Below are 72,089 nucleotides of genomic sequence, written 5' to 3' on the forward strand. Positions count from 1 at the left end.
CTTTAAAAGACTAATATTTTCGAGCTAACATGCATTACTTAAGACAAATGTAAATATAGGATTGACCTAATCCATACCTTGCTCATTTTCTTGTTAATATAAACCATAGTGAAGCATGAACAAGCATTACAATATATGCATTATGCACATCCACGTATAACACAACTTACCTAAACAATTGAAATATGCAACTATATGAATGAACTAACTTAATTAAGAGGAGGACAAACGGCTAGGCTGAGTGGGAGTCAAGAAGGGGTCCACATGAATTCTTGCATTGCATTCCTAATCAAGAACATATGATCCTAATTAACAAGGCAACCCCTCTTGATTCAAATCCTGGAATATTAAGTAAGAGATTTAGAGATTAAATGCTCTTACTTAATATAAAGATCTGAGAAGTCCTGCTAGAATGGGTCATCAAGGAGGATTCAAACCTTCCAATTAGGGCTTAAGAGAAAACTATCAGCCCCTTGGGGCCCACACGTTACGATATCCTTTTTGGAATGAGGAAATCCTTCTTATTTCCAATAGACATTGAGGTAAGGGGTTTGAATTTCAAACCCACTTGCCTAAATCACACAATGAGACTAACTGCTGGATTAATTAAATTAAAGAGATGCCACCCTTATCAAATGCAAGAAATCGTGAGATTTGGAAACCCACAAAACTTGCTAAATTTACCTAGAATTTGCAAATTACTAAGTTACCCTTCCTACAATTTCAAAAATTAGGACTTTGACCAAATTAATGCCTAACTAATCTATTATATACACTGACTATATTAAAGAAAACTTGGGCCTAATTGGAATGCAGGAACCAAATTTGTTAATGGCTAGGAAGAAGAAAAAAATGGTAAATCTAATCTAGCTACTTCTTACCTAAAATGGCTAACCACCTAAATACATTGAACCTAGACTATTGAAGTTTAATTTCCTAATAAATTAAAACTTACTAATCTAGATCACAACCTGCTAGACTGCAATGGCTGCCATCCCTTTAGAGAAGACAACAATCACAACTCCCAAAGAAAAAAAATTCGAGTCTCCTAAGACCTAAAAAATTGATTTTTACCCAAAAGATTTGAACTACACTAAATCTAACATTTAATCTACGCTAATCACTAATTAACAACTGACCTTAAGACTGAAAAAATGCAATTTAAATCTACTATGATCGTGAAAGCACAGAAAAAAAAATTCAGACTCAAATCTGCCAAAACGTCAAAATCGGCTAAATAAGATCTAGTTGATTTGTTGTAATTGAACCCGAACACAGATGTGGACTCTAAACTAAACGTAAATACCTGCTAGACTCGATCTTAACAATACAAAAAAATGAAGATTTGTAACTACGTATGGCTGAAAAAATAAATCAGACCTATACCTCGATTCAAACACATATTTACGGGTTTTAACTAGAAGAGAAAGGCGAGAAGACATACCTCCGTGGGCTGTCCGATGAATGGAGGGAAAGGAAGAGCGGTTAGATGCTTTGGAATATCCACCCACATGTCCACTATGGTTTGCAAGTGGCTGCACCCAGTTTGGAGATCGACTCAAGTTGTAGAAGACGAGGAAGAGGAAGCACACAATGAGAGCCCATTGGGGAAGAAGATCCAGCCGATTTTCATTGATGTAGATGGCACATCAACGAAAGAAATCTCCACAATGGTCTGCAATACCTGCACACACACAACAAAACACCAAACAAAGAAGAAAATGAGGAAGAAAAAGACAAGGTAGAAAGAAATAACGAATAAAAACAAAGAAATGGAAGAAGAATCCAAACCGTGTAAAAGGAAGAAGAATAGGTAGAGAATGGGAGAGAGAGAGAAGAAGAGATAGGCTGGGCATTTTTCCAAAGCAAAAAATGTCAGACCCTTCTTTTTCTAAACTATTTATATTTCCCTTTTCTACCTAATTCTAAAAACCTCTAAAAACAAAAGTTAATTCTAATACAAGCTAAAACTATTTCCTAATTGCAAGAGACTACCTAATGCCTTGTGATGAGGTGTTTTTTGGAAAAAGACTCATGCAAACACTTTGGATAATGTGGGTTTATGGATCTACAAGGTTTGGATCCACTTCAAGATCCAATTGTATGCTCTGGGGTCGGATCTAGATCCAAACTACCTCGAAAACTGCTCCAAAACCATAAAAATGCATTAACTCTTTCATTTTAACTCCAATTTGAGTGAAATTCGAATTGTAGCTCCTTCATACTTAAATACACAAATACATGAGTTTTAATCCTTGAAATTACACAAAAATGCATAAATATTATATGAAAATGATGTGTATTTCATGCATCATCACCTATGTATTTGCATGATCTGTACTTGAGGTGACACCATCAATATTGATTAGATTATCACTATCATCTCCTATACTGTGCTGAGTTGAGTTAGGTGATATAAAGTCTTTAAGTATTCAATCACCATTGGCAAAAAGATCATTGCTCAACTAGGGACTGTAGTATTATTTCTCTTGAATATCACTTTCAAGATTTCTAGCAATGGGCTGAAATGATAATTCATCAAAAAAGTCATTTATGAAAACACGAATGCACTTTTGTTGATATCAAAACACTTGTAACCTTTGTGATAATTAGAATATCCAATAAATTTACAAATGTAAGCCTTTGGGTCAAATTTGTTTCTGAGACTATCATCAATATGAACATAACAAGTGCAGCCATAAGCTCAAAAATAGTTATAATCAGAATGCTTTCCATATAAGACATAGAATGAAGATTTGAAGTCAACTAGATTCATGGGAAGACAATTTATAACATATACTATTGAATGAAAGGCCTTTATCTATAACCAAAGGAGAACTTTTCCTTCATGCATCATTGCCAAAGCACTCTCAAGTATATGACAATGTTTTCTCATAACGATCCCATTTTGTTGAGGGGTATAAGGGCATGAAACCCTTCATGTAATTCCATTATGATGGAGATAGTCTACAAATTCCTTCAATAAATACACACCACCTCCATTACTTTGAAAGTTAACAATAGAAGCAACAAATTGATTTTTTATCATGATATGAAACTTACAAAATATTTGGAATACTTCAAGTTTACGTTTCATGAAATAGATCCACAAAAACCTAGAGTAACCATAAATGAAGGTAATATAATATCGACTGCCAGAAGAAGAACTAATAGGAGCAGGCCCCCAAACATCAAAATAAACAATCTCAAACAATTTAGAGGCTCGTTTATTAAGAATATTAAAAGGTAAAACATGACTTTTTGACCGTTGACAACTAGGACAAAGAGAATCAATAATTTCAAAACCAAGACTTTGTTTAGGAATTAAATTGTCCGAAACTAACTTTTCAATAAAAGGATGACTACAATGAGCTAACCAACTATGCCAAACATTTGAATAATTTTCTTTGGATAAGAAACAAGGTTTAGAAATACTCTTCATTGCAGAAGAAGGTCGTTCTCTGAAGATGTACATCTTGCCAACATGTTCTCCCTCAGCGAACATCGTCTTCGTTTGAAGATCCTTTACATATACAGGAGTAAAAATAACATAAAGATTAGAATCAACGACAAGTTTGGAAACAAAAAAAAGGTTCTTTGTAATATTGGAAACTAATAAAACATTAGATATGTTAAGAGTAATGGAATGGAAAAGAGGTATGGAAGAATTTTCAATAATGTGATATTGGATGGCGAGTACCATCTCCTATAATTATACTAGACTTTTCAGAATAAGGAACCAACATAGAAAGCTTACCCTCATCTCCTGTGATATGGCTAACAGCTCTATAATCAATATACCAAACTCATTTTGCTTCAAATTCAGCCCAAAAAGTGCTGCTAGAAGTAAATTCAGATAAGGTTTTGATTATGAGGACTGACCTTCCAATCCTTGTCCTTTATTGTTTATAATTTTGTTTTGATCAGGAAAATGATTATTTTAATTGTTATACCAACAGTGAGCTTTCATATGTCCAGGCCTTTTACAGAGGAAACAAGTGGGTGGACCACGTCCCTGAGAAAATAAGTCGCAACTATCCTGGGATCCTGCAAAAGATGGTACGTTAGAAAGAGGTAAGAAACCCTGACCTCCATTGCCTCCCTGGTACCCTGCACGACCATGACCTCTATTTCCTATCCATCCTCCCTGTCCCCTTTCATGGTTGGCATTAGTAGAGAGGACTTCATAAAATTCTGTATTACCATTCTCATCCATCATCATCTTTAAAGTATTCTAACATTCAAGAAGATTGGCTTTCGTAACATCCAACTTGGGTAACTCATCATGGCCTTGCAGAGTAGTGGAGATGATATGATATTCTAGTCCAAGGCCAATAAGAAGTTGTTCCACAATCTCCTTTTTAGGTATGTTTGCACCCACTAATGCAAGTTGGTCTATAATATGTTTCATCTTGTTGAAGTATTCCATGATGCTCATTGTTCCTTTCTTCAGGCCATGAAATTGTCCTGTTAGATTCATGATGTGTACCTCAAAAATTTGAGAATACGTATAGGCAAGATGTTCCCATAACTGTCCAACAATGTAGTCATCTGGAATTCCCAAAAATACCTCTTGCGATAGTGTTGATGTAATGTATGCGACAAGGGCTTGATCCCTTTTCATCAATAGAATATATTGTGTAATTCGAATAGTAGTGGTAGACACCACTGCCCCTTTATCATCTTTTTGTTCTTGGATCATGTTTTGAGGTGGGATCAAAATTGATCTATCAAGGTGACCTAAAAGATCATGACTCTGAATGAATGGAATTATTTGGCATTTTCAGGTAAGAAAATTTGAATTTGTTAACTTTTCATATACAAGTTACCCAAGGAAATTGGCAGATAAAAGATTGAAAGTGGAATTAATGAGAGAAGAATGCAGGGAAATATAACAAGATCAAAGAATGCTATATTGATGTCAGATCAAATAGTTTTTTTTTTAAAAAGTCAGATCTGATCGAAAATAAGGAACGATTCCTGAATCTAATTCAGATCTGATTGTTGACAGTTCTGAATTAGTTTTCTTCAACAAAAATCATAAATTTTAATTTAGACCTGATTGACGTCAGATATAATCAACAACGTATACTGATCTTGAATCTTGGTTCAGATATGATCGTTGTCAGATCTGATCAATAACAAATGTCAATCTTTGAAGAAAGAGGAGGAAGAAGAAACTAAGAAAGGAAGAAAATAAGAGATAAGATCTGAGAAGGAATAAGAAGGAAAAAAACCTGATTGAAAGAAATAAAAGAAGAAGAGAGAGAGAGAGAGAGAAATCAGATCTGAGAGTGATCGATTTAGTCACCTTTGACAAAGCAATAGCAATCCAGATCAAGAACGCTCTGATACCATAATAGAAATTAGAACTTGGTGGAGCCTCAAACACGTTAACCAAGAAAAGAAGAGGAGAGAAGAAAAATTAGGGTTGCAGTTTTCCCACATTGAATCACTTTTCATTACTTGGGTTTTCGTTGGTTACAAATACTTATAGCACAACCAATTTTATATTAGGACAATAATACCCTTAAACAAATAAAACATATAAGAGAGTGGGAATGGGTAATATAGTCCAACATATATAGAAAGGAAAATACAAATACCAGACTAGATCTGAATCCAAATCTGGTCCAGAATTGTCACATTCCAACAATGACTACTATTAGGACCCTACTAGTAGTGGCTGCAGCAAGGGGATGAGAATTATGGCAAATGGATGTGAAAAATGTCTTTCTGAATGAGGATTTGGAGGAAGAAGTGTATATGGAACTGCCTCAAAGAATTGTTGATAAGGAATGCAGAGTGTGTAGATTAAAAAGAGCATTGTATGAGTTGAAACAAGCCCCAAGGGTTTGGTTTGAGAAATTCAATGTTGTAATGGTGAGTTTGGGATTCAGACAAAGTAAACATGAGCTAACCTTGTTTGTGTCATCTTCTGATAAAGACCAGTGTCTCCTTTTGCTTTATGTAGATGATATGATTATTTTGGTGACGATAAGGAGATGATTGCCAGAGTAAAGATGCAATTGGCCCAAATCTTTGAAATGAAAGATTTAGGGAAATTAAAATATTTTCTGGGTCTTGAGGTTGCATACCCCAAACGAGGACTTTTGTTTTACTTAGCACAAATATGCAACAAAATTAATTGGAAAAGCAAGGCTTGCAAATGATACAAAACAAGTGAATACTCCTATGGAATCTAATTGCAAATTAAAGCATACAGATGGTAAACTTCTCAGTGATTTACTCCTATGGAAGCTAACTACAATTTATAGGTAGCTAGTTGGGAGCTTGATTTACTTGACTATTTTGTGGTCAGATATTATGTTTGCAGTTCATATGGAGTCAGTTCATGGGTGCCTCTAGGTCATCTCATTTGGCAGCAATTATGAGGATTATCAGATATGTTAAGGGTACCATGCATTATGGATTGTTCTTTTATGCTACATCATCATTAGAGTTGAAAGCATACTGTGATGCAGATTTTGGGGGAGCTTCTCAAGATATACGTTCTATCTCAAGGTTATGTATTTTTTCGTAGAATCAATAATATCATGGAAGAGCAAGAAGCAACAAAGGATTGCTTTGTCCACTACTGAGGCAGAATACTATGCAATGACTCAAGTAACTACATAAATTATTTGGTTGAGGTGGTTATTGCAGGACATGGGAGTAATCATAGACACAACAACTACTTTGCATTGTGATAATCAGAGTGCTATTCATATTGCCAAAAATCCATAATTTCATGTGGACTAAGCACATTGAGATATATTGTCATTTTACTCATCAGGCATATATGGATAGAGTTATATCTTTGACATTCATTGGGAATCAAAACCAGATAGTTGATTGTTTCATAAAAATTTTATCGTTGAAGGCTTTCCAATCATTCTTGTTCAAGCTTGGGTTGATTTTGTTCTCATCACCTCAAGCTTGAGGGGGGAGTGTTGAGGAAATGCTATATTACCTTTATGTGTAATGCCCTCTAATGTATCTAGTTGTACATAGACTAAAGATTAGGGGTATTATTGTAATCATGTTTGCTCTTGACCACTACTCAACTTTTTTCTTGTAGTGGGCTTATGGGAGTCGACTGACCCTCTTTTCTCTCTCTATGTATAGTGTTGTAACCCTTATTTTTCACTCAATGAAGTTTTCCCTCTTTGAGGTTTCTTCTCCTTTCTCTCTCTTTTTTCTCTCTTGCTTTATTAAATCTAAGTTACTCTCCCTTTAAAATGAATATGCTTGGAGCGTCAGGAGGGAATTTACCTACGGAGGACAGCCATAATGCTTTCCTATCTGATTCACAGTATGTAAGAGGGTGTGGTGGAATGCAAGGAGGAAGAGGCCGTGGACATGTAGGGAGCTAGGGAGGCCGAGGTGACTCCCAAGTATTCCACCATTGGTAAACCAAAATAGAAAAATTTCAACATACTATGTGTGCAAAAAGCCAGGTCATGTGAAAAAGGATTGTTGGTTTAAGGATGATCATAGATATAATCCAAAAGCCAAAGTTCAAGGGAAGTCATCAGTCAGATCAGATAGATCATCATCAAGTTTAGAGGCTCAAGCACTTGTGGATAGACAACTCTTGTTGGCAGCCCTTGCATGACTCAATTCGAAGTAAAATGATCAAGGAGTCTGGTATGTGGACTCAGAGGCAGCCAATCACATCATTGAGGATATAGGTAAATTCTGAAACTTGATCCTCTCTTTTAGAAAAAATAGAGTCATCATCAGAGATGGTATTTGACACTATATCATTGGCACTGAAAAAGTCTCTATTCCCATGTCTAATTCTAATCTTCAGTTGTCAAATGTATTCTTTGTTTCCAACATAAAAAAAATCTTGTTTATGTTTCGAAATTAGTTGATGATACCAATCTTGTGTGTTATTTTTACTCCTGTTTATGTGAAGGATCTTCACATGAAGAGGACATACATTGAAGGTCACATACAAGGAAATATGTACTGCTTCAAGGAAGACTCATCCGTTGAAATCAAGAATAAATCTATCGACAAGTCTAAGAGTCATTCTTCATCTTTGTCTTCTCAATGAGTCTGAATCGAATAAGTCAAGTATTTGACATACTCATATTGCGCATTATAATAAATTTTTAATTGGAAAGCTCGATTCCAGTAACTTAATTTCATTTTTCAATACAAATCAAGAGTTAGAGAGTCATGTTTGTCCCAGTTGTTAAGTGTTTAATAGTCATGAACCGCCTTTTACTTCTAGTAATAAAAGAGTTTCTAAACTATTTAAAATCATTCATTCTGATATGTGGGGACCTGCTCCCAATTCTTCTTCTTCTAGGAGTTGATTTTATGTGATCTTTGTTAATAATTATTCATGATACACTTGGATATATTTTATGAAATATAATCAAGAAGTTTTTATTATTTTTAAAAAAATTTATGCTAAGATTCACAATCAATTTTCCATGTCTTTCATAAATTTTCAGTTGATAGTGAATACTCTTCGAATGACTTTATTGAATATCTCAAGATAAATGGGATCAATCAGAGTGTTTTGTCCTTCGACACCTCAGCAAAATGGACTTGTTGAGAGAAAACGCAAACACATAGTTGAGAGTGCTTTAGCTATGATACATGAGAGATGTATTCCCACACATTTATAGACAGAAGTTTTCCACACTATCGTTCATGTCATTAATATGTTTCCCATGAAGGTGATTCAGGATAAATCACCATATTATAAGCTATTAGGAAAACATCTTGATTACAATTTTCTGAAGACTTATGGATGTGTTTGCTATGTTCATATTTATGCATCATTAAGAAATAAGTTTGATAATAAAGTATAACTTTGTAAATTTATTGCTATGCTAATTATTACAAAGGGTACCAATGTTGTGACATTGAAAACATGTGCATTTGAATATAAAGAAATGTAGTCTTTGATGAAAATAAATTTGAGCATAAAGACAACACACATGGAGAAACACAAACAATTGAGCCTTGTCAACCCTAGATGAGTGAAGATTTATTTCCACCAGAAGATCATGATTGGATCCAACGTGAAAACTTAAATGATTGGCAGTGTATAACACCAACAACAGATTCAGTACCACAACCTAGCTGCAGGATTGGATCCAGTTATCAGGTTTGAATCCTGTTAGACCAAACTAGACTGGATTAGATTTGGATTTAGTTATCAAGTTTAGATCCATTAGGACCAAACCAGAATAGATCAAGTTTGGGTCCAGTTCGAACCCAAACCAAACTGAATCAGTCTGGTTTCATTTTGTACTGGATCATTCATATCAAATTTGGATTCAGGTTCGGATTTGAGTTCAGGAATCAGAACTGAACCAGGAAGGTCCAATTTAGATTAAACTTAGATCAGGCTAGGTCTGGGTTAGGTTTAAAGCGAGGATATGTCTGAACCCAGCCCTGGATGGGTCTAGGTTAGGTAAAATGTTAGGTTCAGTTTAGGACTGAACTCAGACCGGGCTGGGTCTGGGTTTGGTTCAATGAATTCAGAATCATCAAAAAGAAGGAAAAATGTATGAGAGGGTGGGGTTAAGATTTGAACCCCCAACCTCTCATAAGAAGGGAACTACCCCTTACTAGTAGGCCAACATAGTTTAGTTGGTCAAAGAGAGCAATTAATTGTATATATACCTCGTTTGGGTAACACACCGGCTGATCCATGTACATGATTGTAATCATGTACATGGGTCGGCCAGACCTGTATACACAATACATGTTGGTCTGCATATATATATCTGCTGAACTTAATAAAATTGAACATAAAAACATATGCAGATGCATGAGCATATATCTCGGCAGATCTGATCCAAAATAAAATAAACATGTACTCGACAAATCTAGACCAAAATAATATGAACAGGTACTCGACAGATCCGAACCAAAATAAAATAAACATGTACTTGGCAGATCTTAACCAAAATAAAATAAACATATACATAACCGATCTGAACCAAAATAATATAAACATGTCTTGACAGATCTAAACCAAAACAATATATGCATGTGATTTGGCAGATCTGAACCGAGACAATATGAGTATGTACTCAGCAGATTTGAACCAAAATAATATGTTTAGATGCAGGTATATGAAACTCGACAAGTCTGAATCAAGAATATATTTTCAGATGCATGTGTATGCATCTCGTTAAGTTTAAAACAGTAAAACATATTCAGATGCATACTTTTTGATACATGTGCATGCAACTCGTTAAGTCTGAAACAGTGAAACATATTCAGATGCATGCGTATGCAACTCGTTAAGTCTGAAACAGTGAAACATTTTCAGATGCATATTTTCAGATGCATGTGTATGCAACTCATTAAGTCTGAAACAATAAAACATATTCAGATGCATGTGTATGCAACTTGGTCAATCTGAATCAAACCAATATATTTAGGCTCAATAAACAAAAGGGGTCGATAGACTTGAATATATATATATCTATATCTAGTATGCCTGAGCAAAAAAGAATTCAACAAATCTGAACTATAATATATATTTAGATGCATGATCGATATATCTAAATCATAAAAAAAAATTCATGTGTGATCTATAAATCTAAATCACAAAACATATTCAGATATATAAGAATCGACAAACCTGAAATATATATATATACTCTTTATTTCTCATTGTACATACAAATATCTGATAGGGGTATTTTAATAATTATTCTATACCTTTTTTTGCTTTTTCTTTTTTATTTATTTTTTCTCTTTTTTCTTCTTTTTTTTAATCTTATAATAGGACCACTAGGAGGCCCACCTTTTAGTCATTGGGGCCCCAATGGTCATTAATATGACCGTTGGGGCTCCCAACGACTAGAAGGGAGCCCCAAGTGGTCCCTCTCTCCTACTTTTTATCCTCTATAAAAAGAGGGCTCTCCCTCTTGTGATGTATGGCTTTTACGCCTTCTTTTTTCTCTTCTTGAATAATATTCTCTTTGCCTTTTAGGCATTTTACCCCTTAGTGGGTTATTTGTGCACTTTATGTGCTTGTGTTTTTGGCTCTTTGCTTGCCTCTTTTAAAGAGTTCTTTGCATCTTTTGTGCTTTCGCTCTTTTCATTACATGGTATCAAAGCCATTGGATTTTTATTAACCTTGGAAGATCTTTTGGAGCTCTTTATATTCTATCTTTCTCGTCATCAATGGAGCACAAATCAAGAGTTGAGATCTCCTTCAAACTCAATAGCGCAAACTATCTTATGTGGGCATCGGCTATGAAAAATCATCTAAGAGGTAAGAAGTTGTGGGGTTTTGTGATGGGCACCACTCTTGAACCCTCCTTAAAGCTCACCAAAATTGAAAGAGGTGTTGAGAAAGCTCTAGATGGTGAAGACTACATCAAGGCTATTAATGAGCATCAATCCAAGTTAGAAGATTGGGAAAGCAACCATGAACAATGTTGATATTAAAAATTGTGCCAATATTGCAAAATTTAGGAATGCCAATGAAGCATGGTTCTTCCTTAAGGGTATATGTACCCAAAAAAATCTAGCTAGACAATTCTTTTGTCAAGAAAAAATTAGATCTACTAGACAAGCGGATATGTGTATTCGTGATTATTTTAGTGCTTTAACCCCTCTTTGGGATGAACTTGCTCTTCTTAAGCCCAAGTGGATGGCTCTGGAAGATATTCAGTTAAGAAGAAAATAAATTGAAAAAGAGCATTTCTTTCAATTTTTTCATGAGCTTAGGCTGGAATTTAAACAAGTTAGGGCATCTCTTCTTCATAGAAGTAAAGTCTTACCTATTGAATATGCTCTTGACAAAGTATGCCAAGCCAAAACTCGTCTTGGCATAAGTCTTAAGAATGATGAAATTTTGGTTGTTACTAGGCCGGGAACAAATGTAAAAGTATATAGACCTCCCCACTTTTCCAAAAATAATGGGTACAAAAAGGAAGTGATTTGTCACTATTGTAATGAACTACGGCATATTAAGCCGGTTTATCCAAATCTTAAAGAAAAGGTAGTTGCAGTTGGAAAAAAATCTCCAAAGAATAAAGAAGAAAATGTCAATGGAGATATCAAAGAAACTCTTAGTCATATTTTTGAAGTCCTCCAACATCTTCTCAAAACTTCTTCAACATCAACTTCAGGAGCCACCATAGCCCATTCATCATCACCTCCAGGTATGTGGATACTAGACTCCGATGCTTCTTTTCATATGATATTTCATAAAAAATCTCTTTCTAATATTTTTTCAGAACCCATATCTTCTTATGTTTCAACGGTCGATGGGATATCTTTAAAAATTGAAAGTATTGAAAGACTTGATTTAAAATCCTCTCAAAAAAATTTTGTCCTTAAAGTAAGAGTTGTTCAAAAAGTTAACTTAAATCTTTTTTCAGTTTCTCAAATTATCAATCATGGTTGCCAAGTCTCTTTCTCACCTAAAGATTGCAACGTGCAGGATCTCCAGTCATGAAAGTTAATTGGGCAAGGCCATAGGAGGGGCGGTCTTTATTTTATGGATTTTTTGACTCTTCCATCCAAGTCATTTTATAATTTTGTAAATGACAAAAGTATTGAAGTTTGGCATAAGAGACTTGTCATTCAAACTTTTTAAAGATGTCTCTTTTTTTTTTTTGAACAATACTTGTAAAAACAAACACATGACTTGTAAAGATTGCATTTTTGAAAAATCTAAAGCTATTCCATTTCCTCAAAGAAATTATATTCTCATACGACCGTTTGAACTTATTCATTCTGATGCATGAGGCCCTTCCCTTGTTGTATCTAAAGGAGGTTTTTCTTATTACATAGTCTTTGTTGACGACTTTACTCGATTTACATGGATTTACTTTCTAAAACGCAAATCCAAAGTTTTCTCTTTTTTCAAAGAATTTCATGCAATGGTTAAAAATCAATTCTTAGGAATCATATCCATTCTTAGATCCGATTTGGTAGAAGAATACATGTCTAATGACTATCAAAGCTATTTAAAATAAAACAGAATTTGTCATCAACGTTTTTGTCTTAACACTCCACAACAAAATGGACTTGAGGAAAAAAAGCATAGACACATAATAGAAACAACAAGAACTCTATTAGTTTTAAAAAATATTCCAAAATCTTTTTGGGTCGAAGTTGTTCTGACTTCAACATATCTAATTAATAGAACACCCTCATCCTCTTCGAAAAATCTTTCTCCGTTTGAAAAGCTTTACAATATATCTCCCGGCTATAAAAGACTAAGAATTTTTGGATGTAAGTGTTTTGTTCTAACTCACAAAAATGATAAACTTTCTTCAAGGGAAATTGAGTGCATTTTCTTAGGATTTGGCGAAAAACAAAAAGGTTACTGATGTTTTGACCTATTAAATAACAAACTTTATATCTCAAAAGATATCACCTTTCTTAAAGAAGAAAATGGTTTTTCGCATAACATAAATGAAAATATTGATTATTTCTTTTTGTTTGACTTGTTACCTCAAGATAAATGCATAGATGATCGTGTTGAATCGATTGAATCTCTTATCAAGGATCATATTGAACCTCCAAATGATGAACAACATGACTTACATGAAAATTTAAATAAAAATGTAACAAATCACATATAAGTTTATTCTAGAAGAAATGAAAATAATCTCTCTTGTGCCCTTTAGAAATTCTCTCAAAACGAATCAATAAAGGAATCCTCTCAAAGAAGATCAAATCGTATTTCTAAAATACCTAATAGATTTGTACCTTATGATTCTTTTTCTCTAAATTTTTGAGTTTGTTTGTTAGCTTTTCACTCTTTCCATGAACCATCTCATTATAATGATGCCAAACAATATACCCAATGGAATAAAGCAATGGAACTTGAACTTAATGCACTTAATAAAGCACAAACTTAGGAAATCATTGACCCTTCTAATGGCAAGAAAATCATTGGATGTAGATGGGTTTTTAAAGTATAAACTAAAAGTGATGGTTCATTAGAAAGATTTAAGGCTCTATTAGTAGCCAAAGAATATGCCCAAGAATATGGGGTGGATTATGATGAAACCTTTGCCCATGTTGCTTGAATGACTAGTGTTCGAGCCCTTATTGCAATAGCTTCTATTAAAAAATGGCCCATTTTTTAACTTGATGTTAAGAATGCTTTTTTAAATGGAGATCCGAGTGAAGAAGTTTATATAGAACAACCTCCTGGCATGAATCTAAATGGTAAAAATTTGAAATTGAAAAAAGCATTATATGACCTTAAGCAAGCTCCCAAAGCTTGGTATGACAAGTTTAGTAATGTATTAATCAATTTGAGTTTTATTTCGTGTTATAATGACATAGCTCTTTGTGTTAAGAAAATAGGTGACTCCATTGTTATTCTACTTCTGTATGTGAATAATATGATCATCACTGAAAGTGACAAAAATGGAGTAAATGAAGTCAAGACTATGTTAAAAAAAAACTTTTGATATGTCTGACTTGGATTTTTTGAGATATTTTTTAGGTATTGAAGTGGTGTATTTTCCTCGAGGATACATTCTATCTCAAATGAAATTAGCAGCAGACATATGTACTAAGTTGGGGTTTCAGATGAAAAGAAAGTTGAAACTCCTGAAGTTATAAATGCAAAACTAAGACTTGAGGATGGTGTTCTACTTGAAGATCCTACCCCTTATCGACAGTTGATTGGATCCCTTACTTATCCATCACCCGTCCAGATATAGCTCATGTGGTTCATACTGCAAGTTAGTTTTAGCATGCCCCTACTTTAGTTCATATGGTGGCCGTGATGAGAATTGTGCGCTACATCAAGAACACCATCTCCAAGGGCTTTTCTTATCCTCCTCTTCATCTCTTGAATTAACTGTTTACACTGATGCAAACTATGGAGGAAATCCCAATGATCGAATCTCAACTACTGGTTTTTGCATTTTCTTAGGTGAATCACTTATTTCTTGGGGATGTAAGAAGCAACAAAAAGTTTCTCTATCTTTCACTAAAGTTGAATATCGTGTCATGACAATGACAACTATAGAAATTTTGTGGCTTAGAAGTCTCATCGGTGACATGGGCATCCTCATTTCTACTTTCACCAAGATGTGTTATGACAACAAGAGCGTGATTTACATCGCAAGTAACCATACTTTCCACGAGCGTACCAAGCATATTGAAATGGATTGCCACTATGTTCGAGATGAATATCTCAGAGGAACCATTACATTACCATAAGTTACTTCAGAAAATCAACTGGCTGACTTCTTCACCAAAGTGCTTCCAACTTTGCATTTTTTGTTTCTTCTTGGCAAACTTTCAGTCTTCTCCCCGTAAAGTTTGAAAAGGCGTGTGTATATATATATATATATATACTCTTTATTTCTCATTGTATATGCAAATATCCGATAGGGGTATTTTGATAATTATTCTCTGTACCTGTTTTTGCTTTTTTTTTTTTTTTTTCTCTTTTTTCTTCTTTTTTTAATCTTGTAATAGGACAACTAGGGGCTCCACCTTCTAGTCATTGGGGCCCCAACGGTTATTAATATGATTGTTGGGGCTCCCAACGACTAGAAGGGACACTACAAGAAAAATGCTAATTAGCGACACAAATTTGTGATGAATTTTTTTCGTCACAAATTTGCGATAGATTAGCGAGAGAAAACTCTCCATCGCTAACATTCAAAATATTTGCGAAATTAGAGACGGACAAAATTCAGTCGCGAATCCATCGCTAATTAGCAACGAATTCACGATGAAATAATTATGTCTCAAACTCCGTCGCAACTTAGCGACGGAAAGTTTTCCGTCGCTAATCTGTCGCTAAGTCGCAATGGATTAGCGACGACATTTTTTTGTCGCCAAACATTACAAGAAAAATGCTAATTAGCGACGAAATTAGTGAGGAAATTATTCCATCGCTAATTAGCGACAAAATTAGCGAGGGATTTTTTTTGTCTCTAATTTGTCCCTAATTAGCGATGAAAAAATTTTGACGCTACTTTTCGATTTAAACCGACCCATCTAGGGAGCGAAATTTTTCCTCTCTCCCCATGCGAAATTTAAACTGACCCAAAAGTCGTTCGATTAAAGCGTCGGATGACGTGCTTCTCTTTCAGATCGTCTGACTTCCCCGAGAAGCCTCACAGGTGACTGTCAGAATTTGAGGTCGTCGAGGTCCGTAGGATGGGAGAACTCTCGCTGGAATAACGGGTGATCTGCAGTTGCGCTTCACATGCTAGCTCCTTTTCTACTGTGATGTCCAGCTGTATCATCACCATCCTTGTTGTCGTCGTCTCCTTTTCCGAAAAAGCTTGATCTCACTCTATTTCGTCTTCGTCAGATCTCCGACGTCTTTTTTATCGGACTGTAGCTTCACTTTTGAGTGATTTTTTATCGGGTAAGTTAAGCGGAGCTTGTGTTTCCTTGGTTTTCTTTGCATATTTTTGTTATGGATGAGATATGGCTTTTGCTTTTCTTTGCAGTGGCGGGTCAGGCCAGACAAGCGGGGAACCAGGTCGAGAGGGCGCCGGAGAGTGCGTCGGTTCTGTGCAGAAGACCCCATAGTGGCGGGCCTGGCCATTCGGGTCTAAGACCCTATGTAACTTCTGTGTGGTGCGGTACAAGTCCAGCCTATTGCTGTCGAAATACTGCTCGGCAGGGAGAAACAAATTTATTTATAATTTTTTAAAATTTAGCGACGGATAATATCCATCGCAAAACCAAATCTATACTTATTTAACAATGGACTCGTGACGGATCATGTTCGTCGCTAATTTGTCATAAATTAGCGACAAAAGTAGTGATAGATAGGTTCTGTCGCTAATTAGCGACCAAAAATTTGCGATGGACGCTATCCATCGCTAATTTGTTGCTAAACAGTTTATCGATGGATTAGTGACGGATTAGCGATGGATAGCATCCGACGCTAATCCACAGTTTTCTTGTAGTGGGAGCCCCAAGTGGTCCATCTATCCTACTTTTTCTCCTCTATAAAAAGCGGGCTCTCCCTCTTGTGATGTATGGCTTTTAAGCCTTCTTTTTTCTCTTCTTGAATAATAATCTCTTTACCTTTTAGGCATTTTACCCCTTAGTGGGTTATTTACGCACTTTACGTGCTTGTGTTCTTGGCTCTTTGCTTGCCACTTTTAAAGAGTTCTTTGCATCTTTTGTGCTTCCGCTCTTTTCATTACAATCGTCAAGCATGAAAAATAAATATATATATATATATATACATATATGTAAAATCGACAATACATGTATATACATAATTTTGAAATCAGATTTTTCTTTTTTCTCAAAATCTATGCCCAAATCGATTTATATGTATTCCTTTCTTTGAGAAATTAGAGAAAAACCCATACCTTGATTCGTAGCATGAAAAAGATTGAGAAATCGATGGATGCTTGAAAAAAAATATTTTTCTTTTCTTCTTTTTTTCTTTCTTTCTTTCTTTTCTCTCCTTTATTTTTTTTTTATTTAAGCCTCACACGATTTTTCCTTGATTTTTTGCACACCTTGAATTCTAGAGAGAAGCTAACCCACCTTATTTTATATCTTGAAGGGAGTGAAGTTCCCTCTAGATAAATCTTATGGGTAGCGTAACACCCTAAAATCTCGAATTTGTAAACTTTTTAGGAAAAATTTGAAGCTTTGCAATCAATCCTTTTCAGAGTTTAAAATGATAGTTTAGCGAAAAACAGTGTTGGAAAGAATAAGTCAACAGACCTTGGGCACATTATAGGCGAACTTTACTTTACACAATGGATTTGTATATTCATACAATCATTGAAACCACATAGAGTCAAAACAAGGTTTTTGATAATTAAAGTTTACACAAAAAAAAGAATTTCAAAAAAAATCCTTGTTCTTTGGTGTTGGTTATAGTGCTAAGACAGTCTGAATGATTGTGCATGAAACATCAGCATGATAATGGCATGGTGAACATAAGCAGCAGCAACTGCATGATGCCACCACAAGATAATATGTGCATCCATGAAACAGTCTTTTGTTGCTTGATAAACCAAGCGTGATTATATCATAACTGGTCCTCCAACCACAACTTGGTAAACAGAGAAACCTTTGAACTAACAGCAAGACTTACAGTCAGATTGGTTTCCAGGATCGTTGGAGTTAGGGGTGCTGGTGTACCAATCGTACGATTTTATGTTCATTGAACCAAAGAGAAGCCTGCTCAACACAGTCATGCATGGGTGATTGTGAAGGGTTATTATAGCAGCCGGAGGTAAACAGAAGATGCAGATTTGTAAACAAGAGGAGTGAAGTGGAATCGACTAAATAAAAAACTGGAGTGGTGCTAGGAAACAAAACAAAAATATGAAAACTATTGCTCATTAGCTTGGCAGGTGCATCTGAACAAATTTAGTGTCCCAGCTGATCAAACAACGCAAACTTAAAATCTAACACAGAATACCCCAAAACTCGCATGGTAAATTAATTTTAAACTGAAAAATTTGTTAAACGTATTCAGTCAATACACACACGTGCATATAAATATTATCTCATTTCATGCTTCCTTAGTTATGCCTACATGTTATGTGTTTTAGGATTCATGCAGGCTATTAACATCTATGCATATCTGAAAATACATTATCTAAATAAGAAAGCAGTATCTCACACATGCATGCATGATTTTGTGTTAGATCGATTTATATTTTTAAGAACCCATGCTCCTTTCTACATACCACATAGGTACACAAACATATATTTTTGTATGGATAAACATGAAAGCAGATGAACTGTTCACACAAGAATGCAATGCTGAGAGGGAAGAGAAAACATATGCACAGGGGTGTATATGCATGTGTCCATGGGCACGTACCACTGCAGTTTTGACAAGCAAATCCAACTAAATAGTGAGGCCAGCAACAGAAAAGGAATTGTATCGACTTGCAACAAATTAGGATGTTCATATATAAACATACACATATATATGTACATAATACATACATACAAAATACAGAATTCATGCATGCATGAATATTTTTTATGTTTATAAATGGTTGATTAAACATACTCTCTCTCTCTCTCTTTATATATATATATATATATATATAGTGAGTGCGATCAGCGGCGTGCGTTAAATTTATGCAAACATGACCTTTAGTCCTGGACCGCTGTTAAAGGTCCAAAAAAAAAGAAAAGATTGTATGCTCGTTCGACACCAGAGGAGTCCGATGATACTCTCTCTCTATATATATATTATATTGATGGCACAGAACTATTGAGTACAAATCACATGATTTTCATATTTTTCTGTAGATCAGACCTTATGGATGTGATTTTCTACAAGGTTTATTTAATATGACATGTAAGAAACAACGTCCCACAACATACTAAAATTTCACTACTCAAAAAATCATATTTTTAGATCGAAATGAGGTGATCCAAGGTTTGATCCTTGCCAAACAAACCGTGCAAGTCGATAAAGCTTGAGCCTGTGTTTTCGGCTTAATGGTTCTTTGCCTTCAATTGCACCAAATATTAACCCCGTATATGTATAAATAGGCCCCAAAAGTAAATGTCTATATTTAGCATAATTGAATATTAACCCCGTATATAAATAAATAGGCCACAAAGTTAATCATACAGAAAATGACTAAAGGTCAACATCTTGGAATTTCAACCATGAAACAATTACCCCAAGAACAAAAATCTCAATCTTGGTAATGACCATTCATTGCCTTTCTCTCTTAAAAGGAGAGATGCACAAAAGGGGAATCCAACCCGGTCCAGTTGCAACAGAAAACGCCACCATCATTTTGTGGACACAAAAGATGACCAAAGCAAGGCCAACTTTATGTGTTTTTCCCAATCTAACAGATATTACATATGGCCAAAAGCAGCCCAAATGGAAACGTTATGCTGTAATATCTAGGAACCATCAGCATCCGTCAACGATGACCTCATCTACGTCAGCTTCTTCTCCGTTGTAAATGTGCAAATGCAAATTTGAAAGTAAAAAAGGAATTTATCTTTGCCTTTTCTTCATAAGTTGAAGACCATATCTCTCTCCAACTTTGAAATTTGAAAGGCACTGATGATGGCTCTAATGTAGTTAACTTTATTATTCCTTCATATCAGTATTCATTTATGCAGACCTTTTTCAATAAATATCTGCAATCTGTTGATCTCCATTCCCCAAATCCGCAAAATTGTGTACGAGTGACATCTCTATCGGACTGTACTAGTCTTTTCCAATTGTTAAAAAATAAAAAAATAAAAACATTTGGTGTCCTAGTTTGTATCTTAAGTTCGTGAATAAAAAAACTGTGCTTGTAAGCAGATTCCCTGTTTTCCTGGTCTTTCAGCTTCTAGTGATATATTCATTTCCCAAATCTTGTCAACAAAGAAAAAAAGGATGTACATTTTGGTATTAGGTAATAATTATTTCACAGGTGGTGTGTCCCTAGTGACAAGAGCGGACACACGTGGACATGAACACTGATATGTATGAACAATAATTTAATATTATTTCATTATTTTATATTTTTTAAGGTCTTATTTCAATAAAAATGCATTTTAACATTAAAATATAAAAAATGATATTTTATTGATTAAAAATTAAAAAATTTGTGTCTGCGTGTCCTAAAAAGAAATCAAACTTGCAAATCCCAACCCCAATAAAAATATCCAAAAAAAAGGAAAACGAGCAGTAAAAACAAAACCTACTCAAACTTGTTGAATTAAGATTTTATCATATACTGGTGGCAATTTAGCAGCTACAAATGCAATGTCATTATTCACAATGGGACAAAAAAGTCAAAATAAAGACACCCACATTCAAGTCGCCCTGTGAAGTCCAAATAATTTGCACGCCCGACAATTTCATTACAAAGATTGAAAATAAGGGAGAAGAGGGAGAATAAAAATACAGAGATGGAGATACCTAGAATCAACTGTAGCTGCTGAATGTTGGTCAGGGAAGGAATGGTTACAGGGCCAAAGAAGGCAGCTCTGCATGCCTCGTAAATTTTCTTGTTAGAAACAGTCCTTATCCAGCCGTTGGTTATGAAAAGGACTCATCATATCCAAATGAACGTCTGGATAGGATAACATCAAATGAGAGGATAACATCAAATGTGATAGAGGATGACATCAAATGTGATAACCGTCGCACAAGGTTTTCATCAAATGTGATAGAGGACGAATGTGATAACATCCTAACAGTCTCACACGGTTTTCTATTTTCTATTTTCTATTTTCTTCTCTGTGAATTCTTTCATGGTATTAGTGCGGGAGACGGATCCATTTTTTTCAGATGCACAACAGCCATATAATGTCAGTTTTTTCTTGCTGCATCGAGTTTCAGTCTACAGGAACTTGAGGCTCATCATTCATGGCTTCTAACGATCAATTGCAGAAGGATGAAGATGCAACATATTCTAATCCCTTCTATATACATCATTCCAATAATCTAGGAGTGTTGCTTGTATCGCAAGTTCTTACAGGAAAAAATTATTCGATGTGAAAATGGGTGATGTCTACGACGCTCAGTGCTAAGAACAAGATGGGCTTCAATGTCACCATCATGAAACCTGCGAACCCACCAAAAATTGTAGCTGCCTGGGAGAGGTGTAACGATATGGTCCTCTCTTGGATTCTCGATGTCATTCATAAAGATTTATCAAAAAGTGCTATATATACTCAAAGCGCCACTCAGGTATGGAAGGACTTGGAGGATCAAATCTCTCAATCAAATGCTAGAAGCATGTTATCATCAAGAAGTGAAAGAATGCGTAGAGACCAGGAGGAGAAAAATGTTTTTGATATCTTTACTTGCTTGATACTCTTTTACATTTTATACAATACAGAGAAGAAAATAGAAAACTGTGTGAGACGGTTAAGATGTTATCACATTTTATGTTATCCTCTATCACATTCGATGAAAATCGTGTGAGACGGTTATCACATTTGATGTTATCCTCTCATTTGATGTTAGCCTATCCAGACGTGATCTCCATTTGAGAAATCATCTAGATATGATTAGTCCTTCCTTATCATAACCAATGGCTGGATAAGGACTGTTTTTAACACTCCCCCTAAGGTAGGGCATGTGGGTTCAACAGCCCCAACTTACTCTTGAGCCGATAAAAGGTATCACACACCAGTGGTTTGGTGAAGATATCATCACATTGTGAAACAAACAGAACAAACTAGGTATATAAGTCACCACACTGAATCTTGTCATGAATGATGTGGTAGTCAATCTCAATGTGTTTTGTCCGCTCATGAAATACTGGATTGGCGGCAATATGTAGGGCAACTTAATTATCACAATATAGCATCATGGGTTGTGAATGACAAATGCTAAGATCTGTAAGTAGTGATAGCCAGGTTAATTCACAGCACTCCAAGGACATGTCCCGGTACTCTACTTCAGCCGAGGACAGAACGATTATGGTCTGCTTCTTCATTTTCCATGAGATGCGACTTTCGCCAAAGAAGATGAAATAGCCTAATGTGGAGTGTCGGGTTATCGGGCAGGATGCCCAATCTGAATCATAGTAATCAGTCAAATAAATCTTCAAAGAAGAAGAAAGGAATATACCTTGGTTAGGCATCCTTTTAGAGTATTTAACATACAGAGAATTGCTTGCATATGGGAAACTCTGGGCTGATTCATGAATTGACTGAGAATATGCACTAAATAAACAATGTCGGGCTTGGTGATCATGAGATAAATAAGTCATTTAACAAGCCGCCAATATGTGGTGGCAGCATGCATAACGTCTACATGCTCATTGTCGAGTTTAGTATAGGGATCCATTGGTGTGGCTAGTGGTTTCACTATAAGATAACCACTATCAGTGAGGATATCCAAAAAATATTTTCGTTGAGAGAGGAAAACACCCTCTTTGGACTATGTCACCTCAAGTCCCAGAAAGTATTTTACCTTTTCAAGATCTTTAATGCGGAATAAATTGTTCAAGGTTGCTTTAAAGTTCTCAATATACAATATCATCTCCGACGATAATGATATCGTCGACATAAACAAGGATGAACACGCAGCCAACTGAGGTGTTTCTAAAAAACAATGAGTAGTCTGCATTTGATTGTGTAAAACCAAGATGTTTAAGAAATGATGAAAACTTCTAAAACCAATTGTGTGAAGATTGCTTGGGTTCATAAATAGACTTGTTTAAGTGACAAACTTTCGGCTCCTCCTGACTCGAAAATCTCGAAGGAAGACTCATATATACTGCCTCCTCTAAGTCACCATAAAGGAATGCATTGTTGACATAAAGTTGGTAGATAGCTCATTTAAAGATGGCGACAAGAGCAAAGAAGCATCATATAGAGACAAGTTCAGCAACTGGTGCAAAAGTCTCATTGTAATCGAGTCCTTTAATCTGAGTGTAACCTTTGGTGACTAAGCAGACTTTATATCGCTCGATGGATCCATCTGAATGATATTTGACTTTATAAACCCATTTGTAGCCGTTGGGCTTTTTATCAATAGGCAAAGAAATAAGCGTCCAAGTGTTATTAGCTTCTAATGCTTGAATTTCAACTGTCATCGCATCTTTGCACTTGGGATCATGAATCGCTTGAAGGAAAGATCTAGGTTCAATGGTTTGGGTGATGGCTGCTAAGAAGGCTTTGTGAGAATCCAAAAAATTATCATAAGACAAGAAATGAGTGAGAGAATACCGAGTTTCTTTGGACGTGTCCATCCCAGATGAAAGGGCTTGTACGGTGGTGTAGCATCTATAATCTTTGAGATACTCAGGTTGAGATCTTGGCCTGGTTGAATGCCTTGGGTTTAGATCTGAATCGGTATGTGGCTCTTGGATTGGGTCATGAGGTGAGTCTTGTGCAGGGGCTTGATCAAGTAACATGACGTTGTTGGGATCTAAAGTTGGATTGTGGTGAGGGGTCATGTGTCAGTTAACGAAATTTGGTCACTATTGGGTTCTTGAGATACATTAAAAATTTGTATAGGTAAAACCACACTCAGAAATTGGTATAGGTAAAATCACACCCCCATCATCTTCTTATGTATCAACTCTTTTTTGAAAGAAAAAAATATTTTCATGAAAAATCACATCTCTACTGGTGAAAATGATTTGATTGTCAAGATCATATACTCGATAAGCATTTTGGCCATGAGGATATCCAATGAACACGCATTTTTTTGTATGAGCGTCGAATTTATGTGAATGATGAATGTTGTGGGCATAACATAAACATTTGAATACACGTAAATGCTTGTAACTAGGATTTTTGCTGAAAAGAACCTCATAAGGAGTTTTACCAAATAGGGCTTTGGTAAAAACTCGGTTAAGTAAATATGCAGCCATAAGAATGCATTCTCTTTAAAATTTTATGGAAAGATTACCTTGGAACTCCAGGGCACATGCCATATTAAAGACATCACGATGCTTGCGTTCTACCACTCCATTTTGTTAGGGTGTGTAGATGCAACTATGTTGATGTACTACCCCTTGATTATGAAGGAAAGACTACATATTGTTAGAAAAAAAATCAGTTCCATTATCACTTTGAATATGTACTTGAATACCAAATTGGGTTTTGATCATAGAAAAAAAATCTTGTATAAGTTGTAAGGTTTCAGATTTATATCTTATTAGATAAACCCAAGTGCTTTTAAAAAAATCATCAACAATATTTAAAAAATAATAAGCACCCAAAGTAGAAGGGGTTTGGTATCTTCCCCACAAATCACAATGTACCAATTGTAAAGGGGCACTAGTTGAAATGGAGCTTATAGAAAATAGTAAACGAGATTGTTTGGCAAAGTGGCAAATATCACAATGATCATCAAATGAACAAGCTTCTATTTTATTAGAATTAACGAGAGTTTGCAAACATTTATTAGAAATGTGACAAAGTTTAGAATGCCAAATGTGGGTAGGTGTTAGGGCAGCCAAGGCTATCTTAATGGTATTCTCAAAAATATAAAGACCATTCTTCCTCTTACCCACTCTAATCGTCAGTTTTGAGACACGGTCCTGCAACAAACAATGGTCATTGACAAATATAGATATACAATCTAGGTTTTGAGTTAGTTTGCTTATGAAAATTAGGTTGAACTTAAATTCAGGAATATGCATAACATTTGAAAGATATTGTGGCAATTCCAATATAAGAGACATGGGTTAGGATCCCATTTGGAAGGTTAACAAGGGGGCAAGACACTGGTATTGGTGAGGTGAGATTATGGACAAATTTGGATATATGATCGGTTGCATCGGTGTCAAGAATTCATTGTTGCAAAAATGAGGCGACGACAGTGAAGTTTGAAACATTACTTGCCAAATGCACTTGTGGATTTGCTCGATTACCTTGATTAATAAAAGTAAAAATTGTTCAACCTGATCTTTGGTGAATGGCGAGTTTGGTGTGATTTCATTGACTATGCTTGTATGGGCCAAGGATTTATGTTTTGCATTGGGCGTCCCATCACTTGATTTTAATTGATTCACGCCTCTCTTATTTTGCTGATTAGAAAAACTATGCAAGTGGAAACATTTAGCTTTGATGTGACCGACTTTTCTGCAGTGATCGCAGTGCGATCGAGACTGTCCTTGACATGATTTTCCTTGTGTCTCATCTGTCGCATCAAGAGGGGTTTCAATACTGGCATTCAGAACAATGTGCATGCCATGCTGTCACTCTTCCTGCATGACTAGAGAATAAGCCTTTGTCACGGTTGGGGGTGGCTGCATGAGCAGGACTTCACTATGAATCATGTCATAATTGTCATTCAGTCCTATTAGGAATTGGATGAGGTGATCCATTTGTTAATGATCGTGCACGGTCTTCATGGAACCACAAGCGCATTCAGGAAGGGGGGCGTACGAATTAAGTTCATCCCATAAGCCCTTTAGTTTTATGAAGTATTCTGCCACTGAAGATTGTATTTGCTTTGTATTGATTATTTGATATTGGATCTGATAGATCCTTTCGATCCTCATCAAAGAAAAAGCTCAAAATCGAGACCCCAGGATGATATTCGTCAACAAGCAAACACATGGAAAGATAATAATAGCTAATGCTCAACACCCATCCACGTGCACTTCACAAGGATCTCGCCTTCTAAGGTTGCAGTAACTCAAAGCATCAACTCCTCGAGACTAAATTCAGTCAACTAAATCTCTCTTGGCAATCAATTATTTAAATATCTTTATTAAGCCATTAGTTTTGTTTCAATCATGCAAATATGATTCTAGAGTAGGGATGGCAGTGGACCAGGGAAAAATGGGCCTCACCCCACCTCACCTAGTTTGGACCAGGGATGGAAGACATGAAACAGGGATGGAGATTAAAATCAAAACCCGTGCAGAGGAGGCAGGGATGAACATACACTTTCTCCTGCCCCGCCCCATCCTCGATGCCCGCTAGTAAAATGCTAAAATACTCTTTAAGGATGACAATGGACTAAGAAAAAATGGCCTTCGCCCCACCTCATCCTGTTTGGACCAAAGATGGAGGACATGAAATAGAGATAAAAGTTAAAATCAAAACTTGTGCGGGAATGAAGACTAAGATGGAGGGAAAAATTTTGAGACGAGGCGAGGTGGAGACCTTGTCCCGATCCACTGCCATCCCTATTCTAAAGCCAGTCATGCTGGAAGATACATCTCTTTTTAGTTAAAGTTGGATGGAGTTGACCACGATTAAGGTCAGGGTCAAGAAATGAGATGATCAATAATGCTCATTACTTGGTTCATTCTTAGCTTGTAAGCCAAACACAAGTAGCAAGTATCGTACTAGGCTTGACTTATCTGGCTTGTTGTGTAGTGATAAATAGATTTTAAGTATATTTGATATTATATAATACGGTGTTAAAAAAATGGTCAATTTTCTTAACTTGCAAACAATATATTTTAAGAGTTCCAAATTATTACTCCCATCTTTAAAACAAGTATTTTTCAGTAAACAAGTTAGCTTTAGCTTGTCTCGATACGCCCATAGTTCAAATATTTTTACTTTCAGCTTTTGAGATAATGTGTTCTTTTTGGTAAAAGAGCAGCTCAATGTTTTTCTTTTTGGTTAGTGAGCCAACTTCAACTCAGTACCTCAAGCTCGGGTTGACTGGACCAATGTTGTCAGTATCGGTGCATATCGGCCTACCATCGATATGCTTCACCCATGAATTGGCTATTTTTTAATAAATATAAAAATACTTAAAATTATTTTTTAATATTATTTTAATAAACTTAACACGTCACATTTTTTTAATTAATTTTTAGCCAATTCAGAATGATTCACTTCAGTATCTGTATTTGTTGATTCACCTGAATCGTTGGCCAAACGATACAGGGCCCATAGGATATTGACAACATTGGACTGGACACAAAAGCAAGCCAAGCTTGAACACCTCATGTTTGTTTAACTTACACTTTGAGTGACCTTAGTTTGTACTGAGTCTCAATTAGATTAGTTGGTTTTGTTTGTGGAAACTGCTTATTGGGGATGCACACGAGCCGAGCTCGGCTTGCCTAAACTCCAGATTGTACAGGATTGGCTCATGCCGAGTTGGGCTTGTCCTGAGCAAAGCTGGCTCGGTCTGAGCTCAACCACATTGTGAGTGAGAGTGTGTGTGTGTGTGTGCATGCACACACACAATCATGTGTATATGTGACAGTCAGTTCTATGCATCATGCAGAAACAAGAAAAACAGCAAAACAACTAAAAACCTAAATATATTAGATTAGAGTGAGAAATATATACAGGATATAATAAACACTTAAATCAAGATCACCTTCCTTCAGTGCTTCAGGACATGCAACTTCCTCTGTAGACTCATATCTTCCCACCCACCCTAATAAAAAATCAACACAAAGACCACATGGATGAGAACACTATGAATTTGAATCTCTTTGATTCTATTATATAAAATGTTGATGCACTGTAAAGGCTTGAGGAGTTGAACCATATGATGCACACCTTTAACCTCCAATATGTTTCTATAGAAAAGGAGCATTAGTTCCCCCTTCATGAAACAAAGAGGTTGAAGAAGAAAAAATGAAAGAGAGAGAGAAAGCCATGTACCTGAAATAGGGGAGGCATCACCACACAGAAGAAGAGAGTCCGCCGAGAGAGAGGTAATGATGCCGAAACTTGGAATGTGGTTGACAACGAACCAAGTAGCAGGGCTCAAGGGCGATGCGAGGACCATCAGGGGCTCGGGGCGATGCTATTGGGTTTCCCTCCTTTATGGGATCTATTGGTTCGATGCACATTCAGTATCGCTGTAGAATTCCAAGCACGATGCTTGATCTTCTCAAGAATGATTTGGAGTATTCATTGAATAGTGATTTGTAGAAGTCCTCTCAGCTGAATGACGATTCAGCTGTTAAGAGTTTGAGGATCAACGATTTGTCAATGACGATTTATGGTGAGTGCCTTCAGCTGCATAGTGATTTATGGTTAGCGTTATGTGCTTCAGCCGGATAATGATTTATGGTATCACTGGTTAGCGATTTGTGGTTATTGCTGGATAGCGATTTGTGGTATCGCTGTATAGTGATTTATGGTATCGTTGCATAGCAATTTATAGTAGTCGTTGGATAGCGATTTAGGGCTTCAGGTGGATAGCAATTTGTGCTAATGCGCTTCAGGTGCATTGTAAGTTGTGCAAGACGTTTAGTCTTCTGCATTTAATACGGGTCTCATCCTCTATTTAAGGGATGGGTGTAAAAGCAAAAAGAGAGGCAACACATTAGAGAAAGAGTGTGAGAATCACTTTTAGGGCACCGAAAGGGTGCAGAGAGAACAAAACGCAAGAAGTGTTGCTACACTTCTTTTAGGACAGCTTCGTCAAGCTGGTTCTTCAGATCATTCGTTCTTTGTTCTTCAGTGAGGTATATCCTCTTGTTCATCTCGTTACACCTTGTGTGTTTGTAAGGCTTATGCTTTTTGGACACTTTGTAATCTTTGTAAGAAGATAGTGGAAGTTGTTGACCTATTGGTCGCTGTGGACATACCTAAGTTGAGAGGAAACCACGTAAATTGTTGTGTGTTGTTTTGTTTCCGCTGTTGGTTTGTTTTTTGTTTTATTTCTTCTACTGTCATTACTTTATTGTTTTCATCGATTCACGCTTGGTGGGGAGACCTGGTATGTCTGTTTTAACACCAACATCTGGTATCAGAGCCTTGGTTCATATATTTGTGTGTGTGTGAAGTCATAGAGAATAATGTCGGGCGTATGACCAGTTTGAATGGCACAAACTGGATGACATAGAAAACTAAAATGGAAGACCTCTTGGTTTGTAAATATTTGGATGGACCCATTAAGGGTGTCAGCGGCAAACCAGAAGATATGAAAGACGATGAATAAAGAAAGCTAGACCGAAAGGCGGTTGGTTTCATTCGGCAGTGGATAGATGACAATATCTTTCATCATGTATCCATAGAAACTTCGGTGCATGGTCTTTGGACCAAACTAGAAAGCTTTTGCGATAGAAAAATAGCAGTGAATAAGGCCTTTCTATTTTGAAAGCTTGTGAACCTCAAGTATAAAGAGAACGACTCTATTGTAGAACATTTGAATGAGATCAAAAACATTGTGAATCAGTTGGCCAAAATAAAAATCGCTTTTGATGATGAGTTGCAAGCTTTGTTGCTCCTTAGTTCCGTTCCTGAGAGTTGGGAGACCTTGGTGGTCACAGTTAGTAACTCAAATGAAGAGACAAGAAGAAAGTCATCAGGTCCTTCTACCTCTGAGGCACTTGTGATTGAAAACCGGGGGAGAAGCAGGAGTAAGAGCAAGGCTCTGCACTACCGTAGCAAATCCAGAGGCCACTCACACTCGAGCTTAAAGAAAGATGAGTGTTATTATTTCTACAAGAAGGGGCATATGAAGCGGGAGTGCAGGAAGCTCAAGTTCAAGGAGCAGAACAGGAGAAAAGCTCAGAAGAAAAGCAGAGTGCCACAACCACAGTCACAGATGGAGAGCTCATGGTTATCTATGATGGCACTAGCATCAATCTGATTGGTTAAGAGACTGATTGGGTTATTGACTCTGGAGCTTCATTTCATGTTACCTCATGGGCTGATTTCTTCACTTTCTACTCGCAAGGTGATTTCGAGAATGTCCGAATGGGAAATAAAGATATGTCAAAGATTTTTGGCATTGACGATATTTGCTTGGAAACAAACATTTGCTGCAAATTATTGTTGAAAGATATGAGGCATGTACCAGACATCCGACTGAATCTGATCTCTGCCAGAAAGTTGGATGATGAGGGCTACAACAACACCTTCAGTGATGGAAGGTGAAAGTTAACCAAGGGTTCCTTGGTGGTAGCAAGAGGAACTAAGACTTGCTCCCTCTACACTTTGTATGCGAAGACCTGCAAGAGTGTTGTGAATGTTGTGGAGACTGGAACGTCCACAGAGATATGACATAGAAGGCTCGGGCATATGAACGAGAAGGGACTGCAAGTCCTAGTTAAGAAAGAGCTCCTGGCGGGTGTAGCAGGTACATCTTTGGAACCTTGTATTAATTGCTTTCATGGTAAACAGAACATAGTTTCTTTCTATAGAAGCATTGCATCTAGAAAATCTCATGTTCTAGATCTTGTACATTCTGATGTTTGTGAACCTTTGAAGGTTAAGACACTTGGTGGTGCATTGTACTTTGTAACTTTCATTGATGATCACTCTAGGAAAGTCTAGGCTTATACACTGAGAATTAAAGGCCAAGTTTTAGATGTATTCAAGCATTTTCAGGCCATGACTAAAAGAGAAACTTGCAGGCAATTAAAGTGTGTTCGCTCGGATAATGGTGGCAAATACATTGGTCTATTTAATCAGTATAACACTGATCACGGGATCAAGCATGAAAGGACTATGAGGATGATACCTCAACAAAATGGGGTTGGTGAGAGAATGAATCACACCATCCTTGAGAGAGTCAGATGTCTGCTGTCACACTCTAAATTGCCAAGATCTTTCTTGGGTGAGGCAATGAGGACAGCAGTTGATCTTATCAACTTGTCTCCTTCTATTCCCTTGAAGGGAGATGTTCTAGAGAAAGTTTGGATAGAGAAATAACCTTCCTATGGAAACTTAAGAGTGTTCGACTGCAGAGATTTTGTTCATGTTCCAAAGGAAGAGAGGTTCAAGCTTGATTCAAAGGCCAAGCAGTGCATATTCCTTGGCTATGGACATGAAGAATTTGGCTACAGACTCTATGACCCTGTTGATAAGAAGGTGGTCAAAAGTCGAGATGTTGTCTTCTTAGAAGATCAGACCATTGAAGACATTGGTAAGTCTGAGCCATCAGAGTCCAATAATGATGATCTTGTTGACTTAGATCCCCTTGATGCGTCGGTTGTTCAAGATTTTGTGGAGGAGATGTCACCTCCTCACAGTGATGTAAAGAAAGGATATGATGAGACAGAAATTGAGGGGGAGCCAACACCCCAAGAGTCATTTCCTCAGACTCCAATAAGGAGGTCTATCAGAGAAAAACAATCATCCAAGAAATACTCATCAAATGAGTATGTGATGATTACATATCAAGGTGAGCTAAAAACTTTTGAAGAAGTTTTGGAGGACGAAAACCAAACTGAGTGGCTTAAGACAATGAAAGAGGAAATGAATTCATTGTATGAGAATCACACCTTTGATCTAGTAAAGACTCCTAAAGGGAAGAAGGTGTTGAAGAACAAGTGGGTCTTCAGGCAGAAGACTAATGGGATCAACTCTCAACCTAGATACAAGGCATGGCTTGTAGTGAAAGGTTTTGCTCAGAAGAAGAGAGTTGATTTTGATGAGATCTTCTCACCAGTTGTGAAGATGTCCTCCATCCGAACTGTGCTCAGTATAGTTGCAAGCATGAATTTGGAAGTTGAGCAGCTTGATGTGAAGACCGCATTTCTGCATGGTGGCTTGGAAGACGAAATTTATATGGAGTAACCTGAGGGCTTCATTGACAAGGGTAAAGAGCACCTAGTCTGCAAGCTGAAGAAGAGCTTGTATGAATTGAAGCAAGCACCAAGGCAGTGGTATAAGAAGTTTGATTCCTTTACGACTAAGCATGGATATTCAAGAACCTCCACAGACCATTGTGTGTTTGTGAAGAAATTTTCAGATGGTAATTTTACCATTCTCTTGCTTGATGTGGATGTTATGCTGATTGTAGGACAAGACATCAGTAGGATAAACAAGTTAAAGTTGGAGCTAAGTGAGACCTTTGCCATGAAGGATTTAGGTCCAGCAAAGCAGATTCTTGGGATGAAAATTGTCCGTGACAGATCACATGGGCAGATCTACTTATCGCAAGAGAAGTATATCAGAAAGGTTCTTGAGAGGTTCAACATGGACAAAGCAAAGCATGTTAATTGTCCACTTGCAGGCCATTTCAAACTTAGCTCAAGTCAATATCTTGCAAATGATGAAGAATGAATTGAGATGCAAAAAATTCTCTATGCTTCGGCAGTAGGTTCGTTGATATATGCTATGGTCTATACTCGACCAGACATAGCTCATGTTGTTGGAGTTGTTAGTCGATTTCTGTCAAATCCAGAGAAGGAAGACTGAGCAGTAGTGAAATGGATTCTGAAGTATATTTAGAGCACTTCGAAGTTGAGCCTGTGTTTTGGAAAGGGTGAACCTATTCTTGATGGGTTCACAGATTCTGATATGGCTGGTGATGTAGACAGTAGAAAGTCTACATTTGGGTATTTGATTACTTTTGCAGGAGGAGCAGTTGCATGGCAGTCAAAATTACAGAAATATGTAGCGCTTTCCTCTACAGAAGTTGAGTTAATTGCCATTACAGAAGCCAGTAAGGAATTGTTGTGGGTGAAGAAAGTCTTGCAAGAGTTGGACTTGAAGCAAGAAGAGTATGTTTTTCACTGTGATAGCCAGAGTGTGATTCACTTGAGTAAGAATTTCTCGTTTCATTCAAGATCAAAACATATCGATGTTCGATACCATTGGATTCGAGATGTCTTGAATAAAAAATTGCTACAACTGGAGAAAGTGCAAACATTAGATATGTTGACCAAGTCATTGCCCAAGGACAAGCATGAGAAGTGTCGATTCCTAGCAGAAATGGAAGAAGCTTCCACATAAGTTGGGAAGGGGGAGAATTGTTGGGTTTTCCTCCTTTGTGACATCCATTGGTTCAATGCACATTCAGTATCGTTGCAGAATTCCAAGCACAACGCTTGATCTTCTCGAGGACAATTTGGAGTATTCGCTGGATAGCGATTTGTAGAAGTCATCTTAGCTGAATGACGATTCAACTGTTTAGAGTTTGAGGATCAACGATTTGTCGATGACGATTTGTGGTGAGTGCCTTCAGCTTCATAGCGATTTGTGGTTAGCGTTATGTGCTTAAGCCAAATAACGATTTGTGGTATCGCTGCATAGCAATTTGTAGTAGTTGCTGGATAGTGATTTGTGGCTTCAGGTGGATAGCGATTTGTGGTAATGCGCTTCAGGCGCATTGTAAGTTATGCAAGACGTTTAGTCTTCTGCATTTAATGCGGGTCCATCCTCTATTTAAGGGGTGGATGTGAGAGAAAAAAGAGAGGCAAAACATTAGAGAGTGTGTGAGAAACACTTTTTGGGGCACCGAAAGGGTGCGAAGAGAACAAAAAGCAAGAATTACTGCTACACTTCTTTTAAGACAACTTCGTCAAGCTAGTTCTTCAGATCATTCGTTCTTTGTTCTTCAGTGAGGTATATCCTCTTGTTCATCTCGTTACACTTTATGTGTTTGTAAGGCTTATGTCTTTTGGCTACTTTGTAATCTTTGTAAGAAGATAGTGAAAGTTGCTGACCTATTGGTCACCGTGGACGTACCTCAGTTGAGAGGGAACCACGTAAATTGTTGTGTGCTATTTTGTTTCCATTGTTGGTTTGTTTTTTATTTTATTTCTTCCACAACTTTATTGTTTCCATCGATTCACACTTGGTGGGGAGACCTGGTACGTCCGTTTTAACCCCAACAGATGCAAGGCAGCAAGGGGCTTTGCATCGGCCATCAGTGACTCGGTGGTGGATGGCAGCACAGGTAGACAATGTCTGGCTGCAAGCCATGATGCGAGGGGCAGAGGTTGGAGGGGGAGCTCAGTCGGAAGCGAGGCTGCGAGAGGGGAGGGGAAGAGGAACTCTGAAAGAAGAAAGAGGAGAACAAAAGTGAAAGTGAAACCCCATTTTCACCTAATACCTGTTCCAGCTCGAGCCGAGCATTATCGAGCCCAGCAGGTTGTTCAGGCTCGACTCATTAGCTCGTCTGATCTTTACACACATGTACAGGCTTGACTCATTTGCGGAATGGATGAACCTGAGACAAACCTTAATAGAGCTGAGCCCGAGCCGACCTACTGCCTATCAAAGGCTGACAAGGGTGCAAACACATTATACCCAACGATTCAGGATTTGACAAATCTAGGTGACTGTTTAAGAGAAATCATAGAGATTAGGATTCAAGTCGCCCTGTGAACATGAGAATAGAACTAAAATGGTTGTTGAGGAGGTCATAAGAGCAGTCGAAAACTTTGTCGATCGATATGGTAGCCAGCATAGAATTCGACAACTATTCAACTCATTTAAGTGGTAGATGAAATGTTGAACCAGAGTCATCAAATATCACTTGAATTCTCTTATTTCTTACAACTGCATCCATTCGAAATGATTTTGGCACTTGGCATTCCCCAGCTCCATTCTGGCTGCCTCCGACAGGCAGTTTCTTCAAAATAATATTACTATCATTTAATTTTTTTGCAAAAATATTTTGAAAAGTTGTGACACTTATTATGTTTTTTGACTAAAGGTATTTTATGGAGAGTCATATGGCTTTTCCTTTTCCTCCAATGTTATCAGTATAGGCACTATAGGCCGATTACGCATTGTATTGGCAAAATTTTGATACGCTGCAGAGCTGAATCGGCTATTTTTTAATAAATATAAAAAATACCAAACTTTTTTTTTTAAATATTATTCTAAAATTATTTTAATGGTTTTAATTATTTTAATAGGCTATTGACATATAATAATTTTTTATTATTATTTTGCGGCTGATACAGAATGATTCAGTTGAGTATCGGTATCGGCCAATACAGCTGAATTGGTAGCCCAAAGATTCAGAGCCCACACCGATACTGACAACATTGCTTTCCTCTAAAAGAGTCACACGAGACATAACTAGGGGTGTCAACGGGTAGGGTTTGGTTCGGACCCAGTGGAACCAAACATAGATCAAATTTAATTTTGGGTATGGTATCGGCTCCGAACCCGGGTCTAATCGAGTCTACTATAAGAGAAACCATACCTCGGATCTGATAAGGACTACATGAACCAGACCCGAATCATACTCGGTAAAATAATATTTTTTTATCATTTTTACATTGAAAAATTATGAGTCTTAATCGAAACTCGGGTCGGGTCCCGGTCTGGTATAAAATTTCACAAACATTACTTAAGTCCATGTATTAATTGGACTTTCGAGTCCGGACCTGGGTCTTAATCAGGTCTTCTTATTTGTCATCATACCCGAACCCTATAAGGTTTGGTCAGAGTTGGGTCCTGATAAAACCTACCCGTTGACACCCCTAGACATAACCATTTATAAGAGAATGCATAGAGGGTCACTTTGTTGAAGGGTATCATAAGACCACCTCTTTTCTACTTAAGGGTTCCAAAATTAATGGGTTATTAGAAATTCATTATTTAATTCAATTTCATATCCTATTCTTATTTTTAGTGCTTTAAGTGTTTTTGTTGCCTCCAAACTGCAGTAGGAGGATCATTTTATGTATTCTAGATTCAAGGCAATTTCTATGCTCGCAGATAGGGGTCGGGTTTGGTCTGGACTCATTGAAACCAGACTTGGACTCGATTTTTGGGTATGGCATCAGGTCCAGACCCGACTATAATCAGGTCCACTATAAGAAAAACCATAGACAGACCCGATAAGAACTACATGAACCAGAACCAAACCATACCCGGTAAAACCATATTTTTTATCATTTTTACATTGAAAAATTATGGGTCTTAATCAGAACTCGGGTTGGGTCCGAGTCTGGTATAAAATTTCACAAACTATACCCGGGTTCCATGTATTAATCAGACCTTCGAGTTAGGACCCGGATCTTAATTGGGTATTCTTATTTATCACCATAACCGGACCCTATAGGGTTTGGTTCAGGTCGGATCCAGGTAAACCCAACCCGTTGACACCCCTACTCGCAGGCCATAGTTATTTACACTTTCAGGGGTCGTCCAAACCTAAAGAAGTGCAAAAGTGAGGCTGGTTGTTGAATCCTTAAGGTAGACATCAAAAACCTCTTATGCCGCTGTTGGGGACGTTCACTGTCTTAAAAAAATGAACTTGAGTCATGCCTCAAGCCAGTTTTCACTATTGGAGAGTGCTTCCTACACTCTATCATTCAAGAAAGATATCTTCTAACATGTTTTATTTTTTATGTGTGATTTTTTTATTTTTTGTTCATAATTTTAACAACACAACTATGACTAGAGTCCACTCAAGCATGTCTTGTGTAATTATCAACTTCAAATCTCAAACCAAACTGGGTCAGGTATCTCTAAGTGCCAATCAGCCCACTACGCCTCAACTAACCAAAACAAAAACAAAAAGCAAAATGGTTGCTCGACTCTTAGTGTACATTTCCCAATGTGAAACACAATCTTACAATTTAGATTCTGATTCGCATATAGGGCATTTTAGACACCTCCAAGCAAACGTGTGTAAAGTTTGGTGTTAAGTAAATGAATCAAATAGGCAGTCATTTTCACACAAAGGCATGTGTTTTTAATGATGCCAAAGCTAGGGAAAACCTTGGGTGGGGCCCCACGATCGCCCTACCTTAGGTGGCTCACCTCTGAAAGCTATGGACACACCCGTTAAGCCAGCCGAGTTTGATCCAGGGTTTTTGACTCAATACCTTAAATACAAGGCATGTGATTCCAATTCACATCGGTGACCCTGTTAATTGAAATCACATTCACATGTGCATCTTTCACATATTTCCAAAATGTGAGCAAACAATGCCCTTAAACTAGCTAATCGCATGCCATAAGGATCTGAAATTCGTTGGACTTTAAATTTTCCTAATATTGAGAGAAACATTGGAAAGCAAATCAGTGTTTCTTAGCTCAAGACTTTCTATTTAAATGACACAAAAAATCAAGTCTTCCCTGATTGAGTTTCCCATGTTCTTGTAAGCATTGGGAAAACAAAGAAGTTATAGATTTTGTGACTTGAAAACATACCCTCCTAAAGGAAAAAGATATCACCGTGTTGGGAGTGCAAACTGAACGAATACTGGACAAACCATGCAAGATCCAAATCCAAATCTAAAATGCAAATAGTAGACGAAATTAAATTCGTTCTATATATCTGACTCGATTTCGGATTCGAATCCATTGTCAAAATCAAATATGAGCTTCGTTATCCAATTTTAAATCAAATTCTCAAAATTATCAAAATAACTTTTTGAATGGCTCGGACGGTCCATCTGGCATCCGTTTGGATTCATTGTTCTATATCTCTCAATTCGAGTTTAAAAACTCGAAAATCTTCTCAAATTTTGAATCCAAACTCATTTTTCTGAAGAGATCAAAACCAAACTTCCAAAAACTCCTCTTTTGTAAATTTTTATCAAAAACACAAAAAAAACATAGTTTTGTCTCTCATACTGCTTAGGTTTTAGAATTTTGTTCCCAAAAATAACAAAAAAATCAGAAAATACTAAGAAAAGAGCAAAAAAAAAAATTTAAATAGAAAAGAAAAATACAAAAAAAATTTAAAAACCCCCTTTTCGAAAATTTCTGTTAAAACCCTCTTTTGAGAAAACTCTTTTAAAAATGACCGCCCTTTTGAAAATTTGTAAAAAACGGGAGGGTTTTAACAAAAAGAAGAAAATGTTTTTTTTTAGGGTTCGGAGACCCTCTTTCTCTCTCTCCGTCTCGCTCCCTTTGGCAAAAAAAAATGCCATCTCCAGAAGCTTCACTATCCTCTTCCTTATCCCTCAATCGCTGACCAAACCCGCCTCAACCTTTCATCGTCAACAGAATTCCCTTCCTTTCCTCCACCCTCCAATCCATCCCGATGGATCAACCATCCGCCCTCCATCACCAACGGCTTTCATCTCCGCCTTCATCTGCCATCTTCCATGGAACTCTCGCAGGATCCACCCTGCGATCAAGGATCACCTCATCTCGACCCTCGACGCATAACCGTCGTCCCCGCCTTCCAGAAGCCTCCTCTCCCTCTATAAAAAGGGCTTGCAGAAGAAAGGAAGGGATCCACGAAGCACAACCTCAATCACACCCCTACATCTGGTTTTACCTTCTCGTTGCCTCCCCTTTTAGAGGCTATTCACCCCATTGACTTTTCTTCTAGAGGAATCCATCATCCCAAGTCAGTATTCATCTCTTGGATCACTGATTGGGCAAAGGAGATCAAAGTTGCAGCGGCCGTTGCAGTTCTCGCAAGCAAGAGGACCTCTGTCAATTCCATTAAAGGGACATCGCCTCTCCTCTCTCGATTGGAATTTCTGTAGACTTTCCTCAGGGTTCGTTTGAAGGAAAGATCGACTTCCTCCTTCCCGATCTCTGCCGTCATCTGGTGAGTTTCCCCTTTATTCCTCTTTCCTCTTAGCTAGCCTGGATTTTCCTCTTCATTCCTTTTAATCCTTTCTGTTTAATCGATTCACTGAGCACCATCGTGACATCAGTCTTGCATATAGCAAGCACTGATCCATGTTCAGTGTGCCATATTAAAAGAGGGATCCTCAGATCTCGACATTTTTTTTTATTTTTATTCCTTTTTTCTTTTCTTTTCTTTTCTTTTCTTTTCTTCTTGTATTTTTCTGTGTATCGGTTGTATCCTCACAAAACACGATACCAACACCTCATATGCTTTCATTTTTGCTAATTTCAGTATATGTTATCACTGATGTTCTTGTTAAGTGTTACCTTGATGAAGACCTTTGATGACGATATATTGATTTTGTGGGTTTCATATATTCCGAAATCCTTGAATCAAAAAAAAGAAATGTTGAAGCTTCACCTTAGTTGCTTGAAGAAGAGGAAGGAGTGTGCTGGTTGCAGCTCTCTACTCCAAGAAACCCACGGCTGGAGGTAGGAGACAAGAGAGAGGAGAGGAGGTTTGGTAGAGAGGAGAGAGAGAGAGGGAGTGAAGGAGTTCTTGCAAAAGTCGCCCAACAAGAGGGTCCATTTTTTTTCTAAAGTTTTTATAGGATGCAAGTTGAAAATGGACGGTTATGATCATTCCCTCCAAGATGAAGGGTTGGGGAGCTCCACGCCCCTCCATAGCCAATGCATGTTGAGTTTTTAAAAGTTTTAGAAAGCTTTTCAAATATGCCATTTTATAAAGCCATTAAAACTTCAAACAAATTACAAGGGGGCGCCCTTGGCTGCCACCCAACTCAACCTATCGATTTTGAGGATTTGAAATCTTTCAAAAATATTTCAAAACTGCCATGGGGCGCCAGCCCCATGCTTCCCTTTTGGAAAAGACGCCCCTCATGATGGAGCCTAGGCTTCATCATGAGGTTTTTGAAAAGATGAGTGGCCAATAGAGGCCTTCTTTTTAAATCTATGCAAAATTATTTCAAAAACACCACCCATAAAGAAGTTGGAAGGTGTTGGAAGGTCCTGGAAGGTGCTGGAACATTCTAGAATGTTTTTCAGAGAAATATTTTGTGGGTCCCACCAATATTTCCGTGGGTCACGCAAAAATTTTGGGTTTTCGGTGATTTTTTTCTGAAAAATTCTGAGTACGCCATTCTCTTCGTATTGACGTAACTAAGAAAGTTGGCTCGAGGAAATCTCTTGATTTCGTTCAGGTAGGAAGTTATGACCTCCAGAGTGTTTGAGCATATATTCGTGAAGATACAAATATCCTAAGTATAACTAGCTCGCAGGAATTAGTTCGATTCACTTTACGGCGAAAATGCTATTTTTCACTGGAAATGCCTCATGAATTTTATTCAAAAATTTTCTAAAAAATTACGAGTCTTACAATTCCCGTCTAATGGGAATTACATTAGCTATTCCCACGGTATGGGGTGCCGCGTCTGCGGACCCGAAACAAGGACATTGTACAACACTAGTGATTTCAAATAACGAAGTCTCTAAGTTTGTGAATTTAGAATAACGATCAAAGCATATTGTTCTGGTTTGTCAAATGTAGACTAAAGCATAAGGGTTTTTCTTACGCAAAATGACACACATACATGTCGAAGGCGATGCTGAAATAACCCATCTAATGGGTATTACATTGGCATTACCACGGTTCGGGGTGCCGCACCCGCGGACCCGAAACAACCGTTTGCCGAAATGAACTAAGGACAATACTATGGAGTTCATACCTAGTTCAGAGTGTGGAATCATCTAAAGAAATATCTGGATGGGACACATGAGTGTCGCAAGTCCATTCGGTCATATCGAATCGATCATTATGTGTGTATATACTAATATTCATATATGTACACATATATATAAATATCCACACTTTCAAACATGCTCGAAGAGGCACATACATGTTTGTACACGTATATACATAAATATATACGTTCATATTTACATGTATAAATATGTACATCCACATATAAATATGTACATCCACATATATATATATATATATATATATATATATATATATATATATATATATATATATGTGTATATGAAAAAAAAATCCACCCGAACCCGGTGCATCCCTAGGCATGCACTCGAGCCAAAAACCTAACCGAGGTGCGAGGATGGTGCAGGGCAATACAAGGGCTAACCTGAACCTATTAGGGTTCATCTCAAAGTAGGTGCGAGCTGGTTGTTGATAAAACGTGTTGACAGCCACAATAGTGGCATTACGGGGCTGCAAGTGTGCCAACACGCGGATCCGCACACGTGCTGCCAAAAACTCCAACTAAAGTGATGGACTGGTCCCACGGACCAGACTGTCATGCTTGCTAACCGAATCTGTTCCGACTTGTGGATTGGACCAGACCACTAACAAGGATTCGGTTGGGGCTGGTTCAAGCCCTGACAAGGGTCAACCGGGTGTCCAGTGAAAAGGGGTACCAACTGCGGGTCAAAGTGTCTGGTCCCTAGGACCAGACAATAGCTAAAATGGATTAGGGTCTGAACCTTTTCAGTTCAGACCCAAACCTAAGGTGGTTCAGCCGAGAGATATCTCATGCGATATAATTCTAGAGAGGTCTTTCTTTGGTTAGATAATTAATGAAATATTCATTGTTGAATGCTAATGTCAATCATGTTAGTTGATTGATCATGATCGTACTGTTTATCTTTGATCATAATGCTAGAGTTGTATATTTCTTACTCACTTGCTAGATAATTGATGTTACTGCCTAAGTATGTTAGTGGTTGACATTGTTGTTTATTTCTTGGCATTATTCTCTACTTATTGCAGTTATACTTATTTAATCACTTCAATTATGTTAATTGTCTCACCACAATGCACATATATGTTCACTTGTATATATGCATTGATTGTGATATTTTACCTGTTCTGTCATGATAAATTCACTTGTGCTATTGCTCTGGTTAATTATGGTATTAGATGCATATCATGTTATAAATGCTATGATTTGCATAAATGGATTGTCGTGGTCGATTTCTCACCAGCTCGCAAGAGTATTGACCTCGTTTTATGGGGATACAAGTGTTTTGACTTCTCGTGGTGCGATGGAGCTCGATGTGCAGTAGAGGACTGAACCCACACTTCTAGAACGTCAAAGATCTTGGCAGATGTTTTTATAAAAAGGGAAATGTTGTATCATCTTGTAAACAATATTAAATTGTTGTATCATCTTGTAAACAGTATTAAATAAAATGTTTCATCTTGTTGTTTCCTCTATAAACCGCCCAAAATTTTCACTTGTTTTTCCTATTTGGTTTTTCCGCTTCGCACAATGTATTTAAAAAAAATTATCTTGAAAATCTAAAGGATTTTCCAAGCTGGGATCCTGGGGCGTTACAGTGTCGGCCATGACCTAGGAGTGTCTCAACCACCTCATTAGAGCACCACCACATAGCTTGGGTAGGTTTGTGCACCAAACAGTGCTAAAGTTATACTCTTCTTGATATATATATGTATTTGCTTATGCATTTAAGATTGTTGTTGCATCAAACGATGCTAAGGCTCCTGCTTTCTGCATATACGTATATATGTATTTGCTTATGCTTTTAAGATTGTCATTGCGTTGAACGATGTCAAGGCTCCTGCTTTATGTAATATATATGTATTTGCTTATCCTTTTAAGATTGCTAACGCATTGAACAATGCCAAGGCTCCAGATTTCTGTAAATATATATGTATTTGCTTTCTACAAGTTATTTAATTTGGTTACCCATGTCGAACATTAAATATACTTTTATTTATGCCACTGTGTTGTATAGCACAAGCTCCTACTTATACTATATATAGCTATGCATAAATAAATGTACAAATAGAGATCAACTCCTATCGCCAAACATGATTCCATATGTCGCTCCTCAATAAAGATTCTGATTGACGAAAGAAGCCTCTATTGGAAAGGCTTTGCTCTTTGTGCAAAACCGTTGTTTTATAAAAACCTAAGTTACTTGCGCATGGCCTAACTAAGGCCTAAGGTTCCAACGAACCATGATAGATGCGAGGTACGCACAATGGTGCACATCTATCTCTGAGTTAAACGTAGTGTTTCCTCTGTCAAAGAGAAGTGTTGCCGAATTTTCTAAAAAGATGTTCATCGAGCTTAAAAGAATGCAACACTTTCTCCGTCAAAGAGAGGAAGTACCACCAAATTTTTTGAAAGAAGCTCACCAAGCATAGAAAGATCATAGTACATACTCCATCACATAAAGGAGGTGCTGCCAAAATTCAGACAAGTTACTTTCTATGAGTAGAATGGGTCGTCATGCTTCCTCCGTCAAGCAGAGAAAATGCTGCTAAAATGTTTGGTAAAATGCTTGCTTGAACTAGTTTGAATGGCACGATGATGCCCCTGTTGTCAAAACCCTGTCGGAATGGTTGTTTCCTCCTTCACTTGTAAGTGCACCATACTCCTAAGGGTCGGTGCACCAAAGTAGTTGTTGCGCCTTGACTAGGCTAGTGCTCGTTGCGATTACATACACCGAGCAGTCGATCCAAGGTGATCGTGGTATATGCATGCTCATATAAAATACTGTTATACAACAAGACTCGTAAGGGCCGACGTGCCAGAGTTGGTTGTCTACCTGAAAGAGGTGAAGCAATCATGAAGGTCGTAGATCCCAAGAGCAGAGTCATATATAAATATGAATAAAACTTAATGATAGTCCTTTGACCATGGTTGCAATGTACTTCAGAATACTGGATGGGGTTGGGGTACATATTTCTCTTAGTGCAGAATGCACTGCTTTGCCCGAGTAGCATTCGAATGTCCTATAAAGAACAGTTATGCTACTGAACCCCTTCAGGACTTTTATTTATTGTGGCATGGTGATGGTACAGTCGCGAGTAACACGTATTTATTATGAACCAAAGAGTTCAAGAGACCTCCCATCATTCAGGAGGTTTGGAGGTCGGGTATCCTTAAGATCTAAGGATTGAACCCTACCACTACAGTAGAGGATGCATACAAAACGGCCTGGTGGGGTTATCCTGCTATGAGTTCTATTGCCCCATCATGGACAAAGTCATTTGGCCTCTGGGTACCTGAAATACAAGGAATAATAAACTCCCAGAATGTCACGTTAATGCTAAAGTTCAAGCTTCTTATGTGTATCAGGGGGTGCACGGTTAATATCAAAACAATGCATTAGTTCTATGTTTAGTGATGTATGAATCTATGAATAAATATGCATTGTTCTGAGGATTCTTGCATAACCTTATGGAAGGTGTTGAGATCAGTATATTACTGGACCGATAGGGCAAAGACTCATGTTATATTTGCACGACTAAGCTAAGATCAAGGAGCTCTTGCTTGGATTTGTGGGATACATATATGCCAAGTCTTGGAGACTTGAGCTTAATATTCTAATCGTGGCCTTGAGCAAGCTTTCGCGATATATGCTAATTCGTGGAGACTTGAGCGTCATTGTTGCGAATTGTGCCCCTAAGTGGCAATGTGTATTTTCACGAGTTTATACTTGATTTGATTTGAATGCTTTTCTACAAGACCAGCATGGTTCTAACACTGTTTTATTGAGAATACAGATATTGAACATGCGATGCGATATACAGAGTAAGGTGGCATCAAGTTCCAGGGTTTTTTCTGACAATGTTGCATCGCTTCCTTTATAAAACCAGTTTCATAGAATATTGTTCTTCCAAGCAGTGATGTTTTATAATAAAAAACTCCTTTTCATAAATGAAATACTTTGGTAGTCAATGAGTGCTTGGCTATATACATGTGACTTACCTGATGTTTTCTAAAACCCATGACTCATTATCATCCATTTTCGCTGCTAAAAACCTTTTTTAAATTTTGGTGCAAAGAAAAAAAAATCATGAATTTTTGACCAAGTAATGTTTTAAAATTTTGGGGCGTTAGAGAATTGGTATCAGATCCTATGTTTGAGAAATTTGGTTCAAGATTTATTATGTGAAAGAAAGTACGGGTAATTGCACATTTCTAACATAAGTGAGCTCAACTCACAAGGTGGGTCCATTGCTCACACTAACTCACCATAGAGTTTTTAGCATTCCATAAAATCTCACCAACAAATGCACCCTTACTAGGTGCCTCGAGTCCGCTTTATACTTATGGGACATATCAAGTGCCAAAGGTGAATCATGTGATCAATGCAAACATACACGAAACATAATCAAATATCCATTAAAGGCTATGACACTTGAATTATCAACACAATTCATGCAATTACTCTAAGTTTGGCGACATGATGTGCAAGTGAAAGTACTCATTTGCATTATAACATTTATGTCACATTGTTCTCATGTAGTATGTAAGCGTACATAAATCAAAGCAATATGAGCATGATTTTGCATGTTGGCTAATCTCAATTCAACCATATTAGATGATAAACTAGCATAATTAGGCAATTTGAGTTCAGTGACTTGATGTCTCAGTTGGGCCGCACCCAACTCGACCCCAAAAGGAGAGAGATTTAAAACCAATTAAAAGAAAATCATGACTTCCTATAACAGCAGGAAGAATAACATTTTTGAGATATTTAAACGAAGATTCAACCCTGACTTTAAACATAAAAGTTATAGAGTTATCTATTAGATTTTCACAAAATCAAACCAATAGAATTTTCATGGAGGGAGTCAGGAGAAATCTCAAAAATACGAAACATTGTCCAAAGCATTTTGGACTGAACAAGGACTAACAAAAATCAGAATGTTTTATATTTTGATAAAGGATTTGAGGGACCTTGCAAACCGAATCAAGAAATGTCCTCAACTATTAAGTGGAAGGACTGTGTCTTGGATTTTTAAAATGTCCAAAAACATGGAAATACAACATGTATCCAAGGAGATACAATGAGTTTATCAGAGGTATCTCTGACAACTCTGCATTCGGGAAAAACCAATATATGCAAAAATAACACTTTTAATAGAGATTTTAGAGGACCATGAGAACCGAATCAGATCAAACCTTAAACTACAAAGTTAAAGATTTGCATCTTAGCTTTCCAGAATGTCCAAGGACACCAAAATTTGACATGTATATAGAGAGATACAATCGATTTATCAGAGGTGTCTCTGACAACTCTGGATTCGGGAAAAACCAATGCATGCAAAAATGATATTTTTAACAGAGATTTTAGAGAACCATGCAGATTGAATTAGACCAAACCTTACACTACAAAGTTAGAGATTTGCATCTGATCTTTCCATAATGTCCAAGAATAAAAAAATTAGACATATATCCAGAGCGATACAGTCAATTTATCATAGGTGTCTCTGACAACTCTGGATTCAGGAAAGATTCAATGCATGCAAAAATAACATTTTTGATAGAGATTTTAGAGAACGTTGCACTCTGAATCTGGAAAAGTCTTCAACTACAAAGTTGGTGGACTCTGTTTGGGCTTTTCATAATGTCCAAGAACATTAAAATTCGACCAGTATCTAAGGAGATACAATCGAATCTTCAAAGGTGTTTTTGATAATTCTAGATTCAGGAAACTCATTTTTACAAAATACATATTTTCTTTTGAAATATAAGTGTGTATGTTCACGTGACGTATCTCACACAAGTACTATAAACTGAATATAAGGAACAACACACAAATCTAATACACATGCAACTCACACACATGCATTTGGGAAATTCGGTTTCATGAAGAAAGAAGATACAAATGGACAATGAAAGAAATCTCACCTTCAATGGATTCCGGAATGATGGAGGGGATCTCCTCTTGCTTGGGTGTGTAGGATGGAGTCCCGCGTGATACCCAACCTTACACACTAGCAAGGTGGAGAGAAAGAAGGTTGGCTATGGTGGGAGCCCCACAATTTTGGGAGAGAGAGAGAGGGGAGAGAAGAGGGAGAGAGAAAGAAGAGGAGAGAATGACTTTCTCTCTCTTCTCAAAGGTTAAATGTGCTAGGGTTTTAAATGGATGACTGAGATTAAAAGTTAGAAATGAATGGTTAGGATGTATGTCACACCCTTCTAGGTGATGGCATACTTGTAATACTTTAGTTTTACTTTTCTTGCACCCAATAGGCTTATTTCATTTGAATTCTCTAAAATGTCTTTCAAGAATGCCATTAATTAAGGTCTATTATGCCCTTTTGCCTTTAAAATTTTTCAAGAAGTGTCCTATCGCTCGAACCAATCAGAATCATTTCTGAGAAAAGTCTTTTCTTAAATTATAAAATAGCCACCTCCCAGCTTGGTCAACTTGACCAACTGGTCTCTAGGGTTATCCATGTCCACCTATGGTCGACCATGGGCTAGGTCAACCCCCACCTAGTTGGTCTCAAACCCGACAAAAATTCAAATATTCGTGAAAAACCATCTTCGATATGACTCATACCTCTTTAAAATTTACATTCCTTATTAATTTACATAAAATGATGAGGTTTTAACATCGTTTAAATTTATCGATTTGAGATCCAATTGATCTCATGTAATTTGGATAAAACTTAGGGTTTTGATGACTAATGCATCGAAATATGCATGCATGTGCATTTATTTCAACATGTATATAAACACTTGTCCACATTAGGGTTTTTGATATATATATATATATATATATATATATATATATATATATATATATATATATATATATATATATATATATATATATATATATACACACACACATACATATGCATATACATATTTATGTACAAATACATAGATAATGACAACTATGAAATTTCATCTTCTATTGGATAATTTTTCTCAAAAAATTTGCGGGTCTTACATTCTACCCTCCTTAAAAAGGATTTCGTCCACGAAATCACAAAACACTAAACAATGACCAAATGGTTAGATCTCCTCTGACGGTGCCTAATTGACAACAAGTGAGTCTCTAGTAGACTTTCTTGGACAAAACTTGGCAATATGCCCCGATTGTCCACACTTGAAACACTTGCCATCATAGCGAGGGCAAGCTCCAAAAGAATGATCTTTATTGCATCGTCGACACTTCCGTTGAGCATTCGGTTGCTGGGATTGCCTTTGCTGGCGGTTCTGATGTCCTTTCTGACGCTTTCTAGTAGGTAGCGAGGACTCCTTCCTACTGGGATTCTTCTCACTCGCAATCGCAAAAACCTTGGTCTGCTGCTCGGCTTGGTCTTCTTTCAATAGAGTAGCTACCTCAATAGCCTCTTCGAGCGACTTTGGCCCACTAGTGAACACTTTGGTTCTCAGAGTAGGCCTCAAACCACGAGCGAACTTCATTGCTCGTTCCTTTTCCGCAACGTAAACATTTGAACAATATCGCTCCAAACAATGAAACTTAGTGATATAATCGGACAAGATCATCGTCTTTTATTGAAGGTCCAAAAATTCTTGCATCTTCTTACTTCGTTCATGCTTAGGAAAATACACCGAGTTAAAAACTTTGACAAATTCATCCCACCTAACATTCTTGTCTTTGAATTTAACCGATGAGATCGTGTCCCACCACTTCTAAGCATGGTCTTTCAAATGATAGGTACCGAAGTTCACCTTCAGTTCCTCTAGGACATCCAAAACACGAAAAATGTGTTCTATCTCACGTATCCACGACTCCGTAGCCTCAGGGTCTGTCTTACACTCAAAAGTAGGAGGATCCAATTTCATGAAACGCTTATAGGTAATCGTACTTATGTTTTGCCCACCTTGGGCTACGTGTTGGAGGTTCACACCCATCTGTTGCATCGCAACCACCTGCTGTAGCACAACCTCCGCAAGGTTGCTCACAGTGCCCATAATATCGTTGCATCTGGTCTTCCAAGTCATCTATCATGACAAAAAGACATAATAATTAATCGATAGGTCTGACAACCATGCTCGCTAAATGATAATCGCAGCAATCATTCAAAAATCATCGGGCGCACTACACATAATTCAAGCAAAATACACCACAACTTAATCGTGCAGCAACACGACATATAAACACGTGCCTCGAACAACCTCAAGCGACACCATACAAGGCCGCTATCGCTAGAAAGTCACCATTCTAGACGACTATCGTTAGAGAATCACCACTCTAACACACCAAAACAAAGAGAATCGTTACTCATATGACATCATTAGCGAATTACCACCCTAGCGGCATCGTTAGAGAATCACCACTCTAACGGCATTGTTGAAGAGTCACCACTTCAACAACATCATTAGGGAATCACCACCCTAATGGCATCGTCAGAGAATCACCACCCTGACGGCATTACTGGAGAATCACCACCCCAGCAGCATCATTAGAGCATCACCACCCTAAGGGCATCGTCAGAGAATCACCACCCTGATGACATTACTGAAGAATCACCATCCCAACAGCATCATTAGAGCATCACCACCTGTGATCATCGCAAAAATTTTCCTCTCGTAATGTTCTCTCTCTTCCTTCTCTTTTCCTTTCCAACCTTTTATTTCCTCCTTTTTGAAGGGAGAAAAATAAAAGACGGAAAAGAAAGAGAGAAGAGAAAAGAAGAGAAAAAGGAAAGAAGAGGAATTCTTTTGCGGGGTCTCACTTGACCTTAATTTTGAAAATATTTAAGGAAATAACTCGCCTCCGTTTTGAAATATTTGCGGGAAAATTGGGAGACGGGATTCGCTCGTCGGTACGAGGTTCGACCGTTCCTGATGCCTTTACCAAGGGTAATCGAACCAAGAATCAAATTTATGTCTTTTGCTTTGCCTAAATATTATCTAAGAATTTATCCTAAGTCTAAGTGCACAAAGAATCATGCTTGTGCGAATGCAAAGATGTATGCTCTTTTTGAAAATGATTTGAAATTTTCCAAGTGTTTCTGAGATGAATCTGATAAGGGAGTGAAGAAATGGTTTCTAACTTAGAAATTAAGATTTAAAGTTCTAAGTTTTTGGAATAATCGGAGTTTAGAAAAATGAATCTAGACTTTTGAAAGGAAGGATCTTGATTTTGGGATAAAGGAGAAGAAAAGAAACTATAAAATGAATAAATGGACTTCGAATTAGAATAGAAATAAAATGGAATTAAATTCTAACTTTGAAGTTTTGAATTTAGAATGAGATTTGAGAAATCTGAATAGATTTGAGAAAATAGGATTGGTTTTTGGATTCAAGGTAAACTTGGAATGGAATTCAGATTTGGAGATAGAATTTGATTTGAAATTTAGAATTCAGAATGGAATTTGAATCAAAAGTTTGGATTCCAAATAGAGTTGAAAATCTGAGATGAGATTTGAAGTTTGGATTTAGGAGTCTAAATGGGAATTGGATCTAAAATCTGAGATTTTAAGATGGAATTGGGATCTGGATCCTAGAATAGATTTTGGATCTGAAATCTGAGATCCAAAATGAGATTGGATTCTGGATCCTAGAATGGATTTTGGATCTAAAGTCTGAGATCCAAGGTGAAATTGGATTCTGGATCATATAGATGGGTTTTGGATTTGAGACATGAGATCAAAGATGGAATTGGGATCTGGATCCTAGAATGGATTTTGGATCTGAAATTTGAGATCCAAGATGAGATTGGATTCTGGATCCTAGAATGGGACTATTGAATATGGATTTGGGTTTTGAAAACCCAAATTGAATTTAAAATTTTTAATAAGAGTCAAGTTTTGAGATTCAAAATCAATCTCAACTTTGATTTTGAATTTTTTTGAAGATGAACTTGATTTCGAATATGAAATCAGGAGATAACTTAGAAGTTTTCAAAGTTAAATTGAACTTTGAAAAAAAATGGAATTGAATTGAATTTGAATTTTGAATTTGAATATAAGATGATTTTCCTTTTGAAATTCCAAAGTCAAATTGGACTTTGAAATTGAGATAGAATTGGAATTTGAAATAGAAATTGAAGAAGAGATATTCACAATCACTTGGACTTTTAAAAAAAAGGATTTTTTGAAAATATGATGCAATTCTATCCTAAATAATGAATGAATTCAAATAATTTTGAATTTGGATTTTGAAAATCATATTTCATTCTTTACATGAATTGAAATAAGATGGAAAATATAATACATCATTGACTATGGTCATTGAATGTATTATATAATAATCTATATTTAAATTCAGGTGAAGAATAAAACATATTTTTGTGCTTTTATAAAGTTTAAAATGAAATTAACTCTCAATATACCTTGACAATGGCCATTGGTATATATTTTGAGCCAATTTTAAATTAAACTCTAATAAAAGAAAGAAACATTTGGAAATATGATGATTTTTTAAAAGGATCCAGTGTGGATCCAGTGTTATTTTATAAAAGATAAAAATACTAAGTCTTGTTTACATCCCGACTATGGCCGTTGATGTAAATCATCAACTTAGGATTAATTTACCTCTTACGAAATGGTGCACGTGCCATTCGTGTTGCCATTTGTGAGAATTTGAGAAATAAAGGAAAAATGCATGAAAAACAAGTAATTCATGATATTACAATGCTCATTTATTCTATCTAAAAGCTGGAAATGTAAATTTCTCATTATCATCTAGGTATTATAATCCTGAAATTGGGATTGAATTTATAATTTCTAAGCTAAGAAAGAAAACAACATTTCCATGAATTTCCTGCAAAACAGGGTTAGCATAAACAAAATATGTAAGATAAGGGCAGGTATTTACACCAAAAACCCATGTATGCAAATGGGATGTCTACATGGAGAGAGTACATATATACATATGCTCACAAAAAGAATGATGATGCCCATATGATATCTTATGTTTGCATGAGAATGAGATGAGATATCGTCATACATATGAATCAGCCACCATAAATTTCGGAAAAGAATGCTCAAATACATTGCAATCCAAGTTTCGAAATACATATAATTTGTGACTTAGGTGTTAGTGATATATTGGCTGGAGTTAATTGAAGTAAGATGTTGTAAGTGACAGTAGGGCTGTTATGAAGGCTTGCGCACAATGGTGAAGGCGATGTATATTATTGGGAGAGTGGTAGCATAGGGCGGTATAATGGAGCTAATAACTGACACATATATATAGAAAATTCTGTAGTGCAGGGAATAGGAATGGGACTGATATTGTGCTGCAGGAAATAACAGAGGATTGAGTGCAGGAAACGAGTGCAATGTGGATGTTACTGTGACAGAAGTACAAGAGTGTATTATCTGTAGGTGGTGATAGATAACAAGGAAGGGCAGCTATGCCGATGATGGCAGGGCATAGATGGCAAATGCTGGAATGAATGTAAGGAGTGATGACTGTGGTAAAGGTTATGGTAATGAGTGTGTTGTAGGTATAGGTTGCTTGTTCTAATAGTGAAATGGAGATGTATTTGAAAGGTTGCAGCTGGGATGACATCCAGCTGATGGAGGTAGATGCAAGTGGCTAAACAAAGGCGTAGCCACAGGCATATGGGTATTACCGGGGATAAGATGTTTACCATAAGTGTTGTGTGATGGGCTAAATGCATATCGGTGCTGACATAAGTAGAAATATGCAGGGGGTGGTGTTGACTGTTGTGGGTGGCAGGGCGAGACTGGGATTTCAGTGTATTATGGAATATACTATGAAGGAGTTGAGTTTGGCAGGGAGTATGTGTTAAGAAGGATGCTAAAAAAAATATCAACAAGTATGTTATATAAGATGATGGTCATGCTGTTGAACTGTGTGTGGGATGGTAATGATATATATGGCAAGGATAAGACTACAACCACTGTTGGAGGTTATAGTAGGACTGAAGAGTATATTGGCCTGTGCAAGGTGCATGTTTATAATATAATGACAAGACACAATACAAAATGTGATGTAAAACAAAGATCTAAGATTTGTAATGAAGAACAAAATAGCTAGATGCTGAATTACAATGCTGATGGAGCGCGATATGTTGATGCTCAGAATATGATAACATGCAAACGGATTTTCTACAGGGTGACAGATAATATACGAACACCATGCACCCGTGCATAGTGAGAGTGGTAATAAATGCTACGCTATAATGAATACTGCAGGGTGTAAAAGGTGAAGGTTGTGCATGTTGGAACTGACTGATGCTATAACAAGGTGATACTTGTGAATAGTGTCATTTGCAGCAAGTGGGTGCTGCGTGATTGAATGAAGTGGGGTGATGTGGGTTTATGGAAAGGCTATGCAAATTGAAAGGGGCTGCTGGGCGCTGCAAATGGGTTGGCAGCAGGACATATATGATGATGAAATGATGACATGTGCATAAATTAAGTGTACCTGTGTGATATAGTGGGGGAACGCAGGATGCAACAGGACGGTGAAAGATGTTGGAAGTCAAGTGTTGTGGAGTGTTTGTGGTGCTATGCAGCATATGGTGGAAGTGTGTATTGTAGGATATGGAGGGCAGCAGGGTGCTGAGTCAAGGTACAGTGGGGATGAAGATAGAATGGCTGGGGATTAGGTGATTTGCAGCAAATCACCGCAGCAGCTGTGGACAAAACTTGATGCCGTAGTGGAGGCAATGAAGAAATTGTATGGGATGGTGCCAAAGTAGCGGGTTGCACTTGTGCAAATTGTGCCTGCAACCTTGCCCTTCTATCATCTTTTACCCTGTGCAAGAGCAACATAAAGGGGTTGAATGTGTATTATACAGGGAAATGGTGGGTGTAAATGCAGGGGTTGCTGCAAATGTACAAGTAAGAGTTGTGCACAGTGGAAAGAAGAAGGAGGCAAAGGCTGTGAGATTGTGGGGTTATCGCAGCTGTGTGAGATGTGGAGTGTGGGACTTAAGTTCAGGTGAACAAACATGCCTTTCAAAATTTACGTATTAGCTCAAGGGCAACACCACAAAAATTCTTGTGGTCAATGACAACATGCAATCATCACATACACACAAAGTACCACCTGTACAGCCGCTTCCAATCAGTTTATGACACAGATGCCTCAAGGAATTTCCTAACTTAAATTGTTGATCCTTCTTCCCTTCTAAGAAACTCCAGTTTTGTTGCAGCAACTATCTTTCGTTGCCCCCCTTTTTTTTCTCATATAAACATTCTCCACACTAGCTAGAAAAATCTTGTCGATACTTTGCCAGCTCTCATAAAATTGTTTGCCCAAGCACACATTTAAGGTCACTTCTGAGTCATCCACATAGAATCCCAGTGCAACAAAAATATGATGTGAATCTAAAGATGATCCACCAACTTCTGAAAAAAAAAACTCTAGACATTAGGCAAACAAAGTCATACATAAGCATGGGTTCCATACCAAAATCTTCAAGCACAACTTGATACTTGTTCATTGTATCTGCCTCATTATTTTACATCTGGATTCGTGAACCCATTTTTTTTCTCCACCTCAACAAGCAACATTTCACAAAAACCTGGTTGAAGCATTGAAAATGTATAGATTCCTGGGGAGGGTTCATGTAAGATACTTCTCAAAAGTTTCCTCAGTATTCTTACTGATTGCACCAATGAAAGATGGTACATAGAATGCTGGAAAAAGAAAAAAGAAAAGGAAAAAGAAAAAGAAAAGAAAATACAAACTAAGCCTATAACACCAACCAATGCAAATCACACAAGGACAATGCAATAAGGTATGCTATAGTGGATTTACAACACTACGAGTGCCATTTTACAATACGACGTTCTGCAAAGAATAGGGATTGGTGGAAACCATACAAGGCGATAAAAGTAGCAGAGGATATGAACCTACATTCAAATTACAGAACAAGTGAAATCAACAGGTTACGGCGGCCCATATAACCCTTATGCTAAACGAGAAATCAAAAGACACAGAGATGTGATACATCAAGTTTCCTTCTTTGACTTGTATGGGTCATCTCTGATCCTCATGATGGATTAGGAAATGTTTTATGACACGCCACATCAAGCAGGGATACGCGGATGCAAAACAAAATGTGCAATGAGATATGGATGCTCAAAAAAATATGATGCAGGAAAAACACAGGAAACATGCAATGAACGTCCAATGGATCAGACAGATTTAAACAGGAATGTAACAGATGATGCAGCGTATTGCCATTAGGATGAACGAAACATTATGAACCGAAGTGAACAAGACATACTTGGATACTTATCAAAGCAGAGAATCCAATATAAGCAGATAATTATAGAAAAATAGGAAAATCGAAATTGAAATAAGGAAGGAAGAATGGGACACGATGATGAAATGTTAAATGCCGGAAACACATGATGATGATCCAATGGATCGAATGATGAAAATCAGAAGATGCAGGGAAACGAAACATGCTAGGGTGACATATCTATATAACATGATAATCCAAATGAAAACTGGAAGGACTCTTTAAAGACCATGATCAACCAAACGTCCTAAATACAACGAAGATGACAAAAAAAATCATGAGACAAGTTGAACAAAAAGCAATTAGATACTATTGAATATAAACAAATGATCAAATTAAAACAGAAATAAGAGAAACAATTTAGTAATTTAATAAAATGGCTACTGAAATTGTAAAAGAAAATAAAAGTATAATACTGCAAAAGGGTGAAAACGAGAAGAGCCGACGTCCTGTTGCAAAGATGCAGGTTGATGCTGCTATGGACAGATCAACACTTCATATCGTGCTTTTAATGGAGCAGAGGCATTGAGCCAATGCCATAGAAAATGAAAAGGGGGAAGTAAAATCCAGAAAACAAAGAGGAAGAGGGTTTAAAATAAAACAAGACATAAATCAGAATTATAACATGCATATATAAAACCACTGAAATTCAATAACGAAAAGAAGAGAAAACAAAAGAAGAAGAGATAATAGAAAAATGTTGGAATGTATATTCCGCCAATGTTGCAATCCGTAACTCAATGCTGCTATATTGTAAACACCCCAAATTTTCCACATCCATTCTCAAACAACCCTGTTCGAGCTGTGCGAACCTTGTTAGATCAAAACCAGAAAGTGTAAAAGGCAAAAGTCCTTGCCTTACTGTCCTCTGTCACCCCATAAAATTTGGGAAATTTTTATGGAAGTTTGATATCCTAAATCCCCTTTAGAATCAACATTTTAGGCAAAAATCACAAAATTTAGGTTTTTTATTTGCATTTCCATATTTAAAAATACAAAAAAAATAGATTTTCGAGCTTCATTCCGTTTTTATGGATATTTTAGGTGTCCATGCCAAATTTGGTATAATTCCAAGTTCATTTGCTCCATGTGTTAGTTTATCTTTAAGTTCAGAAGCGAAAATCAGGTTAAATTTGATATTTTCGTCATTTTAAGGTTTTTATCATGAACATGATCATATAGAATTATATTAGGGTTAATTTCAATGTCATTTGCATTTCACATTTTTCATTTTTGCAAAATTTATTTCAGAAAACCCTGGTTTCAAGGCCATAGTCTTGTTATTGGGAGTATTTTGGTCATTTTAACCTAAATTTTGAAATTTCAATTTCTAATTCTCCAAAATTTCATGCATATCACCATATTTTATCATATTATGTTTGATTTATTTCATTTGATTTTCAAAATTCTAAAATTTATAAAAATTCTTTTAGAAAACCCTGATTTCAAGGTCATCAAGGGTATTTTGGTCATTTTGACCCCAATTTTGAATTTTAAAGTTTATTTTTGAAATTTATTTATTATTTATCATGTTTATAAAGGGGGTATGATTTTGGGTTTATATCTGAATAATATCCGATAATTTCCCATATTTTTGGATAAATTCAAAAAAACCTACATTTTTGTGATAACCTTGTTTTCTAGTTTTGCAAGAACATTCAAGAAGAAGATTTAGCTTTTATTTTTTTATTTCAATTCAATGTAAAAATCAATGTAATATTTGGAATAAGAGTTACTTTTCTGCTTAGAATAGGGTTGCATTGCATATAGTTTAATTTCTGCAAAATTCCAATATCTGATGTATGATCCATGTGCATTTATTTCAAATCCACTATGGTTTACACGAATGGCACATGCAAAAGCGTTTATGGAGTTTATAAACTCGGTGGGATTCGTATTTATGGCCATAGTCAGAATACAAAGAAAACCAAGATTTATGATCTATATATCAGCCACATTTAGCCTACACTCTTAGGCTAACTTCAAAATGCACTGCATTTCTCAAAGTTTTAAAAGGATTTCCCAATTCCTCAATGAAATTCCCTTTTCAAATTCATATTCATTCATTCATATCATTCAAATTGCATCATTTTCCAAATCATTTCCCAATTCCATTACAGAAAAAATCAGTTTTCCCAAGAATTTCCAAGTCTTTCTTAGGATTTGATTTTCTTATAATCCTAAGTTTTCAAATGACATTTCAAAGCATTTCCCAAGTTCAAATGAAGATTTTCCAATGTTTTAACATTCTCAAATTTTAAAATCCCAAGTTTTCAGAAATCGATCTTCTCAGAATTCCCGTTTTCCTGAGAATTCATTTTCCTTTTCAGAAATCCTTTTCCAATGAACTTCCTGATTTTCTCAGAATTTTCAAATCCATTTCCTCAGAAAAGCAATTCCAAATTTCAAAATCAATTTTCTAAAGTTCAAATTTTCTTGAAAAATCACTTTCCAATGCAAATTTCTGTTTTCCAATTAAATTCAATGATTTTCTCAAGAATTCAATTTTCAAGTACTTTTCCAATCAATTTTCAAGCATATTTCAATTTTCCAAAGCAAACATCATATTTTCTCAAACTTGCATTATTTTTAAAATTTCATAGCACAAGCCTGATTCTTTGTGCATTCTAAGAAAAATAGAGCATAATTTAGCTATTTGAGTCGAGTTAAAGCACATAATTGGTCCTTGGTTCAATTACCTCTGGTAAAGGTGCCAGGAACGGTTGAACCTCGTACCGACAGGCAGATCCCATTCCACGGAATTTTTCGGCAAATTTTCAAAACGGAGACGAGTTAATTTTCAAAAACCATTTTCAAAACTTTGGTCGAGTTTGACTCGCGAAATTCGTTTCTCTCTCGCAAGGGAGGGGGAAAATTTTGCGATGATAACAGGTTTGGCGACCGTTATGGGACCTGTCTTGGCCTGATCAATTATGTGCTTTAACTTAGCTCAATTATCAAAATTATGTTCTATGGAATGTCAGCTTTAATTCCTGATATCATGTGAACCTGGAAGCCTAGACTTGAACCCAGCTGACATGGATTGCATATAGACTAGGCATGGTTTGGTAGGACCAATTGAGGAGAATTATTCATGCTCACATAGACTTAGGTCTGAAATACAACACTCCTCAATCTAGGTCTGGTATGAAAACAATGTTTGCTTCTTCAAAAGTTTTCAAAATTCTATCTCTTTAGGACTTAGAGCCCTCTGTTTGCCTGCATGTGATCATATTTCAAAAACCACCCCACCTATGTCTACCCGGTCTTCACGTTGCAGGGCTCTCTTCCAGAACCATAGTTCGGGACAGAGCCTCACAACTGGGCCACTTATTTGGGCTAACGCCCCCCTGCCACGTACCAAGGGCCATATTCCAACCTATATCGGCAGGCGCTCAAGGATGTTGGGAAAACACAAGCCTAGACCCGGAGATGAGTTTTATGCCACGTACATCGAGCCTCGGCTCGAGTATATCGGCATAGCATGATTGGACACAGTTGATCTGAGTCTAGAGTCAGGATTAGGGTCCTAAAGCTCTTTTAAAATCAATGCATTTAGAGTTGGCTTCTTAGGGATTGTTGTATGTGCATAATTGTTTGTAATTGAATGTATGATATTCATTTTCGCCTTGTTTTCTCATATTTTTTTCAATTTTTCCAAAATACTGAACAATTTTCCAAAATACCTCATTTTTTCATCTTTTGTGAAATATCTCCTTTTTCTCAAAAACCCTGGACGATTTTTCCAAATTATCCACCTTTTCTTCAAAACTCAAGGTGATTTTCCATTCTTTCGTTCCTCTGGACTTCGAATTTCCAGCTTTTTATTTTATCATGCCTGCAATTTTCAAAATTCTTGTATTTTTCCAAAAGTCTAATTTCTAATCTTCCTATCTTTCAGTTCAATGGCATCCAGTCAGCTTGATTCTGTTTTTCCTCAGGGTCACATCTCTTACGAGGTGCGACAAAGTCTTCCCGAGCATCAAGCTCTCAGCATCGGACCCTTCTTCCCCGAGTGGTACTACATTTGGTTCAAAAACTTCTCTCGTATGTTTTCGGACCACTTGAGCGATTGTGGGTTGGAACTGGCATCTGCAGTGAGAAAGTTGACAGTTAATGGCAATCTGATCCATGCACTGGCAGAGCGGTGGAATCCGCACACTTGCACATTTTGGTTCCCGTGGGGTGAGATGACACTACTGATGGATGAGTTTTCAGAGATTATGGGACTGCCTGAGCCAGCCGGTCAGCCTAGAGATCCGTTAGAGCAGCAGTTTCTGATCAATGTCAAGGGTCTGGACCCCAAAGATGTCGTAGCTCGCATGACAGGGCGCAAGTCTTGGCCACTGATTAAAGAAAACGGGAATGAGTACGTAAGCCTGATCGATATCTATCGACAGTATGGAGAATTCGTAGAAGTCAGCTTGCTGTCCAGAACAGCTCGAGAGATAATTCAGCATGTGATGGTTTTGTGCATTGTGGGACTTGCTTTCTTTCCAGACGGACATAACTATGTGGATGTCAGAATAGTTCAGCTTCTGAGGAGATGGGGAAGTCGACAGACCAGCCGTCTTTCGATAGCCATGGTCGCGCTTGCTTTTCTATACAGAGGACTGACCTGCTTCACACTTGGAGAGTCCATCCTAGTCGAGGGATGTACCTATGCTCTTCAGTCTTGGTTCCTTCAGCATTTGCCGACCAGAGCTAGTTCGTTCAGATACAACGGTAAGAAACTTCTTCTAGTTGCGTGATATCGGTTTCTGATCGATTATCTCCAGGAAGAGAAGGTGGTATGGGACTATTTTAATCGAAAATTATTGCCTCCCAGATACACCTATGCATATGGCAAGAGATTCAAGCTGCTTGGTCTATTCTTTTGTGCCTACTATCATCTAAAGCAGTGTGTTCGACAGTTTTCTCAGAGACAGAAGCACATAGAGATGCGGGTGCTATTAGGAGTCGTGTCAGAATTTGACCTTACATCAGCGCAGTGGTCCGAAACATACCATTCTGCCAGATATGGCTGGGACCCTTTTGTTACTCTTCCACTTTTTCTCGGCCCTCGTGTCTTTGCTAGTTATAAAGAGTGGTGGCAAATTGTTTGTCCGCCCCCTCTTTCCCAAGTTTATTATTGATATAATCATCTTTTCCTTTTAATAAATAAAAATCTTGCAAATTCTTCAATTCTTGGTTTAACGACCTCGCCTAGGTAACAAGGCATAATTTTCAGTTGTTTATTTTCTTTGCAAAGGAATGACAACGCAATTGTCGTAATCCCAACGACGACTCAATCCCTAGTAATGGGATATTCTTTCAATTGTCTACCAAAATTCTCAGCAAATATTCTCTTCCAATCAAAATCTCTTTCAAAAGCCTAATCATCAATTTTGCCCTGCAGAGAGCATTCGTGATATTCGATGGTTCAGACAAGGTCAGGGAAGAAAGTTGCACCAGTCGAAGGCATCGCATATTCAACAGCCTCGGACGAAGAGATGGATTCCCCACGCTCGGGCAAAAATCAAGGGCAGCAGGTTGAGGATGACATGGATCCTCAGATATATGCCATGTTCAAAAAGATGATGAGCAAGATGCTGGCAGAACAAGCTGAAGTCAGTGCAAAGAAGACCCAAGTCAAGCAGAAGGCAAAGGGCCAGGTAGTCAAAAGGGTTTTGAAGTTGTCTAAGAAGTCTATTCAGGATGCTGATACAACAAATGAAGGGAAATCAGTAGAGGACACTGATGAAGAATATGAAGCTCAACAAGTATTTCAAAGATTCTCTCATAGACAAGGGATAGCCTATAAATTGAAGAGTCAAGCAATGGATGATCTAGTCTAAGTGCAGTTGAAGAAAATGGCTGAGGTGATTAAAAATTTGCAAGACCGTGACAAGGGCAAGAAGGTCTTCGCGAGCAAAAACCTCTACGAAGGCATCACTCCTGTCAGGAATAATGAAGATCCAAAAAAGAAGATGAATTCTGCCTTCTTCGTTAATGCCAACCGCGATGATTGCAAAGATAGCAAAGGCAATCATACAAGTCAGAAAGAGAAATCTTCTAAGCAGAGTGGAAAATTGAGTCAATAGAAAGAAAAGATAAAGCGGGACGGCTAGGGTTACGATCGTCAGTTTACTCCTCTCGAGCAGTCTCTTGATGAAATCCTTGAATATATGTTGGCCAAAGAATTGGTAAAACTCCCAAAAGTCACAAATCCTCCCACAATCATGGGAAGATTTATGGACCAGTTCTGCAAATTCCATCGGGCGGTAGGGCATGATACCGACCACTGTTTTGTCTTCAAGAACATTGTCTAAGATTATATCGACAAGAATTTCTTCGTTGAGAATGAGAAAGAATATTGGTCAACTATCTCAGCCAAGTCTCAACAGAAGTCAAGCAATCAGCAAAAAGTACAGCATGACGGTCGGAACCAGGACCGCAAGATGGCCCCATTGGATCAAATACTTGAGAGTTTCCTGGAATACATGCTCACAAAAGATATGGTCAGATCTCCAGAGGCTCACTTTACTCTTTCTGCCGATGATTGCAATCATGATAACTATTCAGAAGGATCTAAGGGCCAAAAAGAAAAGTTCTCCAACAATGATAAGTCTCTTCAATCTAGTCCTCAACATAAAGAGAAAGGTCAAGAAAAGCCAAAGCACAAGGATTGGAGAAAGGATCGAAAGTTCACCCCTATGGATCAGACACTAGAGAGTGTTCTGGAATACATGCTCGCAAAAGATATGATCCGTTTACCTAAAGTAACTGATCCTGCAACAGTCATGGGCAGATTCAAAGAAAAATTCTGTAAATTTCATCGGGCAGTAGGGCATGATACTGAGAATTGTTTCGTCCTGAAGAACATCATTCAAGATCGCATCGACAAGATCCTTGTTGAAAATGAGGAAGATACCAGTTGACCATCCTGATCAAGTTTTCTAAGAAACTGATAATGTCAAGGCTATGTCATCTTTAATCATTTTGCTTTTGGTCATTTTAAAAGGACAATACAGTCCCAGTTTTCTTACCAACTTGTTATTTCTCTTCAATGATTGAATAAATTACCCATTTTCCTCATAAACTTGATGTCACCTTTTATTCGCCTTCTCTGCAAAATGTTCTTTCATGAGGAATGACCCTCTTCAGAGTCCCAGAATCAATCCAAAGTTAAAAAACATTCTTCAAATATCAATTACTTATCCTTTCATCCAACTTCTCACTCCCCAGTTATACTGGGGCATTATTTTGAAAATTGTTTTCAAAACATCCTGTATGCAGGCAGGATCAAACAAATCTCTTATTTTGCATGCATGTGCATTCATTTACATAATTTTGCATACATTTGCATTCATTTGCATTTACATGCATTCATTTGCATTCATTTGCATCCATTTACATTCATTTGCATCAAATTCATTTCCCCTTCAGGTTAAGGGATAAACCTGAACTTCCCCTTCAGGTTAAGGGATAAACCTGAACTACCCATTCAGGATAAGGGATAAATCCTGAGACCCCGACAGTTGTCTAAGTCATCGTGAGGATGAAGATTGAAAATCTCTCATCAGAATCAGTTGGGTAAATTTTCAAAAATCCAGTGTTCGTGCTGGTAAGATTTTCAAAAACCAGTGTTCGTGCTGGTAAGATTTTCAAAAACCAGTGTTCGTGCTGGTAAAATTTTCTAAATCTAGTGTTCGTGCAGGTAAATTTTAAAAATCTAGTGTTCATGCTGGTAAGATTTTCAAAAACCAGTGTTCGTGCTGGTAAAATTTTCTAAATCCAGTGTTTGTGCTGGTAAATCTTCAAAATCCAATGTTCGTGCTGGTAATTCTTTCAAAAACAATATTCATACTGATCCATTTTCAAAATCCAGTACTTATACTGGTTTATTTCCAAAATCTGGTATTCATACTGGTACATCTTTCAAAATCCAATTGTTATTGGTCGGACTTTCAAAATCCAATTTTTATTGGTCAAACTTTCTAAATCTGGTTTACTGGTTAATGTTTTCAAACCTAATCCATGCTAGTCTAGTTTATCTTCGAGATTTGAGTTTCGACTTGAATTTCCTTTCCTTCTAACCGGTCTAGTTTTCCTTCAGGATTCGAGTTCCGACTCGAATTTTCTTTCCTTCTAATTAGCCTAGTTTTCCTTCGGGATTCGAGTTCTGACTCGAATTTAATTTCCTTCTAACCGGTCTAGTTCTCCTTCGGGATTCGAGTTCCGACTCGAATTTTCTTTCCTTCTAATTAGTCTAGTTTTCCTTCGGGATTCGAGTTCCGACTCGAATTTCCTTTCCTTCTAACCGGTCTAGTTTTCCTTCAGGATTCGAGTTCCGACTCGAATTTTCTTTCCTTCCAATGGATCTAGTTTTCCTTCGAAGATTCGAGTTCCGACCTGAATTTTCTTTTCCTTCTGAATTGGTCTAGAAAATTAGAGTTCCAACTCAAATTTTCTTCCAAATCCAATTCAAATGTCTAGAATTGGTCTAAAAAATTAGAGTTCTGACTCGAATTTTCTTTCAAAACCCAATTCATTTAGTTTTTCCTTGAAGATTTGAATTCTGATTCGAATCTTCCCTCAAAACCCAGTTTAGCACCTGGTCCATTCAAAGCTCACAAGTTGAATCCTTCCTTCTTAAACTATGGTTCGTAGGTTAAATTCCTATGGAATTGATAGTTCTTAGGCTGAATCCCTATTGAACCCATGCCGTTCCTAGTGAACCAATGTCGTTCTCAACAGAACCAATGTCGTTCTTAGGCTGAATTCCTATTGAACCCATATTTTTTCCAGTAAGCCAATTCTCAATTGCGACTTTCAGGTCATTCAATTTCCAATTTTTCAATTTCCAATCCCAACTTTGACCTTCGGGTCAATCAAATTCCAATGTCGGCCATCCAATCACCAATGTCGGCCTTCAGGCCATCCAATTACCAATTCGGTCCTCGAGCCACACAATTTCCAAATCTCTAATTTCGACCTTCGGGTCACTCAATTTCCAATTTCGACCTTTGGGTCAATCAATTCCAATTTTGACTTTCGGGTCAATCAATTTCCAAATTTCCAATTTCGACCTTCAGGTCAATCAATTTCTAAATTTCCAATTTCGACCTTCAGGTCAACCAATTTCCAAATTTCTAATTTTGACCTTCGGGTCAATCAATTTCCAAATTTCCAATTTCGACCTCCAAGTCAACCAATTGTCAAATTTTCAAATTCGACCCTTGGGTCAATCGATTCTAATTTCGACCTTCGGGTCAATCAATTTCCAATTTCTAAATATCAATTTCCAAATTCCAAATTTCCAATTTCCAATTCCTAATTTCAAATATCAAATTTCAAAATTTCAAAATTTCAATTTCCAATTTCGACCCTTTTGGTCACCCAATACCAATTTCAGTCATTTCCTCTTGCGAGAGACCCTTTTTATAGGGAGAGCTCAAGGGAGCTCGTTCTTTTCGCATGTTATCCTTTGTTCACTTAGCCCTTTTTCAGGGAGAGTTTGAAGGGACTCGTGTCTTTGTGAACCGTTTGCAAAACAAAATTTCAATTTCATATAAGGAACCCTTAGTTCAGGGAGAGCTTCGACGGAAGTTCGTTTTCCTTGTGACCACAATTTCATACTAGGCCATTTCATCATGAAGGACTCTCTTTTCAATGAAAGTGTGATGGACTCGCTCCTTCATGACCAATTCACCGACCTCACCATTACCGGCCCCCTTTTCATAAGAGAATCCTAATGTTAGGAAGTTTTGACGAAAGCTTAATTTCTCTTCGAAAGTTCGTTTTGTAAACACCTCCTCTTCAGAGAAGAGAGGAGTAATTCTTATTTCCAATTTCTGAATCTTCTTCTTTGGGGAAAGGAGAAGAAAATTTTTGTCATGGATGCGTTGCGTTGTGCTTTAAATACTCGCTTCCACAAAGGATTTCAAGAAAATCTTGCCAATTTGTCATTAAATATTTGTTGATTTCAAAATTTTTATTGCACAAAAACATTACCTCAGAATACCTTCAGTATTATTTCCAAAAGGTCAAAGCTTTTGTGAAAAAGGATTCAAAATTCAAATTCTTTTTATTGGCCAACCAAAAGGATAAAGAATAAATCCTCGATATGGCTAGCAAAAGGAAATTCAATGTTGTTGCAAAGCCATAAGTGATCGGTATTGATCACAGTCAATGGCACATTTTTAAAGATCATTCTTGGAAAATAAAACAGTTGAAATATCCTGGGTGATACAGAAAAATCCATTAAATCCCTATATCTCCTCAATCACCTAAGCTGCAATTATATATCTGCAAAAGGGATCTCTCAATTGTCGTCAAGATGAAGGCGGATTAGGCGAGTAGACCTCTGGGGCTAAAGAAGATTTGAATCATCTCCAAGATGACGGAGTTTGTGACGGATCCTTCAAGGGAAAGTTCAGAGCACCATCAAGATGAAGGCGACTGCGATGAGCCTCCCGACAAACCCTAAAAGATATTTAATTTCTGCTATCACCAAGAGATTTCCAACCCATGAGCCAATAACCGTCAACATAATCCCTGAGTGAAAAGAAGGATCTGAACATCTCTGAGATGAAAGAGTTTGTGACGTACCCTTCCCCAAAAAAAAAAAGAGAGAGAAAAGTCAGGACATCTCCAAAATGAAGGATGATGTAATCCCCAAAAACCCAAGAGAGCTCTAATTCTGCCAATAAAAAAAAAAGTGGGCAGAAAGATCATCATGAGAAAAGAATCCCAGAATATCAGACTGCCGAATTTGCCAAAAGAATCTTCTTTAAATTTTGTGAAATTCTATTATCAATATTCTTTCACCAATCGCTTTCACAATATCAAGAATACTCTCTTTTTTGTTCATATCATGGAAATTGATAGCTTCCTTGGAAGAAAGTCAATTGCAAGCAATTTGAATTCGAATCTTGATTCTATGGAGTTTAAGCCCAGTCGGAGGTAATACTTCAGGTAGAAAAGAGGAAATATCTTCAAAACAATGTGCATCATTTCCAATTATTTTGAATCAACAATAATTTTCAACATTTTGACAATATTTTCTAGCTATCCTGACGTGAAGCGAGAGCTTGAGGTTCATCTTTGGCGCATCCTGACATCAGTTGTTATCCCTTTTAGGACTTGATAACGGGAGTTTTCAAGGTTCCTTCCCTTCTGTTGGTATAATCTGAGCGTCTGGGCTCTCAGATTCGCACACTTCCCTGTGTCCCCACTGTCCCACCATAGACAGTCCAATTTCGGCTTGAGGTTAAGCCACCAATCATTTTTTCGCAAAAGGTCACTAATTTCAAAAGTCATTTAGTCTCAGCGATGAGGCGCCCAAAATCAAACCCCTTTTCAAGCTTTAGGGACCCTAATTTCATCCTTTTGCAAAACCCTTATCGGATTCATTGTGCGGAAGTCTGAAGGTTCCATCATGAGTTTTTCTTTCGATAATCTCATCATTTTTTGCCCAATCAGGATAAGGGTACAAACCTGAGCCTCCTTTGATGAGGTATTTCATTTTTCGCCCAATCATGATAAGGGTACAAACCTGAGCCTCCTTTGATGAGGTATTTCATTTTTCGCCCAATCAGGATAAGGGTACAAACCTGAACCTCCTTTGATGAGGTATTTCATTTTTCGCCCAATCAGGTTAAGGGTTAAACTCGAGCCTCCTTTGATGAGGTATTTCATTTCCCGATCAGGTTATGGGTTAAACCTGAGCCTCCTCTGAGGAGGTATTTCATTTCCCGATCAGGTTAAGGGTTAAACCTGAGCCTCATTTTGATGAGGAATTTCATTTTCCCGGTCAGGTTAAGGGTCAAACCTGAGCTTCGTGTCTACATGAGGTATTTTCTGTCCCATCCAGGTTAAGGGCAAAACCTAAATCTTACTTCTTTTGAAGTAAATTTTTTCTCTCTATTCTTCATTTCATATCTACCATTTTCATCAGGGCTAATCTCTTCATACCCAGTCAGATCCTTCTAACTGGGGCATTTTTATAGCCAAAATTTGGTGTGTTTTTCTTTGCCACTAAGCTTGTCTTCAAGCCGGCTTAGTAGCAAAGAGGGTCATTTGTAAACACCCCAAATTTTCCACATTCATTCTCAAACAACCTTGTTCGAGCTGTGCCAACCTTGTTAGGTCAAAACCAGAAAGTGTAAAAAGCAAAAATCCTTGCCTTACTGTCCTCTGTCACCCCATAAAATTTGAGAAATTTTTATGGAAGTTTGATATCCTAAATCCCCTTTAGAATCAACATTTTAGGCAAAAATCACAAAATTTAGGTTTTTTATTTGCATTTCCATATTTAAAAATACAAAAAAAAATAGATTTTCGAGCTTCATTCTGTTTTTAGGGATATTTTAGGTGTCCATGCCAAATTTGGATTAATTTCAAGTTCATTTGCTTCATGTGTTAGTTTATCTTTAAGTTCAGAAGCGAAAATCAAGTGAAAATTGATATTTTATGATATTTTCATCATTTTAAGGTTTTTATCATGAACATGAGCATATAGAATTATATTAGGGTTAATTTAAATGTCATTTGCATTTCACATTTTTCATTTTTGCAAAATTTATTTCAGAAAACCCTGGTTTCAAGGCCATAGTCTTGTTATTGGGAGTATTTTGGTCATTTTAACCTAAATTTTGAAATTTCAATTTCTAATTCTCCAAAATTTCGTGCATATCACCATATTTTATCATATTATGTTTGATTTATTTCATTTGATTTTCAAAATTCTAAAATTTATAAAAATTCTTTCAGAAAACCCTGATTTCAAGGTCATCAAGGGTATTTTGGTCATTTTGACCCCAATTTTGAATTTTAAAGTTTATTTTCAAAATTTATTTATTATTTATCATGTTTATATCAAAGGGGTATGATTTTGGGTTTATATCTGAATAATATCTGATAATTTCCCATATTTTCGGATAAATTCAGAAAAACCTACATTTTTGTGCTAACCTTGTTTTCTAGTTTTGCAGGAACATTCAAGAAGAAGTTTTAGCTTTTATTTCAATTCAATGTAAAAATCAATGTAATATTTGGAATAAGAGTTACTTTTCTGCTTAGAATAGGGTTGCATTGAATATAGTTTAATTTCTGCAAAATTCCAATATCTGATATATGATCCATGTGCATTTATTTCAAATCCACTATGGTTTACACGAATGGCACGTCCACAAGCTTTTATGAAGTTTATAAACTCGGTGGAATTCGTATTTATGGCCATAGTCAAAATACGAAGAAAATCAAGATTTATGATCTATATATCAGCACATTCAGCCTCCACTCTTAGGCTAACTTCAAAATGCACTGCATTTCTCAAAGTTTTAAAAGGATTTCCCAATTCCTCAATGAAATTCCCTTTTCAAATTCATATTCATTCATTCATTCATTCATTCATATCATTCAAATTGCATCATTTTCCAAATCATTTCCCAATTCCATTGCAGAAAAAATCAGTTTTCCCAAGAATTTCCAAGTCTTTCTTAGGATTTGATTTTCTCATAATCCTAAGTTTTCAAATGACATTTCAAAGCATTTCCCAAGTTCAAATGAAGATTTTCCAATGTTTTAACATTCTCAAATTTCAAAATCCCAAGTTTTCAGAAATCGATCTTCTGAGAATTCCCGTTTTCCTGAGAATTCATTTTCCTTTTCAGAAATCCTTTTCCAATGAACTTCCTGATTTTCTCAGAATTTTCAAATCCATTTCCTCAGAAAAGCAATTCCAAATTTCAAAATCAATTTTCTAAAGTTCAAATTTTCTTGAAAAATCACTTTCCAATGCAAATTTCTGATTTCCAATGAAATTCAATGATTTTCTCAAGAATTCAATTTTCAAGTACTTTTCCAATCAATTTTCAAGCATATTTCAATTTTCCAAAGCAAACATCATATTTTCTCAAACTTGCATTATTTTCAAAATTTCATAGCACAAGCCTGATTCTTTGTGCATTCTAGGAAAAATAGAGCATAATTTAGCTATTTGAGTCGAGTTAAAGCACATAATTGGTCCTTGTTTCAATTACCCCTGGTAAAGGCGCCAGGAACGGTTGAACCTCGTACCGATAGGCGGATCCCATTCCACAGAATTTTCTGGCAAATTTTCAAAACGGAGGCGAGTTAATTTTCAAAAACCATTTTCAAAACTTTGGTCGAGTTTGACTCGCGAAATTCGTTTCTCTCTCGCAAGGAAGGGAAAAAATTTTGCGATGATAACATATATGTAGATTGACATTACAGCAGATACTTGCTGAGAGCAAAAACAAAGGAAAATTAAGAGGAACGGCATTTAACAGAAGAAAGAAGGAATAGCCCTTACCTTAGATGTTGTTGGCAAAATCGGGATCCCTTTTGTCACTCAGAAGGCGGCACCAAAGAGCAGAAAGAGGGGAAATCGAAAGAGGAAATGAAGAACAGGGAAGATCAGATCAGAAGGGATGATGGGGAGGCTATCATGGATCATGAAGGAGAAGAAGGATGCGAGGGTGAGTACAAATGGATGAGAAGAGGCCTGGATGCTTCTTCTTATAGAAGAGATGGAAGGATCGAGGAGGGAGCGACCTCCGCGATTTTCTTTGTAACGGAAAGTCGTTAGGCTTATTTTCAATGGAGGCCCGATATTTTTTAGGAAATTTTCAAAAGAGGATTTCATGTTTTAATATTTTTCTAAATAATGCAAGAGGCTATTTTCTCCTAAGAACTTTTTTTCCATTTTTCTGAGGGGAGTTCTAAAAACCCCAGGGATTTTTTTAGGGAAACGGGACTCAAATAAATCTTTTTGAAAGTTTCTTGTAAAAGAATATTTGTTTTTGAAGTTTAAAGATTTTTTGAAAATTAGGTTTTTGGCAAATAATATAGTTAATTTTGGAAATCGAGTTTCAGAAATGGATGTGGGTCCGAAAATTTTGATAAAACATTGAAATTCGGATTTTGAATTGAGATCGGACCATGAACTGAGAAAAACTCTGAGAAATATAAAGAATTTAAAATTTTTGATTTTTTTGGAACAATAAGAGATCCAGGATTAGAATTGGATCTGGATATCCGATTTGCATCCAGGATCGGGTCAGATAGGGAAATTGAGTCTGGATTCCAACGAATACGAGGAATGAATAAAATTTTTATCAAAAATTGACCTGATTATTCAAAGATGGACCCAGGGGCAAAATGGGAATTTTTTAGAATTTTTGGAAAATTTGGGGTGTTCACAGATGCCCCTCTTTGCTGCTAAGTCAGTTGTAAGCCGAGCTTAGCGGCAAAGAAGACACGCCAAATTTTCTAAAAAAAATGCCCCAGTCAGAAGGTCTGAACTGGGTGTGGAAGAATTGGCTTTAAAAAGCTTTATTTTTTAGGTTTTGTACCTTACTCTGAAAGGGTTTTGGGAAGAGAACAAAATCCTCGAGAATGAAAATAATTTGGATAGAGGAAAATGAGGAAATCGTGATGGGACTCTTGGGATGAATATCCCGAAATGGTAAAAGGAGAAATTTTGAAGAAGTCTTATGGCTGAGACAAAGATAAGAATTTTCTGAAAAGACTCAGGTTTAGCCCTTAACCTAGATAGGACATTTTTTGAAAAATACCTCGTGAGACGAGGTTCAGGTATAATTCTTTATTTGAATGGATATACAAAGCATGGATTCCTTGGTGGGGAAAACCATGATGGGACTTGGAGAAAGACCTCACCGAGGCAACTTTATTTGAAAAATACAAACAACGGTAGGTTGTATCAAAATAGATATTGAGCATTTATTTCATTTTTGGATAGCTAGAAAATTTTGCAAATGAGATATGATTGCAATTGATTCAAATGCTTGAAAGTGTGCACGTATGTGCGAAAGATGTTCCCTCTTTTACCTAGAGTATTTCCTCCAATCGAGGTTTACTCCCTGGAATTCAGAGTCAGATTCAAATTTTAAAGTTGTTGAGTTTCGTCAAGGAAGCTATCCATTTCCTTGACATGAATAGAGAAAAAATACTCTTAATTTCATAAAAGCAAGCAGTGAAAGGACATTGATGAAAGGATTTCGCACGAGAAAAGATGATTCCTCGCAATTTTGACAGTTTGATATCCTGGGGTCTTTTCCTATAATGATCTTTTGGCACTCTTTTGAGTCATGGAGCTTTCTTGGGTTTTTACATCATCCTTTATTTTGGAGATGTCCTGACTTTTCTCTCTTTTTCTTCGGGAAAGGGTACGTCACAAACTCCTTCATCTTGGAGATGCTCCGATCCTTCTTTTTCTTAGGAACTATATTGGCTCAGTGGTAAAATCTCTAGATGGTAGCAACAATCAAATATCTTTTAGGGTTTGTCGGGAGGCTCAACACAGTCGCCTTCATCTTGGCGGTGATCTGAACTTTCCCTGGAAGGATTCGTCACAAACTCTGTCATCTTGGAGATGTTTCAAATCTTCTTTGGCCCCGGGGGTCTACTCGCTTAATTTGCCTTCACCTTGACGACAATTGAGAGATCCCTTTTGCGGATATTTGATTAAAGCTTAAATGAATGAATGAGGAGATATGGATTGAGTGGATTCTTTTTACCGTTCAGGATATTTCCACTGCCTGATTGCCAGAAAGTCGTCTTAAAACATGCGTCATAGCTATGATCAATATCGACTCGCTTCTAGCTTTTCAACATCATTGAATATTTCTTTCGCTAATCATACCAAGGATATTTCTTATATCCTCTTGGTTGACCAACAGAGAGAAGATTTGAATTTTACTCCTCTTCGCAAAGAGTTTCACCCTTTTGAAAAGAATACTAGAGGTAATCTGAGGTGATTCTTTTTTGTGCAGTAAAATATTGGAATCAAGACATTTCTAGCAGATTGGCAAAGTTTTCGAGAATCCTTTTCTGAGATAATCACTCAATATAGATTTTGATAGGACCTCGGGCTGAACATTTTTTTTATTATTTTGGCAATCTTGATCAGTAAAACTGGGTTTTACGAGACCAACTAAAAAAATGGGGTTACGTAAAGAATTTTATAGAAGAATTTGGTAAAGGAGTTTTTGGTAAAAAGACTTTGGTAAGGAATTTTTGGTAAAAAGACTTTGGTAAAGGAATCTTTGGTAAAAAGACTTTGGTAAAGGAATTTTTTGGTAAAAAGACTTTGGTAAGGATTTTGGTAAAGGACAAGTGCTAGACTGGAATTTGAATGATCAATTTTTGAGAAAATTAGAATTTTGAAGGACCAATATACACATTGAAATTTTGAAGGACTGATTGAGATTTTGAAGGACTGATTGAAATTTTTGAAGGACTAGCATAAAACTGGAATTTTGAAGGACCAATTTGTAAAAATTGAAAATTTTGAAGGACCAATGTAAACATTGGGATTTTGAAGGACCAATTGGGATTTTGAAGGACTGATTGAAATTTTTTAAGGACTAGCATAAAACTGGAATTTTGAAGGACCAATTTGTAAAAATTTGAAATTTTGAAGAACCAATTTGTAAAAATTGGAAATTTTGAAGGACCAATGT

The sequence above is a fragment of the Nuphar pumila genome, chromosome 9 (assembly GCF_984573655.1).
Source record: "Nuphar pumila chromosome 9, dmNupPumi1.hap1.1, whole genome shotgun sequence".
Lineage (NCBI taxonomy): Eukaryota > Viridiplantae > Streptophyta > Magnoliopsida > Nymphaeales > Nymphaeaceae > Nuphar > Nuphar pumila.